This window comes from Salmo trutta, chromosome 28 (genome assembly GCF_901001165.1).
Source record: "Salmo trutta chromosome 28, fSalTru1.1, whole genome shotgun sequence".
In the NCBI taxonomy this organism is placed as follows: domain Eukaryota; kingdom Metazoa; phylum Chordata; class Actinopteri; order Salmoniformes; family Salmonidae; genus Salmo; species Salmo trutta.
In genome coordinates this window covers 14,852,334-14,921,293 of record NC_042984.1, presented here as the reverse complement: position 1 = coordinate 14,921,293, position 68,960 = coordinate 14,852,334, and the positions used below count along the sequence as shown (strand labels likewise).

General features: G+C 43.8%; 1 protein-coding gene across 1 annotated transcript; it reads left to right on the top strand.

Annotated features, from left to right (window-relative positions):
• The first annotated feature begins 35,041 nt into the window (after positions 1 to 35,041).
• Positions 35,042 to 68,602, top strand: LOC115165590 (potassium voltage-gated channel subfamily G member 1-like). The gene is made up of 3 exons (XM_029718796.1): positions 35,042 to 35,253; positions 65,398 to 66,297; positions 67,786 to 68,602. The coding sequence occupies exons 2-3, from the start codon at positions 65,488 to 65,490 to the stop codon at positions 68,551 to 68,553; spliced, it is 1,578 nt and encodes a 525-aa protein (XP_029574656.1). The 5' UTR covers positions 35,042 to 35,253; positions 65,398 to 65,487; the 3' UTR covers positions 68,554 to 68,602.
• The last annotated feature ends 358 nt before the right edge of the window (positions 68,603 to 68,960 follow it).

Genomic DNA, 68,960 nt, shown 5'->3' with positions numbered 1-68,960 from the left:
CCGAGTAGGCTCCGATATGTGTCGATCACCTGGCCCCATGTCCAGTCTCTCCTCCCAATCCACTCCTGATGTGACCAGGTGTCCATCTCCTGAGCACGCTGCTTGATCCAGTTGTGGTGGGTAGTTCTGTAATGATCGTCTGAAAGAGGGGACCGAGATGCAGCGTGGTAAGTGGTCATAATTTATTATAAATGACGAAACACTTAAACAACGAAACAAAAACGAAAGTCAACAGTTCTGTCAGGTGAAAAACACAAGACAGAAAACAACTACCCACAAAACCCCAAAGGAAAACAGGCTGCCTAAGTATCGCTCCCAATCAGCGACAACGATGTACAGCTGTCCCTGATTGAGAGCCATACCAGGCCAAAACAAAGAAATACAAAAACATAGAAAAAAGGACATAGAATGCCCACCCTAATCACACCCTGGCCTAACCAAAATAGAGAATAAAACCCTCTCTATGGCCAGGGCGTGACACCTGATCCCCCTTTGTACACTGACCTGATTCCCCTCTGTGTACTGACCTGATCCCCCTTTGGACACTGGCCTGATCCCACTCTGTATACTGACTCGATCCCACTCTGTACACTGACCTGATCCCACTCTGTACACTGGCCTGATCCCACTCTGTATACTGACCTGATCCCACTCTGTACACTGACCTGATCCCACTCTGTACACTGACCTGATCCCACTCTGTACACTGACCTGATCCCACTCTGTACACTGACCTGTAATGGGAAAACATTATTAGGGTGAGGCACATGGGCTACTAACAGCTTACTAAACAACATACAATTAGTATTACTTTCTTAGTTACAGTATACATATCTCCCTGGCATGTTCCATAATGTATGCAGCAGGTCACAATACATTTTCTGGACTCACCAAAAAATGTCAGACCTTGTTATCAAAGTCTGGAATTCTCTGTAGTTATGCTGCTTTCAAGACAACTGAGAAATCTGAAAATAACAAGGTTGAATCATAATGTCAGTGATCTTCAATATACTGAGCCAATCACGGTGCAACTACAGAACATTACCAACCCCTACGCACAGTATTTTCCATTCGCTTCGAGGCAAGCAACACTGAGGCATGCATGACAGCATCAGCTGTTCCGGACGGCAGTGTGATCACGCTCTCCGTAGCCGATGTGAGTAAGACCTTTAAACAGGTCAACATACACACGGCTGAGGGGCCAGACAGATTACCAGGACGTGTGCTCCGGGCATGTGCTGACCAACTGGCAGGTGTCTTCACTGACATTTTCAACATGTACCTGATTGAGTCTGTAATACCAACATGTTTCAAGCAGACCACCATAGTCCCTGTGCCCAAGAACACAAAGGCAACCTGCCTAAATGACTACAGACCCGTAGCACTCACGTCCGTAGCCATGAAGTGCTTTGAAAGGCTGGTAATGGCTCACATCAACAACATTATCCCAGAAACCCTAGACCCACCCTAATTTGCATACCGCCCAAACAGATCCACAGATGATGCAATCTCTATTGCACTCCACACTGCCCTTTCCCACCTGGACAAAAGGAACACTTATGTGAGAATCCCAGGCGATCCCAGGTGAACCCTGCTACCCCTGACTCAATGGCTCCCTGACTGACTGATGAGGTTTCCTCACTGGCTCCCTGAATCCCTGACTCCCTTGCTCCCTCACTGGTTGGCTCCCGCAGTGATCCTGACTCTCAAATAAAAATTAAATACAACAATATAAGGCTGCTGTCATAGTAAAGTGCTGGGTGACTTTAACCTCCCCACGTCTACCTTTGACTCATTCCTCTCTGCCTCCTTCTTTCCACTCCTCTCCTCTTTTGACCTCACCCTCTCACCTTCCCCCCTACTCACAAGGCAGGCAATACGCTTGACCTCATCTTTACTAGATGCTGTTCTTCCACTAATCTCATTGCAACTCCCCTCCAAGTCTCCGACCACTACCTTGTATCCTTTTCCCTCTCGCTCTCATCCAACACTTCTCACTCTGCCCCTACTCGGATGGTATTGCGCCGTCCCAACCTTCGCTCTCTCTCTCCCGCTACTCTCTCCTCTTCCATCCTATCATCTCTTCCCTCTGCTCAAACCTTCTCCAACCTATCTCCTGATTCTGCCTCCTCAACCCTCCTCTCCTCCCTTTCTGCATCCTTTGATTTTCTCTGTCCCCTATCCTCCAGGCCGGCTCGGTCCTCCCCTCCTGCTCCGTGGCTCGACGACTCACTGCGAGCTCACAGAACAGGGCTCCGGGCAGCCGAGCGGAAATGGAGGAAAACTCGCCTCCCTGCGGACCTGGCATCCTTTCACTCCCTCCTCTCTACATTCTCCTCTTCTGTCTCTGCTGCTAAAGCCACTTTCTACCACTCTAAATTCCAAGCATCTGTCTCTAACCCTAGGAAGCTCTTTGCTACCTTCTCCTCCCTCCTGAATCCTCCTCCCCCCCCCTCCTCCCTCTCTGCGGATGACTTCGTCAACCATTTTGAAAAGAAGGTTGACGATATCCGATCCTCGTTTGCTAAGTCAAACGACACCGTTGGTCCTGCTCACACTGCCCTACCCTGTGCTTTGACCTCTTTCTCCCCTCTCTCTCCAGATGAAATCTCGCGTCTTGTGACGGCCGGCCGCCCAACAACCTGCCCACTTGACCCTATCCCCTCCTCTCTTCTCCAGACCATTTCCGGAGACCTTCTCCCCTACCTCACCTCGCTCATCAACTCATCCTTGACCGCTGGCTACGTCCCTTCCGTCTTCAAGAGAGCGAGAGTTGCACCCCTTCTGAAAAAACCTACACTAGATCCCTCCGATGTCAACAACTACAGACCAGTATCCCTTCTTTCTTTTCTCTCCAAAACTCTTGAAAGTGCCGTCCTTGGCCAGCTCTCCTGCTATCTCTCTCAGAATGACCTTCTTGATCCTAATCAGTCAGGTTTCAAGACTGGGCATTCAACTGAGACTGCTCTTCTCTGTGTCACGGAGGCTCTCCGCACTGCTAAAGCTAACTCTCTCTCCTCTGCTCTCATCCTTCTAGACCTATCTGCTGCCTTTGATACTGTGAACCATCAGATCCTCCTCTCCACCCTCTCCGAGTTGGGCATCTCCGGCGCGGCCCACGCTTGGATTGCGTCCTACCTGACAGGTCGCTCCTACCAGGTGGCGTGACGAAAATCTGTCTCCGCACCACGCGCTCTCACCACTGGTGTCCCCCAGGGCTCTGTTCTAGGCCCTCTCCTATTCTCGCTATACACCAAGTCACTTGGCTCTGTCATATCCTCACATGGTCTCTCCTATCATTGCTATGCAGACGACACACAATTAATCTTCTCCTTTCCCCCTTCTGATAACCAGGCGGAGAATCGCATCTCTGCATGTCTGGCAGACATATCAGTGTGGATGACGGATCACCACCTCAAGCTGAACCTCGGCAAGATGGAGCTGCTCTTCCTCCCGGGGAAGGACTGCCCGTTCCATGATCTCGCCATCACGGTTGACAACTCCCTTGTGTCCTCCTCCCAGAGTGCTAAGAACCTTGGCGTGATCCTGGACAACACCCTGTCGTTCTCCACTAACATCAAGGCGGTGACCCAATCCTGTAGGTTCATGCTCTACAACATTCGCAGAGTACGACCCTGCCTCACACAGGAAGCGGCGCAGGTCCTAATCCAGGCACTTGTCATCTCCCGTCTGGATTACTGCAACTCGCTGTTGGCTGGGCTCCCTGCCTGTGCCATTAAACCCCTACAACTCATCCAGAACGCCGCAGCCCGTCTGGTGTTCAACCTTCCCAAGTTCTCTCACGTCACCCCGCTCCTCCGCTCTCTCCACTGGCTTCCAGTTGAAGCTCGCATCCGCTACAAGACCATGGTGCTTGCCTACGGAGCTGTGAGGGGAACGGCACCTCCGTACCTTCAGGCTCTGATCAGGCCCTACACCCAAACAAGGGCACTGCGTTCATCCACCTCTGGCCTGCTCGCCTCCCTACCTCTGAGGAAGCACAGTTCCCGCTCAGCCCAGTCAAAACTGTTCGCTGCTCTGGCACCCCAATGGTGGAACAAGCTCCCTCACGACGCCAGGACAGCGGAGTCAATCACCACCTTCTGGAGACACCTGAAACCCCACCTCTTTAAGGAATACCTGGGATAGTATAAAGTAATCCTTCTAACCCCCCCCCCCCTTAAAAGATTTAGATGCACTATTGTAAAGTGGTTGTTCCACTGGATATCATAAGGTGAATGCACCAATTTGTAAGTCGCTCTGGATAAGAGCGTCTGCTAAATTACTTAAATGTAAATGTTAAATGTCTATTATATGGTGCAATTCTCTATTGACCCGGCTGATGTATTACTAGTTTGAAGATAACAACCCCTAGATCAATTAGAGGATGGAGAAACTGGGCTAGCTAACGTTTGCTAATGTTAGCTAGCTAGCTAATGTTATATAAGTTAGCTAGCTAGCTAACATTAGCTTACCTAGTAAGTGAACGTAATAAATGATGTACTCTTTCAATCTTCATGAACACATACATACTATAAGTTAGCTAGCTAGCTAACATAACTAAATTACCTCCTTGGTTTGTTTTACCATTATATTTGGCAATATGTTGAATTATAACTTATAACAAGTGTATCAATATAGCCACATCCATCACATCTTGCCGTTACAAACACTGCCATTTTGAAATTGGATAGAAATCTTGCAGATACTCGGATCATCCCTACTCCTTGTCCAGAGCTTCTAGTGTGCGCTCTGAATGCTCCGAGAGTGAAACACTCTGAATATACGAAAGGACAATCTGACAACGCTATGAATTTACTCTAAGCACACTCTGAGCGCTCTCTGGCACTCCAGAGTGAATTTACGAACATTCCCATGATCATATCCAGACTAAATGGGTTCCATACATCTTTACATGTGACATTTGCTCTCAGGTACAGATAAAAACCTTTCAGTGTGTTGCAGTATTGGCCACCAGTCATATCTAGACATCTTTATACAGTACACTGAGTGGACAAAACATTAGGAACACCTTCCTAATATTGACTTGCACCCCCCTTTTGCCCTAATAACAGCCTCAATTCATCGGGACATGGACTCTACAAGGTGTCAAAAGAGTTCCACTGGGATGCTGGCCCGTGTTGACGCCAGTGCTTCCCACAGTTGTGTCAAGTTTGCTGGATGTCCTTTGGGTGGTGGACCATTCTTGATACACACAGGAAACTGTTGAACGTGAAAAACCCAGCAGCATTACAGTTCCTGTACGCCTGACACCTACTAACATACCCCGTTCAAATGCACTTAAATCTTTTGTCTTGCCCATTCACCCTCTGAATGGCACACATAAACAATCCATGTCAATTGTCTCAAGGCTTAAAAATACTTATTTAACCTCTCTCCTCCCCTTCGTCTACACTGATTGAAGTGGATTTAACAAGTGCCATCAATAAGGGATCATAGCTTTCACCTAGACACTCTATGTCATGGAAAGAGCAGGTGTTCTTAATGTTTTGAACACTCAGTGTATATGGCTCTTTTACCCTCAGCATAGTCTAAAATAGATTCATACATATTGATTGATTCATTCATTCAATCAATCTCATCATTGCACATTGCTTTTCCAATCAGCAATATGATCATGGTAAGAAGCAGTAGCACTGAACATGGTTGTGGTTAGACCACTTGTTTCAATTATTCTGAAAGCTGGATGCCCAATTAAAAAACACACTCCAACTGAAATACTATGCCGTCCATTATTAACATTGGCGCTGGCACCGGCAGTTGAAATGACATTTGAATGGCAAATCTGTCTGCCTTTTGTCTGCTGTGAATAAGATTTGGATTTGTCTTTTGTTTGTTTTGGGCATGCATGGGAATTGAAATGGAGAGCTAGAAGTGACTCCACTGCTGTTGTAATAGATCTGTCTTTCTCGTTAGTATAACAGGTTGTGTATTAGGCTGATTGAGTTGCTGCAAAGGTCACATCACTTCATTGCTCTGAGCTGTTATACATATATTATTACAACATTACCATGAATAAATTGCTACATGCTTTCTGCCAGTCAAAAATATTAGATTGAAAAAAACGAAAATATGAATTATTCACACGTTGATCATTAACTGATCATGTAGTCTATGTGGACATCTGCTACTTTTAATTGCATTTTGATTGTAAACATTGACAATGGATATATAGAAATTCAATGATCAAACAGACCGAATCCAACATACACATGCTGCTCTCACCAATCGAACCCTGAGACATCAGAGCATGTCAAGTGCGTTCACTTTAGCCATGAACCTGGGTCTACGCCTTTGAACGGTAATAATTGGTTCATAAAAAGGAGCCTGGAGTTTGTTTTCTCCTTTCCCCCAGTCACTAACTTTCCCTCCAGGACAATATATCACCATCATTCTGCTTTGTTGGAGAGAGACATATTCAATTCCCCCCGAGATGGAGAAAAAAATGACTGGGATAAGGCGATGAGGCTTGGAACTGTCTGAAAAGGCCAATGGTCATGAACAGCACAAAACAAATCACCAGGTTAAAAGGATCTTGAAAGCTTCTCAATGCTGGCCGGCTAGTCACAGACGTTGGGTTTTGAGCATCAGTGTTCTCCTTTTGTTGTTGTGGGGAAGGACAGGTGTATAGACCTGGTGTGAGATCCATTAAATTGTTTGTGGAGCAAAGATCACCAGTGTGCTGTGGTTTTCATTGACTGGCCTGACATTTTATTAGAAGTCTATTGAAAACTACTAAAGTAGATCACTACATAGGGAATAGGGTGCTAATTTGGGAAGCAGCCATATTGTACAGTGAGCTAATATTATATGCTAAATGAAACAGTCTAACAGGGTCACACTATAATATGGTCTCCGGAAAGAGGAAGTGAGGGGGAGACGAGCCACTTGTCCATAGCAACAACACAATTAAGAACACAGTGCTGAACCTTAAAAGCACCCCTGCTTAGGATCTGTTTCCTCATGTCGTAACCCCATCATTATATTCATTTTGGTAGGGATGTGAAAATTAAGCACTCATTTTTCAGACACAAGCCATGCCAAATGTGTCACAGTCACACAGTGAAATGTCATCCTACCACTAGTTTATAGATTATTATGAAAACTGTACATTATAATTCACATAGATTATACATTTAGATTATACATTTTCAACTATAGATATTTGCATACATTGTATATAGATATTCAACTATAGATATTTACATTGTATATAGATATTCAAATATAGATATTTAAATTGTATATAGATATTTAATATACATTATACATTTTCAACTATAGATATCGTAATTACATTGTACAGAAATTATATTTAACATATTTTCAACTTTGCAATAGAACATGTCTGTATCAACAACAAAAAAATGAATTGGTGAAAAGATGGATAGCCTGCACTCAGCTCAGTAAAATACTGACACTTCAATGACTGTATTACCATAACAATTTACATTTAAGGTACATATACTGTAGATGGTGGATAAAATCTGGTCTGATCCTTGCAGTGTCTTCCACATGATTAATGAGGAATGCATTTCAATTGTTAGTTACTGGTTGACAGAGAGCAGCACTGATCAAGGAAGCTTAGCTAGGTCTCTTCAAATCAAATCCAATTTTATTGGTCACAAACACATATTTAGCAGATGTTATTGTGGGTGTAGCGAAATGCTACCTTTGCGAATAATGGGAATCTGCTGGGCACAGGGAAACGCTGGCATTTTATAGGGAAAAGCCGTATCACACGATAACAAGACGCACCTGGGCACAATCATAGTCAGGTGACGCATGTCACACTAGGTTATAATTATGCTCCCTCAGTCTGTGATCTATTCAACTCTGCGGCGCTGATTCTTTTTAACACATCATATTTCTCTCTGAATATAAATTAGTGCCCTCACAGTCACAGCATTGCAGGATATGTGCTGAAGAAGTTGCACTCAAGCAGATCATTAAAGTGAACTCTTTTAGGTTTCATTTATTACATTCTGGGAATGTGTTTGTTTTGCTTTTAAAAACAAGCCAAAGCAATAAAACGTGACAACAATTTCTGATCGAATTCCTGACTTGTTTTCTAGATAAACATGTCTGCAATGATAAAAGGATGATGATTCATATAGAAAATATATCAATTAAATTCCGAGTATTAATGCTCCCTAACAGTGAAAATCATGTTTTTCTATGAAACAAGTTCAAAGTAGGGTGACCCAAGAATGAAAAATGACTGTAGCTAGTACATTGATAAAGTTTTATCATAAAGTTCCAGGTCCCCTTCCCCTGTGTCCAACACTTGGATTTACCAAAGATTTACTTCCCGGGCTTTATGCAATGTTACATAAAGACGAAAATGTAATACACCAATGGTAGCGTCTTGTCATCTTAACTAATTTAAATATGTACCGCCTTTAAACCATCTTCACATGTGTACCTATGCCTTCTTTGACTTTGAATACAAACTGTAAGTTAGCTAACTCAAGCAGAATATACAGCCAAAGTCACTAGTCACCTTTCACCTTTCATCTGTGGTGTGTTAGCTAGTAAGCTACTTACCAGCACGTCAGCAAAATCACACTGTGTTGTGACTCGATGCCATAGTGTAAATTTAACTTTAAACTATTTTCCGAAGAATGAAGACATCAGACAGCAGGTGCTGCTTTTCATTTCAGGTGAAAAATCTTCACTGAAAATTACAATCATGTAATGTGCAGTGCACATTTAGAGCGAAGTTGCTTTATCAATTGGGGAGAACATTCGATGGGTCTTGCCAGGAAGCCAATCCTGAAGACGGATGCTGTACCTTCGTTGACAGTGGATCTTGCAAGCGTTGACCACAATGTAAGTATCAGAGTTTGATGAGTTTAACACGGTAGCCAACATTTTGCGGAGATCGGGGGGTAAAGTTAGATAATGCAACTGTGTCTGGCTTCTTTGACAGTTGCTTGGATGAATCTCCAATTAAACAGTAAGCTACTGTACATCTTGATGGATCTGGAGATATTCTCTATTATCCTCTACCATGGCCTTGGTATTGGAAGAGGAACTACCAGTCCCAAATCCCCCCGCTTCCCCTTGTCCCGAACACTTTAATGTTTCCAGATCTGAATAGTGTGCATAGGTATAAGTACTAGTGGAGCTTCCATAAAATTGTTTACACCTTACATATCAGCAAACAGTAAAGGGTTAGGGCAAAAGGGGAGGGCTGGGGAGTGAATTGGGACTGGTTGTGACACTGCTCTCAGTGTCTCTACACTGACATCAAATACTTATTTACTCCTATCCACGTGTCCTCAATTCCTCGTCTCAATGTCATTGCTCATTGGAGGAGGGGATCTAAATGGATAGACATTTGATCCTCTCATCCATCGTGCTTAGAGAGGTTATGAATAATAGAGACAACAGTGATGGGAGGAAGCAAAGATTTGACAGTTACTCTAATAAATTCTGATACGGGCCGGTCACCCGTGATACAAGTCAATATTTAACGTCCATTCATATCTGAGGACATCAGGAGATAATGTGGAAACGGGCCACTAGGGGCAACAGTGAATGCTGTTACCTTCAAGTAGGTTTTTGTGGGTGTTGTGGCCAGGGATGGTGGCCTATCCCAAACCTTAACCCTTACCTTAACCATTCAGAGTTAATGCCTAACCTTAACAATTCATACCTAATGCCTAAACTTAACCTTAAGCCCTTTGAAATTTAGAATAACTTAGAAATTTGATGTCTGAGAAACATGGATGAACATCTAATTCTGACATGAGACAGAGCTTGTAGTTCTGATATGACATTTACTATGGGCATGTTTTCTACACTCATACTGTAATAATGTAGATTCATCCGCAAAACCTTATTTCCATGATTGACCATTTTTGGCGAGTTGTGAGATTTATTGAGTCCTTTGTGTGTGTGTGTGTGTGTGTGTGTGTGTGTGTGTGTGTGTGTGTGTGTGTGTGTGTGTGTGTGTGTGTGTGTGTGTGTGTGTGTGTGTGTGTGTGTGTGTGTGTGTGTGTGTGTGTTAGTGTGTGTGATCTTTCCCCACACATGACCCCTGAAATCCATGCAGGACATTCCAAAATACATTGTGTATGAGGATTGCCTGTTGGAACTTTTCAAGACTGCCCCATCTGCACAAGGGTGTGCAATGTCACAAGATTCGTGAGGGGAATATTCTTGTCTGTAAAGCAGAAATGTTCCTACAGTAAAGGCTCATTTTTCAGACAGTGGAAGAGCCAGCCCCTCATTGGTAACATCCCAGCTGCAACCTCCACCTCTCTGCTGCCATATACAGTACCTCACTTGGTCATCTTTAATCCAGACAAACAAGGCAAGTTAAAGGCACATATTAGGATATATTCTGCTGTTCAATTTCCATTCCAGTTCAAAACCATGTTCTCAACCATGATGGCTTTACAGATGCTGACATACACTACATGGTCGAAAGTATGTGGACATCCCTTCAAATGAGTTGATTCGGCTATTTCAGCAACACCCGTTGCTGACAGGTGTATAAAATCGAGCACACAATCTCCATAGACAAACATTGGCAGTGAAATGGCCCGTACTGAAGAGCTAAGTGACTTTCAACGGGGCACCGTCACGAGCAAAGCATTGGCTGGAGTGGTGTAAAGCTCTCTGCCATTGGATTCTGGAGCAGTGGAAATGCGTTCTCTGGAGTGATGAATCACGGTTCACCATCTGTCAGTCCGGCGGACAGATCTGGGTTTGGCGGTTGCCAGGAGAACGCTACCTGCCCGAATGCGTACTGCCAACTAGTTTGGTGGAGGAGAAATAATGGCCTGGGGGTGTTTTGATATGGTTCGGGCTAGGCCGCTTATTTGCAGTGAAGGGAAATCTTAATGCTACAGGATACAATAACATTCTAAACGATTCTGTGCTTCCAACTTTGTGGCAACAATTTCGGGAAGGCCTTTTACTGTTTCAGCATGACAATGCCCCCGGGCACAAAGAGAGAGATCGATGTGGAATAACATGACAGAGCCCTGTCCTCAACCCCATCGGACACCTTTGGGATGAATTGGAATGCTGTCTGCAATCCAGGATTAATAGCCCGACATCAGTGCCCGACCTCACTAATGCTCGTGTTCTGAATGGAAGCAAGTCCACGCAGCAATTTTCCAACATCTAGTGGATAGCCTTCCTAGAAGAGTGGAGGCTGTTATAGCAGCAAAGGGGACCAACTCCATATTAATGACCATGATTTTGGAATGAGACTTTCAACTAGCAGCTGTCCACATACTTTTGGCCATGTAGTGTCGTTATTCATTTCAAATCTGCATCCATTGAGCATTTCAGGCACACAAAAATTCCAAATACAAACATTGAAAAGTTTCACCAAAAGTGCTGGACCAAATATTGCATATTTCAAATTGAGTATTTCAAAAACACCAGAAAACACATTTTAGAATGAATAGATCACTACATGAACAAATATATAGCATCATAACTCAGACCAGTAAATAAAAGGAAATTCAGTTCACTACCCATTTAATAAATGTTTCCTTTTCAAAAATATTATAGTTAAAAAAAGATTAAATATAGGCTACGTAGACAGGCTCCTGGATCTCCTCTTTAATGAGGTTACCCTTGATCCAGCATTGTATGTGGGGAAGCTGTGCTAGCTGTCCATCCCAGGACCCTTGTCTGCTCAGTGTGAGGCCTGACAAGGAGGAGGATATAGCTGGATTTGTCTCCCGCTTCAATCTGGGGGGTGACTGAAGCCGGGTGCATGGGTCCCCTACGCCGCTCCCCTCCCCATCAATCTCTGTAGTTAGTTGCAATTCCTAAAGCCATTTCCTAAAAGTAATTCACTTTTACGTTATATGATATCACATTTCGTTATTTTTTTTTTCAAGCATGCAGATGGGAGATTAGTGTTATAAATTGTACAGATCAATGGGTCCTGCACACTCTAAGGTGATCAATATTTTGGCTGGCCTATTTTAAATGGTCCAATAAATGTCTGATCAATACATACAATTTTAAACATAGTCATTTATAATGCTATTGCAGAGGCACGAATAAATTGTCCAGTACACTTATTGTATGCTGTTTTCATGTACATTCCCTTATATCTAAGCTTCTAAGGTGACTCCGGCTTGACAAATTTTTGTGAAGAAGTGTATCAGTCAACTGTATTCTGTAATGAGTTACAAAACAATAGAAATGCAATTGTGTATTGCTGCTGTTTGTCTGATATCCAACAGTGCATGATCAGCTCTGTTGAGCACGAGAGTATTTTGCTGAGAAAATGGGGAGGCATACTAGTTATGCTCGTAATGACATGTGGCCCATTGTTTACCTTGTCAGCAATAACATGTTGCCTTTGTTTACCTTGTTACCTGGCAACCACCACAAGGGCGTTTCAAAGAGCTGTCAGTCAAGGCGAGCTCATGAATATAAGTTCTCCGCCCACTCAGTCTGTTCTTTCGGATATTTGGAGATGAGAGAAAAACAATTCAAGTCAGGGTTCAGACATCCACGAGGCAAGAAATATAGTATGTTGAGAATGAACTTAGATTGAGATTTAACCTCTTCATGAGTTTCTTATCCAAATAATGATGGAATTACACTTGGACAGGATTTTCATATCATACAGTATGTGTTAATGTTTAGTATTTTATTAGGGTCGCCATTAGCTGTTGCTGAAGCAGCAGCTACTCTTCCTGGGATCCACTGACTGACATGATCATAAAGACGGGAAGGACAGTAAAGGAAGGGATGACCCTTTTAAATGATGGAAATTGGAGGACCATTTTTCGATTACTGTCACTGAACCTTTTTCCACGAACATCTTTTTGACCACCTGTGTGCAGAAATGAATTCCAACGCAGTTCTCTCCCATCAGGATACTGTATGGATTTTCATCAAAAAGATTCAACCTATACTGTAGGTGCTGTTGCATGACAATATTTTATCAGGGAAAAACATTGAACATCGCATTACTAGCTAAGGGAATATATCTAGCTCCTGTCCCAGCCACTCTTACAGAATACTGCAACAGAATATATGGTGAAAAATTTACTATTAGTAATTCATTTATCAATTAAAGGCCATTCGATCCACTTGGGAAGAAGGGAATCTGTTATAATCACTTTATTATACAGTAGGGCTAATAGGGATGATTGGCCCAGTTCTGCAGCCTCTTACTGATACACTGCAATTAATATGTCGGGAAAAAAAGGGATGACCATATTGTACATAAAAAGCACTTTGAGTGAGTGCCACAGTTTTCAATTGTACTGTAGGTCTGTGAGACCATTCTCTGATTGTGTTCTGTTCATAAAAGGGTGACACTGGTCCATAGCAAGGTTCGGTCTCACCTTTTTCATTTTTTAAATTCTCCCCTCAGGGTAAAAAGGCCCGTGTGAAAACACTACAGACTTACAAACGACCTTAGGTGACAGGTATGCCCATTGTTTCTGTGATCGACAAATGTTTACTATCCCCTAAATCTTAGCCATCCCACCCACTTTGTAATTACATTTACATTTAAGTCATTTAGCAGACGCTCTTATCCAGAGCGACTTACAAATTGGTGCATTCACCTTATGATATCCAGTGGAACAACCACTTTACAATAGTGCATCTAAATCGTTTAAGGGGGGGGGTTAGAAGGATTACTTTATCCTATCCCAGGTATTCCTTAAAGAGGTGGGGTTTCGGGTGTCTCCGGAAGGTGGTGATTGACTCCGCTGTCCTGGCGTCGTGAGGGAGCTTGTTCCACCATTGGGGTGCCAGAGCAGCGAACAGTTTTGACTGGGCTGAGCGGGAACTGTGCTTCCTCAGAGGTAGGGAGGCGAGCAGGCCATAGGTGGATGAACGCAGTGCCCTTGTTTGGGTGTAGGGCCTGATCAGAGCCTGAAGGTACGGAGGTGCCGTTCCCCTCACAGCTCCGTAGGCAAGCACCATGGTCTTGTAGCGGATGCGAGCTTCAACTGGAAGCCAGTGGAGAGAGCGGAGGAGCGGGGTGACGTGAGAGAACTTGGGAAGGTTGAACACCAGACGGGCTGCGGCGTTCTGGATGAGTTGTAGGGGTTTAATGGCACAGGCAGGGAGCCCAGCCAACAGCGAGTTGCAGTAATCCAGACGGGAGATGACAAGTGCCTGGATTAGGACCTGCGCCGCTTCCTGTGTGAGGCAGGGTCGTACTCTGCGAATGTTGTAGAGCATGAACCTACAGGATCGGGTCACCGCCTTGATGTTAGTGGAGAACGACAGGGTGTTGTCCAGGATCACGCCAAGGTTCTTAGCACTCTGGGAGGAGGACACAAGGGAGTTGTCAACCGTGATGGCGAGATCATGGAACGGGCAGTCCTTCCCCGGAAGGAAGAGCAGCTCCGTCTTGTCGAGGTTCAGCTTGAGGTGGTGATCCGTCATCCACACTGATATGTCTGCCAGACATGCAGAGATGCGATTCGCCGCCTGGTTATCAGAAGGGGGAAAGGAGAAGATTAATTGTGTGTCGTCTGCATAGCAATGATAGGAGAGACCATGTGAGGATATGACAGAGCCAAGTGACTTGGTGTATAGCGAGAATAGGAGAGGGCCTAGAACAGAGCCCTGGGGGACACCAGTGGTGAGAGCGCGTGGTGCGGAGACAGATTCTTGCCACGCCACCTGGTAGGAGCGACCTGTCAGGTAGGACGCGATCCAAGCGTGGGCCGCGCCGGAGATGCCCAACTCGGAGAGGGTGGAGAGGAGGATCTGATGGTTCACAGTATCAAAGGCAGCAGATAGGTCTAGAAGGATGAGAGCAGAGGAGAGAGAGTTAGCTTTAGCAGTGCGGAGAGCCTCCGTGACACAGAGAAGAGCAGTCTCAGTTGAATGCCCAGTCTTGAAACCTGACTGATTAGGATCAAGAAGGTCATTCTGAGAGAGATAGCAGGAGAGCTGGCCAAGGACGGCACGTTCAAGAGTTGGAGAGAAAAGAAAGAAGGGATACTGGTCTGTAGTTGTTGACATCGGAGGGATCGAGTGTAGGTTTTTTCAGAAGGGGTGCAACTCTCGCTCTCTTGAAGACGGAAGGGACGTAGCCAGCGGTCAAGGATGAGTTGATGAGCGAGGTGAGGTAGGGGAGAAGGTCTCCGGAAATGGTCTGGAGAAGAGAGGAGGGGATAGGGTCAAGTGGGCAGGTTGTTGGGCGGCCGGCCGTCACAAGACGCGAGATTTCATCTGGAGAGAGAGGGGAGAAAGAGGTCAAAGCACAGGGTAGGGCAGTGTGAGCAGGACCAGCGGTGTCGTTTGACTTAGCAAACGAGGATCGGATATCGTCAACCTTCTTTTCAAAATGGTTGACGAAGTCATCCGCAGAGAGGGAGGAGGGGGGGGAGGGGGAGGAGGATTCAGGAGGGAGGAGAAGGTAGCAAAGAGCTTCCTAGGGTCAGAGGCAGATGCTTGGAATTTAGAGTGGTAGAAAGTGGCTTTAGCAGCAGAGACAGAAGAGGAGAATGTAGAGAGGAGGGAGTGAAAGGATGCCAGGTCCGCAGGGAGGCGAGTTTTCCTCCATTTCCGCTCGGCTGCCCGGAGCCCTGTTCTGTGAGCTCGCAGTGAGTCGTTGAGCCACGGAGCAGGAGGGGAGGACCGAGCCGGCCTGGAGGATAGGGGACAGAGAAAATCAAAGGATGCAGAAAGGGAGGAGAGGAGGGTTGAGGAGGCAGAATCAGGAGATAGGTTGGAGAAGGTTTGAGCAGAGGGAAGAGATGATAGGATGGAAGAGGAGAGAGTAGCGGGAAAGAGAGAGCGAAGGTTGGGACGGCGCAATACCATCCGAGTAGGGGCAGAGTGAGAAGTGTTGGATGAGAGCGAGAGGGAAAAGGATACAAGGTAGTGGTCGGAGACTTGGAGGGGAGTTGCAATGAGATTAGTGGAAGAACAGCATCTAGTAAAGATGAGGTCAAGCGTATTGCCTGCCTTGTGAGTAGGGGGGGAGGTGAGAGGGTGAGGTCAAAAGAGGAGAGGAGTGGAAAGAAGGAGGCAGAGAGGAATGAGTCAAAGGTAGACGTGGGGAGGTTAAAGTCACCCAGAACTGTGAGAAGTGAGCCACCCTCAGGAAAGGAACTTATCAAGGCGTCAAGCTCATTGATGAACTCTCCAAGGGAACCTGGAGGGCGATAAATGATAAGGATGTTAAGCTTGAAAGGGCTGGTAACTGTGACAGCATGGAATTCAAATGAGGAGATAGACAGATGGGTCAGGGGAGAAAGAGAGAATGTCCACTTGGGAGAGATGAGGATTCCAGTGCCACCACCCCGCTGGCTCGATGCTCTAGGGGTATGCAAGAACACGTGTGCAGACAAGGAGAGAGCAGTAGGAGTAGCAGTGTTATCTGTGGTAATCCATGTTTCCGTCAGCGCCAGGAAGTCTAGGGACTGGAGGGTAGCATAGGCTGAGATGAACTCAGCCTTGTTGGCCGCAGACCGGCAGTTCCAGAGGCTGCCGTAGACCTGGAACTCCACGTGGGTCGTGCGAGCTGGGACCACCAGGTGTGAAGCGTTTGTATGGCCTGTGCAGAGGGGAGAGAACAGGGATAGACAGACACATAGTTGACAAGCTACAGAAGAGGCTACGCTAATGCAAAGGAGATTGGAATGACAAGTGGACTACACGTCTCGAATGTTCAGAAAGTTAAGCTTACGTTGCGAAAATCTTATTGACTAAAATTACGAAAATGATACAGTACTGCTGGCTGGTGGAGTAGGCTAGCTAGCAGTGGCTGCGTTGTTGACTTTGTTAGAACGTGTAGCTGGCTAGGTAACCTCGATAGTTTCAGTACTACACCTTGTCATGATACAAAAGCAACTTTGTAGCTAGCTAACATAACACTAATCAAGACGTTCCTTTGTAATGTATTTAGTTTCTACAGTGCTGCTCGTCGGTAATAGTTGGCTACTTTTGGAAAAATGGCGTCACGGGGGACGGAAATAGCTGGCTAGCTAACCTCGATAATTACTAAACTACACAATTATCAAGCTATGACAAAGACAACTATGTAGCTAGCTAGCTGACACTGCACTAGTCAAATCGTTCCGTTGTAATGTATTAGTATCTACAGCGCTGCTAGTCGGTAACGGTTGGCTAGCTAGCAGTGGGTTTGATGATGACTAAGTCTGGAGTCTGGATGTTATGTATTGAAAATAGATAAACAAATCCACTTTGACATGTAGTCAATAATAATTATACTTTTCCAAAGTTGTCTTTGGGCCAGGTGTCAACTGGAAACAGAACACAGACACAGAATCCCTCAATACAAGATAAGGGCTAATCCATTGACCGACAAGACAGCTCAACCATGGACAGTTAACTTCAATTTGGCCCTGTGATAAGTACCATAGCAAAGCAGTGCGGGCGCAGAAAAATTCACCCTTCTAGATTTCATCACTTTCTTCTGTGGTTAAAGGCATGTGGCTCAGCCACCTTGTGAAAACAACTGTCTTCACATGCTAGGTAAACTCAGAACATTTCCCAAAACCATTTTTTTCCCATCACCACACAGACAGTACACTAATGATATGAGGGTACTGTAGGAGTTCTTGCCCAACGGCAACTTCAGTCAGTGTCTATCTGGTTATGACCAGTTAACATGTTGTTTCTTTTAGATCCCACCCTCAAATGGCAGTCAATGGGATAGAAGCACAATCAACCTGTCATCTGACTGCAGCGTGAAGAGATTGTCCTGCTGCCTCCATTTTCCTCTGAGGCTGACAGCAGCAAGCCAATCAAAAAGGGAACCATCACCCTCTCAGGCTGACAGCAGCAAGTCAACAATATTTCTTCCCACGGAAATATAAACAGCTAGCAGCGGTATTGAGCAGCGGTGTTGTGCACCTCTTGTTTGTTGTCTTTAGGAAAGGAGCACCGATGGGCAAATTCCATCTCTTAGGACTAATTATGCTTAAAAGGAAACAATATCTGCTGTATTTTAATTAAACAAATAAGGGCCTAAGCCATCCTCAGTTTTTTTTAATTTTTTTTTATTTAACCAGAAAAATACATTGAGACCTAGGTCTCATTTGCAAATGTGCCCTGGAAACAAAACAGAAAATACAATTATACACAATTTAAAACACAAAATTAAATAAATAGCTAATATTATATACACAATAAACAATCAAACAAAACAAACACATTTATCTATATAAAAATCCCTTTCTCCTAAACTGACCCAGAGACAACAACACATCCAAATGAAACGTTACCTGGAGATTATTCCACCTGACAGGGGCCTGGTAGGAAAAGGCAGATTTACCCAACTCTGTGGATACACGTGGAGTCTCCAGCATTAACCAACCCTGTGATCTAGTGTTGTAATCCGAGTTTCTACAGTACGTTTCAACAATGATGTCAAGTAAATTGGTAGTTTATTGAGTAAGGCTTTATAAACAAAAACAGAATAATGAAGTGACCTATGAGTTTTTAGCAAGGTCCAACTAACTTTATGATAAAGGATGCAGTGGTGAGTGTCAAAACTTTCAGATGTTATAAAACGTTATAAAAGTGCGCTGTCATAAATTGTGTCCAAGGGCTTCAAAACACTGGTAGCTGCAGTTATTTATATAATACAGTGGGGGAAAAAAGTATTTGATCCCCTGCTGATTTTGTATGTTTGCCCACTGATAAAGAAAGGATCAGTCTATAATTTTAATGGTAGGTTTATTTGAACAGTGAGAGACAGAATAACAACAAAAATATCCAGAAAAACGCATGTCAAAAATGTTATAAATTCATTTGCATTTTAATGAGGGAAATAAGTATTTGACCCCCTCTCAATCAGAAAGATTTCTGGCTCCCAGGTGTCTTTTATACAGGTAACGAGCTGAGATTAGGAGCACACTCTTAAAGGGAGTGCTCCTAATCTCAGCTTGTTACCTGTATAAAAGACACCTGTCCACAGAAGCAATCAGATTCCAAACTCTCCACCATGGCCAAGACCAAAGAGCTCTCCAAGGATGTCAGGGACAAGATTGTAGACCTACACAAGGCTGGAATGGGCTACAAGACCATCGCCAAGCAGCTTGGTGAGAAGGTGACAACATTTAGTGTGATTATGCGCAAATGGAAGAAACACAAAAAAACGGTCAATATCCCTCGGCCTGGGGCTCCATGCAAGATCTCACCTCGTGGGGTTGCAATGATCATGAGAACGGTGAGGAATCAGCCCAGAACTACACGGGAGGATCTTGTCAATGATCTCAAGGCAGCTGGGACCATTGTCACCAAGAAAACAATTGGTAACACACTACGCCGTGAAGGACTGAAATCCTGCAGCGCCCGCAAGGTCCCCCTGCTCAAGAATACATATACATGCCCGTCTGAAGTTTGCCAATGAACATCTGAATGATTCAGAGGACAACTGGTGAAAGTGTTGTGGTCAGATGAGACCAAAATGGAGCTCTTTGGCATCAACTCAACTCGCCGTGTTTGGAGGAGGAGGAATGCTGCCCCAAGAACACCATCTCCATCGTCAAACATGAAGGTGGAAACATTATGCTTTGGGGGTGTTTTTCTGCTAAGGGGGCAGGACAACTTCACCGCATCATTTGACAGGGCCATGTACTGTCAAATCTTGGGTGAGAACCTCCTTCCCTCAGCCAGGGCATTGAAAATGGGTCGTGGATGGGTATTCCAGCATGACAATGACCCAAAACACACGGTCAAGGCAACAAAGGAGTGGCTCAAGAAGAAGCACATTAAGGTCCTGGAGTGGCCTAGCCAGTCTCCAGACCTTAATCCCATTGACAATCTGTGGAGGGAGCTGAAGGTTCGAGTTGCCAAACGTCAACCTCAAAACCTTAATGACTTGGAGAAGATCTGCAAAGAGGAGTGGGACAAAATCCCTCCTGAGATGTGTGCAAACCTGGTGGCCAACTACAAGAAACGTCTGACCAACAAGGGTTTTGCCACCAAGTACTAAGTCATGTTTTGCAGAGGGGGTCAAAAACGTATTTCCCTCATTAAAATGCAAATCATTTTATAACATTTTTAACATGCATTTTTCTGGATTTTTTTAATTGTTATTCTGTCTCTCACTGTTCATATAAACCTACCATTAAAATTATAGACTGATCATTTCTTTGTAAGTGGGCAAAGGTACAAAATCAGCAGGGGATCAAATACTTTTTCCCCCCACTGTACCATCATAATCTATAACAGGAATTAATGTAGACTGAATTATCAGTTTTTTACTATTTAACGAAAGGCAAGCCCTATTCCTATAGAAGAAGCCAAACTTAATTTTTAAAAGAAAGCTTTTCGTCAAACCAGATGCCCTGATATTTATAGGCGGAGACACGATCAATGGTGGCACCATCTAACGTACTTATCCACAAATCATCAGTTACATTATTACATGATTTGGAAAATAACATGCACTTGGTTTTACCAGCATTTAGTACCAACTTCAAATCCAACAAGGCTTTCTGCAAGGTAGTAAAAGCAGATTGAAGAATCAACAGAGGCTGAGGTGCCGTAGGGGCAGTAGCGTATACAACAGTGTCATCTGCGTACAGATGGAACAATGCTGTTAATATAAATAGTAAAAAGAACTGGACCAAGAATCGAACCCTGTGGGACACCTTTTGTTATGTCTAGAAATCCTGATTTTACCATCAGTAAGTACACACTGTGTTCTGTCTTTTAAATAATTTTCAAACCAGCTACAAGCAGCCCGATCTAAGCCAATTGTAGAATGTTTCTGATTATGTAAGGTGTGATCCAGTGTCGAAAGCCTAGATTGAGTGAGTGGAAAGACAGGTCAATGAAGAGGGCAACACAGTGTTACTTCGTATCTAAACAATTTATGACATCATTTAAAACCATAGAAGTAGAGAGACGGTACTATGATCTGGTCTAAACCCTGACTGCTTTACATTCAGAAAATATGTGTCACGTCCTGACCAGCAGAGGGCGGAATGGTGTTAGTTTTGGTCAGGATGTGGCAGGGGTTTTGTGTGTGTGAATGGTTGTGTTGGTGATTGGGACTCCCAATTGAAGGCAGGTGTGTTGAGTTGCCTTTGATTGGGAGTCCTATACAGGAGTGTGTGTTTTTCTTTGGGGTTGTGGATAGTTGGTTGTGAGCACTGCGTTTGTGAGCCTGCTACACTGTTGCCGTCGTGAGTATTGTTTATTGTTTTGCCTGTGGATGCTTTACTTAAGTTTATTAAAAGAAACTATGAGTATCCACATTCCCGCTGCGCCTTGGTCCATTCTTGACGACGGTTGTTACAGAACTACCCACCACAAAAGGACCAAGCAGCGGAAGAGGAGGGAGCCACAGGAGAACAGCGTGGATGGATGGACTTGGCAGGATGAGCGAAGATTCTGGGAGGACAAGTTAAGGGAGCTAAGGGAACCCGAGAGGCAGCCCCAATAATTTTTTGGGGGGGGCACAAGGGCTGTTTGGCGGGGCGAGATGGGAGCCCCAGGCCAGCTCCCCGTACCCTTGTAGGGCAGAGACAGACTGGACAGGTCCCGTGCTTTGGGGTTGGGGCTGTGGTGAGGCCTGGGATTTTCAGGCCGGTAGGCACAGTACCAGCGCCCCGCATGTGCCAGGGCGAGGTGAGCATCGAGCCGGAAGGGGTGATGCCAACCCTGCGCTCAAGACCGCCAGTGCGCCTCTACGGTCCGGTGTTTCCCGCTATACGCACTAGCATGGAGGTGCGTGTCTCCAGGCTGGCACGTCCGGTACCAGCCCCACGCATCAGGCGTCTAGTGCGTCAGCCCAGCCTCGCCAGTCAAGAGTCGCCAGAGCTGCCCGCCAGTCAAGAGTCGCCAGAGCTGCCCGCCAGTCAGGAGTCGCCAGAGCTGCCCGCCAGTCAGGAGTCGCCAGAGCGGCACGACTGCCCTCCGGGCCAGCCCGAACGGCCCGCCTGTCCTCCGGTCCAGCCAGAGCGGTCCGTCTGCCAGGGTCAGCCCGAGTGGCCCGTCTACCCGGCACAGCTATCGGTGCCACCGAAGTGGGCGACGCCAAAGGTGGAGCGAGGTCCACGTCCTGCACCTGAGCCACCTCCAGGAGAGGTGGGTTGGGGAGGGAGGGTGTAGCACAGTGCCGTCGTTGACGGCAGCCACCCTCCCTTCCCTCCCTTATTGTTTAGGGGGATATTTTTTGTTGTTTGGGGGTTTGTTTTTTCTTTTAGGTGCATTCCGGGGTCTGCACCTTGAGGGGGGGGGGTACTGTCACGTCCTGACCAGCAGAGGGCGTAATGGTGTTAGTTTTGGTCAGGATTTGGCAGGGGTTTTGTGTGTGTGAATGGTTGTGTTGGTGATTGGGACTCCCAATTGAAGGCAGGTGTGTTGAGTTGCCTTTGATTGGGAGTCCTATATAGGAGTGTGTGTTTTTCTTTGGGGTTGTGGATAGTTGTTTGTGAGCACTGCGTTTGTGAGCCTGCTACACTGTTGCCGTCGTGAGTATTGTTTATTGTTTTGCCTGTGGATGCTTTACTTAAGTTTATTAAAATAAACTATGAGTATCCACATTCCCGCTGCGCCTTGGTCCATTCTTGACGACGGTTGTTACAATATGTAGTAGTTAAAAGGGATCTAAGCTAAGTATTAATCAATGATTCCAGGATTTTTGCTAGGCAAGAGTTTAGAATTGGGATGATAATTATTTAGATCACTCGGGTTGCCACCTTTATGTAAAGGAAGCACATGGGCTGCCTTCCAAACTCTAGGGATAGTACTCAATATAATTGTCAACTTAAAATATCAAATCAAAGTTTATTTGTCACATGCGCTGAATACACATTTCACCTTACAGTGAAATGCTTACTTACAGGCTCTAACCAATAGTGCAAAAAAGGTATTAGGTGAACAATAGGTAGGTAAAGAAATAAAACAACAGTAAAAAGACAGGCTATATACAGTAGCGAGGCTATAGAAGTAGCGAGGCTACATACAGACACCGGTTAGTCAGGCTAATTGAGGTAGTATGTACATGTAGATATGGTTGTGAGTGACTATGCATATATGATGAACAGAGGGTAGCAGTAGTGTAAAAGAGTGGTTGGCGGGTGGTGGGTGGCGGGACACAATGCAGATAGCCCGGTTAGCCAATGTGCGGGAGCACTGCTTGGTCGGCCCAGTTGAGGTAGTATGTACATGAATGTATAGTTAAAGTGACTATGCATATATGATAAACAGAGAGTAGCAGCAGCGTAAAAAGAGGGGTTGGGTGGGGTTGGGGGGGATTGGGTACACAATGCAAATAGTCCGGGTAGCCATTTGATTACCTGTTCAGGAGTCTTAAGGCTTGGGGGTAAAAACTGTTGAAGCCTTTTTGTCCTAAACTTGGCACTCCGGTATCGCTTGCCATGCGGTAGTAGAGAGAACTGTCTATGACTGGGGTGGCTGGGGTCTTTGACAATGTTTAGGGCCTTCCTCTGACACCGCCTGGTGTAGAGGTCCTGGATGGCAGGCAGCTTAGCCCCAGTGATGTACTGGGCCGTACGCACTACCCTCTTTAGTGCCTTGCGGTCAGAGGCCGAGCAATTGCCGTACCAGGCAGTGATGCAACCAGTCAGGATGCTCAGCTGTAGAACCTTTAGAGGATCTCAGGACCCATGCCAAATCTTTTTAGTTTCCCGAGGGGGAATAGGCTTTGTCGTGCCCTCTTCACAACTGTCTTGGTGTGTTTGGAGCATTCTAGTTTGCTGGTGATGTGGACACCAAGGAACTTGAAGCTCTCAACCTGCTCCACTACAGCCCTGTCGATGAGAATGGGGGCGTACTCGAACCTCCTTTTCCTGTAGTCCACAATAATCTCCTTAGTCTTGGTTACGTTGAGGGATAGGTTGTTATTCTGGCACCACCCGGGCCAGGTCTCTGACTTCCTTCCTATAGGCTGTCTCGTTGTTGTCGGTGATCAGGCCTACCACCGTTGTGTCGTCTGCAAACTTAATGATGGTGTTGGAGTATGTGTGTTAAATATGTGTTAATGTTTCCGCAATCAATGGAGCAGAAAGCTGGGCATGACGTCCCTTAAGGCTAGGACCTGTAATACAGACATCCCTGTCAGACACCAACATCTGGCACCAGACAGACGACACAACTAATCTGCAATCTACAGCAGAGCAAAGAGTATAATAGTGAGATATGCCTTGGTAATTATCAGAAGGTACCAGTTGATATTGACTAGGCAGATAGCAAGCTATGCAAACAAATGGTTTACAAGGACTAGTGCAAGTGTTAAAAGGACATAAATTATCCGGAATTACGTTTCGTCACTGGGAAAAGATCAAGCATGGCGCTGACAGAGACGGTCGCCTTGCTTTGTGTTCTTAGGAAACTATGCAGTATTTTGTTTTTATGTATTATTTCTTACATTGTTACCCCAGGAAATCTTAAGTCTTATTACATACAGCCAGGAAGAACTTTTGGATATAAGAGCAATGTCAACATACCAACATTACGACCAGGAATACGACTTTCCCGAAGCGGATCCTCTGTTCGGACCACCACCCAGGACTATGGAGCAAATTCCAGTAGTCGATCCAAAACAACGACGCCGCAGAAGGGGCAGACGAAGTGGCCACCTGGCCAGGCTCCGTAGACATGCATATCGCACACCGCTCCCGAGTATACTACTAGCCAATGTCCAGTCTCTTGACAACAAGGTAGACAAAATTCGAGCAAGGGTTGCCTTCCAGAGTGACGTCAGAGATTGTAACATTCTTTGTAACATGGATTGTAACATGGCTCTCTTGAGATATGTTGTCGGAATCGGTTCAGCCACCGGGCTTCTCCATGCATCGCACCGACAGAGATAATCACCTCTCTGGGAAAAGGAAGGGCGGAGGTGTATGCTTTATGATTAACGACTCATGGTGTAATAACAACATACAGGAACTCAAGTCCTTCCACTCACTCAATCTAGAATTCCTTACAATCATGTGCCGGCCATTTACCTATCAAGAGAATTCTCAGCAGTTATAGTCACAGCTGTACATTCCCCCTCAAGCAGACACCAAAACGGCCATCAAGGAATATATGCAAACTGGAAATCATACATCCTGAGGTTCCATTTATTGTAGCTGGGGGATTTTAACAAGGAAAATTTGAGAACAAGTCTACCTAAATTCTTCTAGCATATTGTTTGCGCTACGCGCATGCGCAATACCCTCGTCCACTGCTATAATAACTTCTGCGATGCATACAAAGCCCTCCCCCATCCCCCCTTCGGCAAATCCGACCACGACGCCGTCTTGCTCCTTCCGTCTTATTGGCTGAAACTCAAACAGGATCTAACAGTGACGAGAACCATTCAACGCTGGTCCAACCAATCGGAAGCCACGATTCAAGATTGTCTTGATCAAGCAGACTGGAATATGTTCCGGTCAGCCTCAGAGAACAACATCGACCTATACGCTGACTCGGTGAGTGCATTGGAGACGTTGTACCCACTGTGACTATTAAAACCTACCCTAACCAGAAACCGTGGATACATGTTGGCATTCACGCAAAACTGAAAGCGCGATCCACTGCATTTAACCATGGAAAGAGGTCTGGGTGTCACATCTGCTCCTGCCACGCCCTCATCCGGTGTCTCCTTGACCTGCTGCCACTCCCCCAGTGCTCTCTCCCTCTCCCTCTCTCTATGTGTGTGTGAGTGATTGTTTGGGCGGAGACAGGTGTGCTGGAGTCAGCAGATCCCCACCAGCTGCAACCTGTTCCATAATCAAGACCTCTACAAATACTCAGTCCTGCCACTTCAACACTGACAGATCGTAATCTCTGCCCAGTCAGTCCATGTTTCTAGCCATTAGTTCCTGTTGTGCCTGTTTTCCCTTGGCTGATGCTGTTTTCCTCTCCGCTACAGTTCTGCCCGCTCTGACTTTGGTCCCTGTCTCCAGTCCGACTTCTCGTCAGTCCTGCTACTCTGTCCTGGATTCCCCACTCTACGCTCCCTTGGATTCCCCTCCGGACCCGCTTACCCTGTCCCACACCTCTCGCTCCAGCCTCAGCCTCCGCACCTGTTTTCCAGCAACCCGCCCGAGCTTCCCCTGGCCTGCACTCAATCTTCCCCCCGTGTTTCAATAAATATCTTGGTTACCTCCTCCCAGTTTCTTCGTCTGAGTCTGCTTTTGGGTTCAGCTGTTCCACTCCATGTGACACTGGGAATATGTCTGAATATAAACAGTGTAGCTATTCCCTCCGCAAGGAAATCAAACAAGCGAATTGCCAGTATAGGGACACGGTGGAGGTGCAATTCAACGGCTCAGAAACGAGACGTATGTGGCAGGGTCTACAGGAAATCACGGACTACAGAAAGAAATCCAGCCACGTCACGGACACCGACGTCAGGCTACCAGACAAACTAAACACCTTCTTTGTCCAATTTGAGGATAATACAGTGCCACCATCACAGCCCGCTAACAAGGACTGAGCCCCCCCCCCCCTTCTCAGTGGTTGACGTAAGTAAAACATTTAAATGTGTTAACCCTCACAAGGCTGCTGGCTCAGACGGCATCCCTAGCCACATCCTCAAAGCATGCGCAGACCATCTGGCTGGTGTGTTCATGGACATATATTTAATCGCTCCCTATCCCAGTCTGTTGTCCCCATATGCTTCAAGATGGCTACCATTGTTCCTGTACCCAAGAAGGCAAAGATAACTGAACTAACTGACTACCACCCCGTTCTGTCATCATGAAGTGCTTTGAGAGACAAGTCAAGAACCATATCACCTCCACCTTACCGGCCACCCTAGACCCACTTCAGTTTGCATACCGCAGCAACAGCCATCACATTGCACACTGCCCTATTCCATCTGGACAAAAGGAATACCTATGTAAGAATGCTGTTCATTGACTACAGCTCAGCATTCAACACCACAGTACCCTCCAAGCTCATCATCAAGCTGGAGGCCCTGGGTCTCAACCCCACCCTGTGCAATTGAATCCTGGACTTTCTGACAGACCACCCCCAGGTGGTGAAGGTAGGAAACAACATCTCCACTTCACTGACCCTCAACACTGGGGCCCCACAAGGGTGCGTGCTCAGCCCCCTCCTGTACTCTCTGTTCACCCACAACTATGTGGCCATGCACGCCTTTAACTCAATCATCAAGTTTGCAGACGACACAACAGTAGTGGGCTTGATCACCAACAACGACGAGACAGCCTACAGGGAGGAGGTGAGGGCAGTCAGAGCGTGGTGTCAGGAAAACAACCTCTCACTCAACGTCAACAAATCAAAGGAGATGATCGTGGACTTCAGGAAACAACAGAGGGAGCACCCCCTATCCACATCGAAGGGACAGCAGTGGAGAAGGTGTAAAGTTTTAAGTTCCTGGGCGTATACCTGACAGACAAACTGAAATGGTCCACTCACACAAACAGTGTGGTGAAGAAGGCGCAGCAGCGTCTCTTCAACCTCAGGAGGCATAAGAAATTTGGTTTGTCACCCAAAACCCTGACAAACCTTTACAGATGCACAATCGAGAGCATCCTGTCAGGCTGTATCGCAAACTACATGCCCTCCATGACACCTACAGCACCCAATGTCACAGGAAGGCCAAAAAGATCATCAAGGACATCAACCACCCGAGCCGCTGCCTGTTCACACCCCTACCATCCAGAAGGCGAGGTCAGTACAGGTGCATCAAAGATGGGACCCAGAGACTTCTATCTCAAGGCCATCAGACTGCTAAACAGCAATCACTAACTCAGAGAGGCTGTTGACTACAATGAGACCCAATCTCTGGCCACTTTAATAAATGGATCACTACTTTATATGATGCACTCTAAATAATGCCACTTTAATAATGTTTACATATCTGTATATACTGTATTTTATACCATCTATTGCACCTTGCCTATGCCGCTCGGCCATCGCTCATCCATATACTTACATGTACATATTCTCATTCACCCCTTTAGATTTGTGTGTATTAGGTAGTTGTTGGGGAATTGTTAGATTACTTGTTAGATATTACTTCACTGTCGGAACTAGAAGCACAACCATTTCGCTACACTCACATTAACATCTGCCAACCATGTGTATGTGACAAATAAAATCCTTTGCTTTCTTGTCTGAAGTTGCAGCTAGACCACATAGAAAAACTATTGATGAAGCAATTTAATTTTGTTCTCCCTTCCAATGACAAGATAATTATTGATTCAAACTTAGCTGCTTTGCAGATTTTTGCAGAATGGAAGGCTTTCATGTCTCTGGCCCTTGATATCTGTTATCAGGTCTGCTCAGTTTGCTTGTAACAAGCAAAGCCGTGCTGCAAATCATACTAGGAAAGATTCATTTGTCTATTGGACATTCTTTCTACAAAAACATCCCAGAACAAAAAAGCATCTATCAATGAAGACAAGTAAGAGATGAATGGCCTACATTTCCCATCCTGCAAATGTGCTCTTACTGCCTTGTCTTGGAGCACCTATAGTATTGCTGTGTGTTATTGTCTTGACTCTCAGTTGTGACTGAACTTGCGGTAACACTTCATTGATTTTCCCCTGAAGAGCCCATCAAAGGCTCTTCAGCAGACTGGAGCGGTCAAATTCATCCTCTCCTTTTTCTTCACAGATCTTTGAGCGCCCGGCCAGAATAACTAAAGAACCTCAGCTACTGTAGTAGACAGATAGGGACGAGTGTTTTATTGAGGTTTATTTTAGCGTTGGTATTATTTTAGTGTTAGTATTGTTTTAGCATTATAATTATTTTGCAGTTAGTATTGCTCCTGACTGCATTACTGAATTACTGACTGCTGTTGGATATATAAAAAGGAAGGCTAATGCACCCAGATGTCCCTTCCAAGTTCAGCCACAATAAAACTTAGTGATGGATAGAGAGGTCTAGGTATTTTCTGCACATATTTCAACAGTACCATGATTGATGTGCTGCGTCTCAAAATTACAGCAACAGAATTTGAGAGTGTGCCCAGGCAGAGGCAGGATGGGTTTTCCGTCATGAATAATGCATATTCACAATGGGTAGATAACTCAAACTGGAGAGAAAGATTCTTCTTCCACATTACAGGAGTTGAGGTATCATTTAAGATGTATTGATCCATTACTGATATATTGATTTATACAGTACCATTCATCATTCATCTTGGTTGATTGCTCAAACCTCCATCCTGATCATTACAGTAGAATTCTGAACCATTATATATGGACCTGCTCAATGAGATGTATACAGTACTGCATACAGTAGCCCTGCTCCGCCCCTGGATTATGTTCAAACTTCAGACCATTACTTAGGGTGGTATTTGGGAGAGTGGAGAGGACACATTTTCAAATCTTAATACATTTGGTTAAAAAGCCATGAAGTGAAATTTAGTTGCTTTGGGACATTTTGTATGCTATTGTTTATGTGCGAAGAGCAGGTTATATAGTCGGAAGTCGGAAGTTTACATATACCTTAGCCAAAAACATTTCAACTCAGTTTTTCACAATTCCTGACATTTAATCCTAGTAAAAATTCCCTGTCTTAGGTCAGTTAGGATCACCACTTCATTTTAAGAATATGAAATGTCAGAATAATAGTAGAGAGAATGATTTATTTCAGCTTTTATTTCTTTCATCGCATTCCCAGTGGGTCAGAAGTTTACATACACTCAATTAGTATTTGGTAGAATTGCCTTTCAATTGTTTAACTTGGGTCAAACGTGTTGGGTAGCCTTCCACAAGCTTCCCACAATAAGTTGGGTGAATTTTGGCCCATTCCTCCTGACAGAGCTGGTGTAACTGAGTCAGGTTTGTAGGCCTCCTTGCTCACACATGCTTTTTCAGTTCTGCCCACACATTTTCTATAGGATTAAGGCCAGGGCTTTGTGATGGCCACTCCAATACCTTGACTTTGTTGTCCTTAATCCATTTTGCCACAACTTTGGAAGTATGCTTGGGGTCATTGTTCATTTGGAAGACCAATTTGCGACCAAGCTTTAACTTCCTGACTGATGTCTTGAGATGTTGCATCAATACAGCCACACAATTTTGCTTCTCATGATGCCATCTATTTTGTGAAGCGCATCAGTTCCTCCTGCAGCAAAGCACCCCCACAACATGTTGCTACCACATGTTGCTTCACGGTAGAGATGGTGTTCTTCGGCTTGCAAGCCTCCCCTTTTTCCTCCAAACATAACGATGATCATTATGGCCAAACAATTCTATTTCTGTTTCATCAGACCAGAGGACATTTCTCCAAAAAGTAAGATCTTTGTCCCCATGTGCAGTTGCAAACCATAGTCTGGCTATTTTATGGCGGTTTTGGAGCAGTGGCTTCTTCCTTGCTGAGTGGCCTTTCAGGTTATGTTGATATAGGACTCGTTTTACTGTGGATATAGATATTTTTATACCTTTTTCCTCCAGCATCTTCACATGGTCCTTTGCTTTTGTTCTGGGATTGATTTGCACTTTTCGCACCAAAGTACGTTCATCTCTAGGAGACAGAACACGTCTCCTTCCTGAGCAGTATGTCAGCTGCGTGGTCCCATGGTGTTTATACTTGCGTACTATTGTTTGTACAGATGAACGTGGTACCTTCAGGCGTTTGGAAATTGCTCCCAAGGATGAATCAGACTTGTGGAGGTCTACAATTTGTTTTCTGACATCTTGGCTGATTTATTTTGATTTTCCCATGATGTCAAGCAAAGAGGCACTGAGTTTGAAGGTAGGCCATGAAATACATCCACAGGTACACCTCCAATTGACTCAAATGATGTCAATTAGCCAAACAGAAGCTTCTAAAGCCATGAGATCATTTCTGGAATTTTCCAAGCTGTTTAAAGGAACAGTTAACTTAGTGTATGTACATTTCTGACCCACTGGAATTGTGTTACAGTGAATTACAAATGAAATAATCTGTCTGTAAACAATTGTTGGAAAAATTACTTGTGTCATGCACAAAGTATATGTCCTAGCCAACTTGCCAAAACTATAGTTTGTTAACAAGAAATTTGTGGAGGGGTTGAAAAATGAGTTTTAATGACTCCAACCTAAGTGTATGTAAACTTCCGACTTCAACTGTATGACTCCAGCATGGTCAGTCATACTGCTCTCTGCATGTAACGTATACACAGGTAGTCAGGAAGCAGGTGCAGAAGGTGAGTTTAATAATAAGAAACATGAAGAATATCAAAACAGGAGTAGCGTACTGAACGTAAACAAAACCAATACTGCCTGAAGACAGGCTGCTGAGAGCTAAATAAAGGGGAAGTAATCAAGGTAATTTTGAAGTCCAGGTGTGCTTAACGAAGAGGAGCAGGTGTGCTTAATGATGGTTGCCAGGTGTGCGTAATGTGGGTTGCCAGGACTGGTGGTTAGTAGACTGGCGACGTCGAGCACCGAAGAAAGGGAAGGAGAGTAGGGATGACTGACACTGTACGCTCCTCAAATGACATTCTGCTCCAGCCCTGCTGGTGAGGAAGGGAATTAAGTTGCCCACTGGTTCCTAATTGTGCCATTAAAATTTCAATAAAAAGGAGAACAAAAAGCAGTCAGTTAATTAAGTGCCAATGTGTCTGAAATAAAGGCTGCAGAACAACCTACTTTAATGAATGGATTGTTTTGTATTTCAGTCTAGAGAAAGCTTAATAAACAGACTTTTATGGTAGTTTTGTTCTGCATGGTAGAAAGAAAATCACAGTTTATTGCATTGCCAAATGAATTGCATTGATAAAGCGTTCTTGCTCTTTAAGATTAATCTGTATGTATTATAATGATGTAATTAATGTGGCAATATACATTTAATGTACTGAATAGTTTATGGTTCATTAAATTAATTGTCAACATGCATAAACATTTTCACGAGGAACAAATAGATGCCTAATTTTATTATATTATTATATTATATTTATTATTATTATCTTGTCATTGTAAAAAGAAAAATTAACAGTGCATGCACACATCTAATATACAACTGCCAAAATAATGGAAACCCATGAGTAAATGAGGGTTCTGGTAGCTCTGTTATGCTGTGGAGTGTATTTTCGTGCCATGGTTTAGGTCCACTCAACCCCTAAGAGGGCAAGGTAAATGTTCAACCTACGTTGAATCCTTTCTATCCTGATGGGAGTGGATGACAATCCCCCATCCACAGGGCATGAGTGGTCACTGAATGGTTTGATGAGAATGAAAACGAAGTAAACCGTATGCCATGGCCGTCTCAATCACCAGATCTCAACCTAATTGAACACTTATGTGAGAGTCTGGAGCAGCGCATGAGATGGCGTTTTCCACCACCATCAGCAAATGATGGAATTTTTCTTGGAAGAATGGTGTCACATCCCTCCAACAGAGGTCCATACACTTGTAGAATCTATGCCAAGGCGTATTGAAGCTGTTCTGGTGGCTCGGGGTGGCCCAATGCCCTATTAAGACACTTTATGTTGGCGATTCCATTATTTTGGCAGTTACCTGTACATAAACCACTTACAGAATTTGAATAATTGTTATGTTCATGATACGTAATATGAACGAATATGAATATATGTTATTCCCATGCCATGGTCAAATACACTTAATAGCGCAATTAGATTCCACCTAATTTGTATTCAGATTTTTTTTAAACATTTTGTTATTTTTTACAATGATCCAAACTGCTTGGATACTTAGAGTATATTTTTAATTCATAGTGGCCATTACCCCAAGATGATAACTAATCTGAATCAACTGTTTATTAATACTTTGGAAGACCTACCCTTTGGCAAGATGGTTCACACAACAGATGCGTTAGCTTGTACAACTGAATGGATGAGGCTGTTTTCAGAGCTACTAGGTGGCCGGCTTAACATTTCATGAGGTGGAAGGGGAAGTGTGTGGAATACCAAACACAGTGGAGAGGATAGTTCTTTGAGTTCATACTCTTAGAATTGTGTTCTGTGATGAATGATAATGCAGAGATACTGAAGTACTTGTCCAGAAGTAGTGTCTGTGAGCAGATATTATCCACATGCTGGCCCTAGAGAGGAGGATATTATGAGAAGTGAGTTGAATACCTAACATGGCAGAGAGGAGAGTTACTTGAATTCAAGAATTACTCTTAACCAATTGTATTTTTTGCAATATTGCTGTGCCTATACTGTAAAGGTGTCTGTTATCCACCGGTAAACAAAGTGAATGTACAGTACAATCAAGCTGTTTTTCACACCTGAATTACACAGGGATTTGAGAGCTGAAATCTGTCAGAAATAGCCAGGGGTCATAGCTGCCTCCCACATACTTCCCCACTGTGTGATGCTGCTGCATTGTAGCTTTACATACATCCTAATAATAACAGTACAGTATAGCAAGCCAATCCTACTGTAGGAAGCTGACATGCAGTTATCAATGCTCTATTGACAATCTCTTCTTTGAGTGACAACAATGATGGAATGAAACCTGCTACAATAAAACGTCAATAGGCAATTTGATTATTATCCTTTCACAAAAGACAAATCAGGTGAACTACGAACAATTTAATGAAGCAAACTATAATAATCTCAAGGAGATCTTCAATTCCCCTCCAGTGTATTGCATAAAAATGAGATTCTGTGTGTAGCGTTATATCAGGGGGAGATCTGGGGTGATTAGTGTGGGTCAGTCAGGCTTTAGGAAGCCCAAGCGCATGTAGTTAAGTGAGTGTTTCAAACGTTTCCTTCTGTCAGATCAATGCAACATCCCATCACCCAGAGATGAGACGGTGAATGCTCTGATCGTGTGTGCCTGCTCATGTGCAGTCCGTTCATCTGAGCCAGGCCACAGCTGAATGCTGGACCAGGGATGAAACCAGTCAGTTCAACCACCAAAGACAGACCGATTCGATCTCATCATACAGCTAAAGACCTTGATTTTCCATCAAGAAATTCCTTGAGGTTCCTTGGATTATAGTCCTGAAACCTTTAGGGATTCTCCCTTCACACATCACTGAGTATAAAGTAAGGACCAAATCAACTCTGCATGTTAACTATAATGTGGATTAACTTCAGAAGTGATGAACTCAGAGTTGCTTTTGTCATGGACCCTTGGCCACATTAACTGTGAAATGACAATTAGCTGTCTGTGGAAAACACATTTAAAGAGCTAATGATGGTTCCTGTTCATAACTACCACATTATTCCATACCTTAAAACATTCTGTAATGCCCGATACGTGAGATACATCTATAGCTACTTCTTCTATGTGTGCAGTATTCAGCTATGATATATAAAGCCATATAAACAAGAAGATAAACACATATTCTTAAGTAGGCATTACATGTATTGACTGGGTAATCAACCCAAAGAGAGCCTACTGTGAGTTGATCAGAATTACAAGACATAGACCCTTTGGATCTCCAAGCTACAGTAAGTATAGGCATTAACACTATCAACATCTGTCGAATGCCTGAGGGATTGTTAAGAGTGTAATTACAAAGGTACTACACAGGTATAAAATCTACTTTCTGTAAAGTGTTACCAGAAATGGACATAGAGAATGGGATGGAGGAAGAGGATATCTGATAGCCTACTGTTGATAATGGTAGACTGTACCTCCAACAACTCATTCTAACAGTGAGTTCACACCTGTCTAATTTTGGACACAGTGACGGCTATCTGTTTACATAGAGTGAGGTGCGCAGCAGTCTAAGGCACTGCATCTCAGTGCAAGAAGCCTCACTACAGTCCCTGGTTCAAATCCAGGCTGTATCACATCCGACCGTGATTGGGAGTCCCATAGGGCGGTGCACAATTGGCCCAGCGTCATCAGCGTCGTTTGGCCGGGGTAGACCGTCATTGTCAATAAGAATTTGTTCTTAACTGACTTGCCTAGTTAAATAAAGGTTAAATAAAAATATATAAAAAAACAAGGAACCACAGTGAGTGAACCTTCTCAGGCGCTAACTTCAGGGGAAAAATATAAACCATCCACATGAGTCTACAGCCAAAAGAGAGTGATTATTCCAGCTCCGCTCGCTAGCTAGATGCTGGTTGCTATGGATTTCTGTGAAAAGCTCTCAGAATAATGTTGGAATGGCACATCCCACCTGTGATGTCAGAGCTGCGAGGCTAGCTGTTGATGTAGTGGGGAGGGGCAAGGCTGGAGCCTGTTGCTCATGATCATCAAATAACCTGGTAATACTCTACAAGCCTTGTGCCTGTGTGCAGAGAGAGCAGAGTTGTCGTGCGATGCAGAAGCAACAGCAACAGTTAGGACTTCATGTTTTCTTCTCTTTTTGATCACTTTGAGAGCCGCTGGCTTTTTTGTATCAACTAAAACTCACAGCTGTTAGAAGAACTGATGCACAACCACAGTGAGTATTTCATTATATTTGTTCTTATTTACCTCATCTCAGAGGATATTGATACAATACAGTTTTCACAGCTCATGTAATAGTAAATGCATAGTGGTATCACGTGCTATCAGTATTTACCAAGACTTCAACAAGTGTGCATCTGTTGACACTTACCAGCCTTTCAACATTTAATGTATTGTATTCTTTTTTCATTTTCAGTGGAACACATAACACATTGGGTGGTGTAACAGCAGTATTGCTACTGTACTAATCACCCTCACAGTTTACATGGTTATGATTAAACAGTTCAAAATGTAAACAAATGATGATCAACATGTTAATCTGGTGAGCATGTTTTCAGTTAGTTGGAAAAAAATCAGTCAACCAGACATCATAGTTTTCAGCATTAACAAGTTTTGATACTGTTACTCTTGCACGCAGCACCCATTTGAGTATCTATGTGCATATTGCAAGTTCATATTTTTTCCCAGGTTCTGAATTAAATCATAGTAATATAATGTCCTTTCATATGAAACCTTTTAGCTACTGTCCACTCTGATTTTATCCAATGATTCCATCTGTTCATTTCTTCTTGTTGTATCACTCCATCTCCATGTCTCTGACAGATGACTATGATTAGCATACTGTTGATCAGCCCATGGTAAAAGAGTGGCAGATACAGCAGATACACTACATAGTGAGTCACATGTATTTCTTCTTAGAGGCCAGATTTTGTTGAAATTCCGTAGCTGCAGCATCTGAGCAACATACAGTATTTGTTGTTGGCAAGGAGTATATATAAAAAGACAGAATTGAAAAAGATTCACACGACAAAATGGTTCCAGTATTATTGGTATTTAGTCATTTTGCTGTCAGACAGACATTTTAAGCAGAGTGGATAATAATGACTGCAGATCATTCTCAACATAATATAAACATTTCTAAAGTAAAGATCTGCATAACAATGTTTTATTATACTCCTTGCCAACAGTTACTCATATTTGGTTGTAAGTGGTGTGCCCCCCCCCCCCCCCCAACCATTTTATTGGGCCACCTAAGACCAAAAAGTAAACACAAATACATACAGTACATACATACACTTTATATACAAAAATATGTGGACACCCGTTCAAATGAGTGGATTCAGCTATTTCAGTGTATAAAACCTAGCACATAGCCATGCAATCTCCATAGACAAACAGTGTCAGTAAAATGGCTGTACTGAAGCTTTCAGTGACTTTTAACGTGGAACTGTCATAGGATGCCACCTTTCCAAAAAGTAATTTAGTCAAATTTCTTCCCTGTTAAAGATGCCACGGTCAACTGTAAGTGCTGTTATTGTGAAGTGGAAATGTCTAGGAGCAACAACGGCTCAGCAGCCAAGTGGTAGACCACACAAGCTCACAGAACAGGACCACCGAGTGCTGAAGTGTGTAGCACACTACCGAGTTCCAAACAGCCTCTGGAAACAATGTCAGCACAATAACTGTTCTTCGGGAGCTTCATGAAATGGGGTTTTCTATGGCCGAGCAGCCGCACACCAGCCTAAGATCACCATGCGCAATGCCAAGTGTCGGCTGGAGTGGTGTAAAGCTCTCTGGAGCAGTGGAATCCCGTTCTCTGGAGTGATGAATCATGCTTCACCAACTGGCAGTCCGACGGAAGAATCTGGGTTTGGAGGATGCCAGAGAATGCTACCTGCCCCAATGTATAGTGCCAACTGTAAAGTTTGATGGAGGAGGAACAATGGTCTGGGGCTGTTTTTCTAGTTCGGTGTAGGCCCCTTAGTTCCAGTGAAGGGAAATCTGAACGCTACAGCATACAATGACAATCTAGACGATTCTGTGCTTTCGACTTTATGGCAACAGTTTGGGGAAGGCCCTTTCCTGTCTCAGCATGACAATTCCCCTGTGCACAAAGCGAGGTCCATACAGAAACGGTTTGTCACGATCAGCGTAGAAGACCGTGACTGGCCTGCACAGAACCCTGACTTCAACCCCATCAAACACCTTTGGGATGATTTGTTTAATCGTCCAACATCAGTGCCCAAAATCAGTAACCGACCTCACTAATGCTCGTGGCTGAATGGAAGCAAGACCCCGCAGCAACGTTCCAACATCTAGTGGATAGCCTTCCCAGATGAGTTCAAGCTGTTATAGCAGCAAAGGGGGACTAACTCCATATTAATGCCCATGATTTTGGAATGAGATGTTCGACGAGCAGGTGTCCACATACTTTTGGTCATGTATTTTACGTATGTACGTACAGTGCATTCGGAAACTATTCAGACCCCTTCCCTTTTTCAACATTTTGTTACGTTACAGCGTTATTTTAAATGGATTCTATCTACACACAATACCCCATAATGACAAAGCGAAAACAGGTTTTTAGACATTTTTGCACACATATAAAAAAAGGAAATACCGTATTGACAGTATTCAGACCATTTGCTATGAGACTCAAAATTGGGCTCAGGTGCATCCTGTGCACTTCGAGGCAAGCAACACTGCAGCATGCATGAGAGCACCAGCTGTTCTGGACGACTGTGTGATCAAGCTTGCCGTAGCCGATGTGAGTAAGACCTTTCAACAGGTCAAAATTCACAAGGCCGCTAGGCCAGACGGATTACCAGGACGTGTACTCAGAGCATGCACTGACCAACTGGCAAGTGTCTTCACTGACAACTTCAACCTGTCCATGGCCGAATCTGTAATACCTACATGTTTCAAGCAGACCAACATAGTCCCTGTGCCCAAGAACACCAAGGTAACCCGCCTAAATTACTACTGACCCGTAGCACTCACATCTGTAGCCATGAAGTGCTTTGAAAGGCTGGTAATGTCTCACATCAACACCAGCATCCTCCCAGAAACCCTAGACCCACTCCAATTTGCACACCACCCCAACAGATGCACAGGTGACGCAATCTCTATTACACTCAACACTGTCCTTTCCCACCTGGACAAAAGGGACACCTACATGAGAATGCTGTTCATTGACAACAGCTCAGTGTTCAACACCATAGTGCCCTCAAAGCTCTTCACAAAGCTAAGGACCCTTGGACTAAACACCTCCCTCTGAAACTGGATTCTGGACTTCCTGACGGAACGCCACCAGGTGGTAAGGGTAGGCAACAACACATCTGCCACACTGATCCTCAACACAGGGGCCCCTCAAGGGTGCGTGCTAAGTCCCCTCCTGTACTCCTTGTTCACCCATGACTGCGTGGCCAAGCACGAATCCAACACCATCATTAAGTCTGCAGACAACACAACGGTGGTAGGCCTGATTACCGACAACAATGAGACAGCCTATAGGAAGGAGGTCAGAGATCTGGAATTGTGGTGCCAGGACAACAACCTCTCCCTCAACATGGTCAACACAAAGGAGATGGTTGTGGACTACAGGAAAAAGAGGGCCGAGCACGCCACCATTCTCATCGATGGGGCTGTAGTGGAGCAGATTGAGAGCTTCAAGTCCCTTGGTGTCCACATCACCACATCACCAACAAACTATCATGGTCCAAACACACCAATACAGTCATGAAGAGGGCACGACAATGCCTATTCCCCCTCAGGAGAATGAAAAGATTTGGCATGGGTCTCCAGATCGTCAAAAAGTTATACAGCTGCACCATCGAGAGCAAGGCGCTACAGAGGGTAGTGCATATGGCCCAGTACATCACTGGGGCCAAACCTTCTGCCATCCAGGACCTATATACCATGCAGTGTCAGAGGAAGGCCCTAAAAAATGTCATAGACTCCAGCCACCCTAGTCATTGACTGTTCTCTTTGCTACCGCACGGCAAGCGGTACCGGAGCTCCAAGTCTAGGTCCAAAAGGCTTCTTAACAGCCAAGCCATGCAACTTCTGAACATCTAATCAAAAGGCTACCCTGACTATTTGTATTGACCCCCCCCCTTTTTATGCTGCTGCTACTCGCTGCTTATTATCTATGCATAGTCACTTTACCCCTACCTACATGTACATATTACTTCAACTACCTCGACTAACCTGTACCCCCGCACATTGACTCTGAATGGGTACCCACTGTATATAGCCTCGTTATTGTAATTTTATTGTAGCTTTTTTATTTTTTACTTTAGTTTATTTAGTTAATATTTTTCTAAACTATTATTTTTCTTAAAACTGCATTGTTGGCTGAGGGCTTATAAGTAAGCATTTCACGGTAAGGTCTACACCTGTTGTATTCGGCGCGTGTGACAAATAAAATAAAATTTGGACAAAAGAGCAAGATTTTTTTACTTGTCAAATGACAGCCAAGCATCGATCATCATGGCACCAGAATAAGACCCTTGAAATTTATTGGAAAAGAGCATCAAGCATCAACCTTACACTTTCACCATCCTGTGAAGTTCATCATAACTTATTTAATCTGTAGCCTAATTAACAGCATGCTTTCCTGAGGATTATTATATCAATATCTGTGCATAAAAGCATTTCCACTGATTTCTCGCATAATTAATTTTACAGAAACAAAAAGATCCCACATTTTCTAGCGTATTTTGTTTTGTCACATTCGGAAAGTTGACTGAAAATGTTTGTTTCCATCAGGCCTGTCAAGACATGTTTCATCTGACAAAAGGTTGGGTGGAAACTTGGTTACAGACAAAACTTCAGCCATGCCGACAGCACCCATTGACGTGCCCCCTGACACGCCCCCTGCCACACCCACCACCTAAGCTCCTTTTGTTCCAGAAAACCCTGAATGTATCTGCTGTACACTGTAAACCCCACACTGACTTTCTATATTTATTTGCAACAGGCAACATGAAGGTGGCAATGCTCAAAACGTTGATTACATCTCTTAAATCCACTACTGGAAATAGCCTATTGGGAAATGATGAGCGATAAGAGAGCTAAGAACTGAAGGAAAATGAGCAGAGTTGATTTACTTGCACTCCTGTGTTACGGTTGTCGTAGGAATGAGCGGACGAAAGTGATTCTCGTTCGACATTAATCTTTAGTAAACTGTGAAACTCTGCAATACATACAAAATAAACCTGAATAAACAAAACGTGACGCAGAGGTGAAACATACACTACTCAAAAGTAATCTCCCACAAACCCAGGTGGGCCAAACACCAACTTAAATATGACCTTCAATTAGAGACAACGATGACCAGCTGCCTCTAATTGGAGATCATCTCAAACAAAGCCCAACATAGAAATACAAAAACGAGAACAACCCTACATAGAAATACAAAACTAGAACATAACAGAAAAACTAAATTAGAAAACCCCCCTGTCACGCCCTGACCTACACTACCATAGAAACTAACAACTTACTATGGTCAGGATGTGACAGTTACACCCCCCCCCCCCCCCCAAAGATGCAGACTCCGAATGTAACTAAACAACAAAAGAAAACAAAAAAAAGGGAAGGAGGGTGACAAGTGTCTATGGCGGCTCTGGTGCAGTACACAGAACCTTATTATCCAGCGGCTCCGGTTCGGGGCGTAACCCCCGCTTCGCCCGCTGATCACTCTGCTTCTGTACCACTGGACCGTGAATTGTCGTCGGAGGAACCAGACTGTAGATCATCGCCGGAGGCTCTGTACTGCAGAGCAGACCGCCGCTGGAGGTTCCGGGCTGCAGACCGCCGCTGGAGGCTCCGGGCTGCAGGCCGTCTCAGGAGGCTCCGGACTGGGAACTGTCACCGGAAGCTCCGGACTGGGAACTGTCGCCGGAAGCTCTGGACTGGGAACTGTCGCCGGAAGCTCTGGACTGGGAACTGTCGCCGGAAGCTCCGGACTGGGAATGCGCACTGGAGGCTTGATGCGTGGGGCTGGCACAGGTGGCGCCAGACTGGTAACACGCACCTCAGGGCGAGTGCGAGGAGCAGGCACACCAGGCTGGATAGTCTCACTGGAGGCCGGGTACGTGGGGCAGGCACAGGATATACTGGGTCGCGGAGGCGCACTGGAGGTCTCGAGCATATAGCTGGCACAACCCGTCCTGGCTGGATGCTTACTTTCGCGCGGGGAGCTGGCACAGGACGAACTGGGCTGTGAACACGCACTGGCGACACAGTGCGCAGCGCCGGCGCAGGATATCCTGGACCGAGAAGGCGAACTGGAGACCAGGAGCGCTGAGCTGGCACCACCCTTCCTGGCTGAATGCTCAACCTAGCTCGGCAAATGCGGGGCGCGGGCACAGATCGCACTGGACTGTGAATGCGCACTGGCGACACAGTGCGCATCACCGCATAACACGGTGCTTGCTTCTTCACTCGCTCCCCACGGTAAGCACGGGGAGTTGGCTCAGGTTTCCAACCTGACACTGCCAATCTCCCCGTGTGCCCCCCCAAAAAACATTTTTGGGGGCTGCCTCTCGCACTTGCCTCATGGTTGGTATAGTGCCTCGTAGTATCGCCGCTCTGCTCTTGCTGCCTCGATTTCCTCTTTAGGACGGCGCTACTCCCCAGCCTGCCTCCAGGTGAAACATGCACTACTCAAAATTAATCTCCCACAAACCCAGGTGGGACAAACACCAACTTAAATATGACCTCCAATTAGAGACAACGACGACCAGCTGCCTCTAATTGGAGATCATCTCAAACAAAGCCCAACATAGAAATACAAAAACTAGAACAACCCAACATAGATAATACAAAACTAGAACATAACAACATAGAAAAACTAAACTAGAAAACCCCCCTGTCGCGCCCTGACCTACTCTACCATAGAAACTAACAACTTACTATGGTCAGGACGTGACATCCTGTTGATCACAGGATTTGTTAGTAGGGTCATTCATCAATTGTGATACTATCAATAACCTGATCATGATTTTCCGCAAATGTATTAGTGTGCAAAATGCTAATTTCTTCTTTAGACCTATTTATGATGTATGGTGTGTAACCCATGGATCAATTTCTCCCACTCTACAAGGTCATTCAGATTTGAATGAGATGAACTAATGACTTTCTTGTACCTACATCTTTAGCAGTCATGCTTCCCCACACTCAGACAGGGCCAGGGCCAGAGTAATTATAAACTGCTATTCCTAGATGTATTCAATAGCAATTGATGTACAGTACAAATCTCCCAGTTTAGAATGATTTTAGATTTTTGGGGTCTAGGTACTTTGGGTAAACCAACGCTGGCTGAACAGTAAGCAAACAGAGGCTTACATCTAATTATGTGCATTTAAACTGCATTACATTTTACCAACAGGGCAGATTGTCATTTTATATCTCCTTTTGTACAATTACATGTTACAGTATAAATCCCTGCTGGCAGGAGATTATAAATGACAGATCAACCTACTGTCCATCTTTTTGAGCCACTACACATTCTATCAAATCTATCCGATTTGCTACCAGAACCACTGCTGAATATATCAGTCTTAAATCCGCTCCAAATAAAATAGCTTTTCCTTTTGAGGCCCTACCATTCTATACAATCCTATTTGCTACCACTGCACTCAACTCTTCACTCAACTCCACACAAAACAAGTTTCCCCCTGTTGGTATTACCTAGGGCCCAGCTCTGTTAATCAATCCCATCAACTAAAGTAGTTTCCCCTCTCTGTTCAGGCTGACAATCTAATAATGGTGTCCAGAAAGACTGGATGTTGATTTTTCAAATTTTCAGTCCAACACCATCCATCCCTCATCCCTCCATCTCTCTTTGATCTGTCATTCCCTGTCCTCCCTGCAAAACCATCCCGCTGAGGCTTGTAGTGGGGTCTGGTTTAGTCTGGTAGCCACACTGAGCAATCCCTTCTAAGGAAGCAGAGAAATCCCACAGAGCAATCCCTTCAAAACACTCTGTCCATGCAGTGTCAAGCTGTCTGCCTTCAGCTACACATCCCTACTGGGATGCTTTTACCAATGGCTGAAGAGCAGAGTTGGGGCTCAAATAAACCTGAATTTAACCTGCTTCCCCTGCGCCGACCGAGACATGAATGGACAATACTGTAACTGGATACTAATGAGTGGTCATGTGGGGCCTAATACACACAGTCTCACAGCTGAGATCTTATAATCATTATGCAATATTAAGTTGTGTTCTATCTAGTGTACTTTCTAACTCAGAAAGTGATATCAAACAAAAACCCTGAAAATGTGGAAGGACAAGAGAAACACATATACATGAGAACAAGATAAAAATACTCAAATATAGATATAAACTACTTCTTGTATGACAAATGATCTTTTACAAGCATAACATTAATCTAAATTATGATGATTGACAGCTACAGCGCATTCGGAAAGTTTTCAGACCACATTGTTATGTTACAGCCTTATTTTAACATGGATGGAAGAAAAAAAATCCTCATCAATCTACACACAATATCCCATAATAACAAAGCGAAACTGATTTTTATATATTCTTTTGCAAATTTATTACAAATAAAAAATGTATATTTTATTTACATAAGTATTCAGACCCTTTGCTATGAGACTCTAAATTGAGCTCAGGTGCATCCTGTTTCCATTGATCATCCTTGAGATGTTTCTACAACTTGATTGGAGTCCATTTGTGGTAAATTCAATTGATTGGGCATGAATTGGAAAGGCACACACATGTCTATATAAGGTTCCACAGTTGACAGTGCATGTCAGAGTAAAAACCAAGCCATGAGGTCGAAGGAATTGTCCGTTGAGCTCCGAGACAGGATTGTGTTGAGGCACAGATCTGGGGAAGGGTACCAAAAAATGTCTGCAGCATTGAAGGTCCCCAAGAACACAGTGGCCTCCATCATTCTGAAATGGAAGAAGTTTAGAACCACCAAGACTCTTCCTAGAGCTGGCCGCCTGGTCAGACTCAGCAATCGGGGGAGAAGGGCCTTTGTTAGGGAGATGACCAAGAACCACATGGTAACTCTGACAAAGTTCCAGAGTTCCTTTGTGGAGATGGGAGAACCTTCCAGAAGGACAACTATCTCTGCAGCACTCCACCAATCAGGCCAGACGGAAGCCACATGACAGCCTGCTTGGAGTTTGCCAAAAGGCACCTAAATGACTCTCAGACCATGAGAAACAAGATTCTCTGGTCTGATGAAACCAAGATTGAACTCTTTGGCCTGAATGCCAAGCAACATGTCTGGAGGAAACCTGGCACCATCCGTACAGTGAAGCACGGTGGTGGCAGCATCATGCTGTGGGGATGTTTTCAGCGTCAGGGACTGGGAGACTAGTCAGGATCGAGGGAAAGATGAACGGAGCAAGGTACAAATAGATCCTTGATGAAAACCTGCTCCAGAGAGCTCAAGACATCAGACTGGGGTGAAGGTTCACCTTCCAACAGGACAGCGACCCTAAGCACACAGCCAAGACAACGCAGTAGTGGCTTCAGAACAAGTCTCTGAATGTCCTTGAGTGGCCCAGCCAGAGCCTGGACTTGAACTGGATCAAACATCTTTGGAGAGACCTGGAAAAAGCTGGGCAGCGGCGCTCCCCATCCAACCTGACAGAACTTGAGAGGATCTGCAGAGAAGAATGGGAGGAACTCCCCAAATACATGTGTGCCAAACTTGTAGCGTCAAACCCAGATGACTCGAGGCTGTAATCGCTGCCAAAGGTGTTTCAACAAAGTACTGAGTAAAGGGTCGGAATAGTTATGTAAATGTAATATTTCAGTTTTATTTTTTTATACATTTGCAAGAATTTCAAAAAACTGTTTTGCTTTGTCATTATAGGGTATTGTGTGCAAAATGTAATCCATTTTAGAATAAGGCTGGAGTGTGCAAAAAGTAAACGGGTCTGATACTTTCCGAATGCACTGTACTACACTATATATACACAAAAATATGGACACACCTTCAAATTAGTGGATTTGGCTATTTCAGCCACAGGTGTATAAAATCGAGCACACAGCCTTGCAATCTCCATAGACAAACATTGGCAGTAGAATGGCCTTACTGAAGAGCTCAGGGTGCCAACTTTCCAAAAAGTCTGTTCATCAAAATTCTGTAACTGTATGTGCTGTTACTGTGAAGTGGAAACATCTAGGAGCAGCAACGGCTCAGTGGTGACGTGGTAGCCCACACAAGCTCACAGAATGGGGCTGTGCTGAAGCATGTAGCACGTAAAAATTGTCTGTCCTCAGTTGCAACACTCACTACCAAGTTCCAAACTGCCTCTGGACGCAACATCAGCACAATAACTATTCGTTGGGAGATTCATGAAATGGGTTTCCATGGCCGAGCAGCCAGGCACAAGCCTAAGATCACTGTGCGCAATGGCAAGCATTGGCAGGAGTGGTGTAAAGCTCGCCGCTATTGGATCTTGAAGCAGTGGAAACTCGTTCTCTGGAGTGATGAATCATGCTTCACCATCTGGCAGTCTGACGTACAAATGTAGGTTCTGCGAATACCAGGAGAACTCTACCTACCCCAATGCATAGTGCCAACTGTAAAGTTTGGTGGAGGAAGAATAATCAGCTAGAGATGTTTTTCATGATTCAGGCTAGGCCTCTTTGTTCCAGTGAAGGGAAATCTTAACGCTACAGCATACAATGACAATCTAGATGATTCTGTGCTTTCACAGTTTTGGGAAGGCCCTTTCCTGTTTCAGCAGTTTGGGGGAGGCCCTTTCCTGTTTCAGCATGACAATGCCGCCCTGCACAATGCGAGGTCTATACAGAAATGGTTTGTTGGGATTGGTGTGGAAGAACTTGATGACCTGCTCAGAGCCCTGACCTCAACCCCATTGAAAAACACTGGGATGAATTATTATTGGTCACGCTGTGGTGGTGTTGAAAGTCCTGTGTGGGTCAGTTGGTAGAGAATGTTGCTTGCTACACCAGGGTTGTGGGTTTGATTCCCATGGGGGACCAGTATGAAAATGTATGCAGTTGCTCTGGTTAAGAGCATCTACTTTAAAGTAAAATGAAGGGATGAGGAGTGGTGAGGCATACTATGGAGCAGTCAGGCAGAAAATAAGGGATTGGCAAGGTCTTCTAAGCTTCTATCTGGGGAGTTCTGAAGGCTTGTCCAGAAAGAGGACAAGGAGGGTACACAAAGATAAATGGAGAAATTTGTTGAAGTATGATCATTCCCATTGGTGGCCTAACATTTTCTTAGAGTGGGAACTGTCTACTGAAAGAAAGACAGAGCCACTGCAAGAAAGGACATTTCCTTAGATTAACGTCAAAAGGTTCCCCAGTGCACACAACTGAAAACTCATTTCAAGACATTATTATTATTTTTTATTTATTTCACCTTTATTTAACCAGGTAGGCTAGTTGAGAACAAGTTCTCATTTGCAACTGCGACCTGGCCAAGATAAAGCAACACAGTTCGACACATACAACAACACAGAATTACACATGGAATAAACAAGCATACAATCAATAATACAGTAGAAAAATCTATACACAGCATGTGCAAATGAGGTAGGATAAGAGAGGTAAGGCAATAAATAGGCCATGGTGGCAAAGTAATTACAATAAAGCAATTAAACACTGGAATGGTAGGATGTGCAGAAGATGAATGTGCAAGTAGAGATACTGGGGTGCAAAGGAGCAAGATAAATAACGAGTATGAAGCGAGGGCCAGCCAACGAGAGCATACAGGACGCAGTGGTGGGTAGTATATGTGGCTTTGGTGACAAAACGGATGGCACTGTGATAGACTGCATCCAATTTGTTGAGTAGAGTGTTGGAGGCTAATTTGCAAATGACATCGCCGAAGTCGAGGATCGTTAGGATGGTCAGTTTTACGAGGGTATGTTTGGCAGCATGAGTGAAGGATTAAAAATATTGCATGAAGGGTTTTCATCAAAGTAAGAGTGACAGGAGAGATACAAATGGTTTTCATAAACATTTCATAATCATAAAATAAAATAAAATATTTGGTCAAATTATACATTTTGTGTATGGTTCCTAGAAAAACGGGTGGCTCATCTTACCCCTTTGGCTCAACTTACCCCACTCTCTCCTTATACATTATACTGTATGAAACCAACTGTTGGTTATATGAAAAATGTAAAGTAGTAGTATTGTGTGGATTAAAGTAAATGACGTTTGGATATGGTGGACAATGTTGAAGGCTAGCAAAGCAATTATAGCCCTGGAGATATTTCTTGTTCCAATGTATTCAGTATTTATTAAATCCACCCACTTGCATCAGAAAAGGGCCTTTTTTCGATTCCGCAATTCATAAGCATAAGGTTTGCTCCAGGCGTTGATTCTTGCCTGCATAAAAAACTGATTTGAAAAGAGAGGAGAGATAGAGAGACATAGAGAAAAGAGAAAGAGAGAGCAAGTGAGCCAGAGAGGGGAAGAGAGAGTGAGTGACAGACAGAGCTCAGTATCTCTGTGGTCAAAAATCCATTTCACGTAACGCGTGGAGAAACAGAGAAAATGGTCTATAGAGAAACCAGTCTATAGTAGAGGGTGAAAAAAAAATCACCCTCTACGCATACCAAGTAGACAGGATTATTAAATAATGACAGAGAATACAAAAGGAATCAAAGTAACCAACAGTATGACTAATAAGGTATATGATTTGCTTAATTCAACCTTGGTGTGAGTTTTACATTTAACAGAACGAGATTCTGTTTTAAATTCCAAATATTTCATTAATAAGAGATTGGAAAAATTTTGACTGTTTCGGTCATTTGATCTAAACTGAACATGAATGTGTCTAGCTTAAAAATAACTTAAAAAGATGTATTTAGGGGCCTCCTGAATGGCGCAGCGGTCTAAGGCTGTCAGACGGTGGGTAACTGGTGCAGTGAATCAGGCGCAGGAGAGCAGAAATGAGTGTACAAGGTATTTAATTCCACGACAGCACCAGTATACAGACAATACTCAAGGTGAAATACCGGTCACTCGAAAATAACGGTGTAAATACATAACCCAGCAAACATAACCAGCCGACAAGAACAATCAATAAATATGCACACTAACATGTGGGAAACAGAGGGTTAAATAATGAACATGTAATTGGGGAATAGAAACCAGGTGTGTAGAAAACAAAGACAAAACAAATGGAAAATGAAAAGTGGATCGGCGAAGGCTAGAAGACCGGTGACGTCGACCGCCGAATGCCGCCCGAACAAGGAGAGGGACCGTCTTTGGCGGAAGTCGGGACAAAGGCACTGCATTACAGTGCTATAGGTGTTAATACAGACCCGGGTCCATTCGCGGGTCCGTAGTACAATTGGCCCTGCGTCGCCTGAGTTAGGGGAGGGTTTGGCCGGAGGGGCTTTATTTGGCTCATCGTGCACTAGTGACTCCTTGTGGCGGGCCGGGTGCCTGCGGGCTGACCCCGGTTGCCAGTTGAACAGACCCCGGTTGCCAGTTGAATAGCTGCACCAACACATTGGTGCAGCTGGCTTCCGGGTTAAACTGCCAGGTGTTAAGGCGGGTCATGTTTCGGAGGACGCATGACTCCACCTTTGCCTCTGCCAAGATTGAAATTGGGGAGAAAAAGGGGGTAAAATATTCTATAAAAAAATGTATGATACATTTAAGCTTCGTATAGTTAATAAACTATAATATACTTGTGTTTACACAGACTTCTCTGAAACCTTTTAATCATTACCAAATCAATGACCTCTGAAAGCTAACAGAAACGTCAATGTTGATTCAAAGTGTGACCAGAAAATGTCACCAAATAAGGATCACTTATGATCAACTTCATATTTGTTACATTACGATGCATTATGTTACATTGAATGGCACAATTCCAGGATCTCAGTCATAGCGCTTATCAGACACTTGAAATATGTTGCTCACTATATTTCCCAAGCAATTTGAGTCAAATTCTCAAGGTACTGTTGGAAATCTGCTTCATTTGTGTTGCATTTCGAAGCCACAGTCAATGCTATATTTCTCAGACCCTTGAAATGTTCTGTATAATCTGGTAGTGCTTTCCAAAGACAGTTTGAGTCAGTTTCTCGAGGCACAGTTGGAAATGCATGAGCACTGCAGACAGAGGGAATCACAGCCCAGGCCAGTGACTCACAAGCAATCTGGAGAGAACATGCCCTGTGGCAAAGCTGCGATAGATAGCATGGCATAGCGCCTGCACAGAGAGGCACATCGAGAGAGGGCCAGACCTCACCCGATCTGGTGGAGAGAGAAAAATGTATCTGGCTCTGTGTTGTTTCATCTCTTTCTCCGAGATCCCTGGGAAATACACATCTCCCTTAAGGAGGTGTTTAAAGGCACAGCAGAGTTCTAAAACACAACAACTACAAGGGTTCTCCTGTGACTGGAGACACCTGTTACTACTGGCCCTAGAGAGTAAACAAAACTGGAGAATATAAGGGTTTTATCTATCGTATCTTTGCCATCCATGTCTTTGGGCTAAGAAGAGGAGAGGAATTTAAGATAATTTATTTGAGAATTTTGACCATTGGAGCATGAAGAATAAATAACTAATTGTTCTGCAATTTAGAGTGGAACACGTTTTTTACTGTCTTTGGGCAAAGAAGAGGAGAGGATTTGAAGAATGTCTGAATAACTTTTATTCTTGATTTTTATCAGTATAATATCCTTGGAGCATCAATAAATTAGTAATTTTCATGAAAGATTTACTGGATATGTAGGATTTTAGAAGCAGATGGGATATGGTTTGTTGAAAATAAAATTCTCTATTTACTATACTTTTGTGGTATTCCATAAAGATATAGAATGCTGTTGGGAGTCACTGCATTGTCATAGAGCTCACCAACTTGTAGTCCTAAAAACCGGGAATGAGTTACCTCTTGTTCGTTCAGCCATTCCTATGGGGAAATTAATGGGGTTTTGGGATAAGCGCAGAAAATAAGGTCTGTTAACACAGGCTAAGGAGATCTTATACGTTTTGTTCTATGAGATATCAGTCAGTTAACAGGGCCTTTATGAATTATGAGGCCTTTATGTTCTTTATGTGCTCATTGTGATTACATAAATGCTTCAAATTTCACAAAAAGGGATGTTAGCTGATTAAGATTATCTCACAGAACAAAACCTATAAGATCTCCTAAGCATGTGTTTATCCCAGGACATATTTTCAGCGTTTATTATAAAATATAAAAATAAAAACATTAACATTAATAAGCTTTGTCCAAAAAAAGACGCTATTACTATTGCTCTCTATTGACCATCACAACAGTGGCCTGTAGGTTTTGTTCAAGCTGTTGAGTCGATTCAAGATGCTGATCATTGTGACCTAAGTGTCTCTCCTCATCTTACACATATCCTTCTAAGAGTAATGCTGGTTCGCTCTGTTCTTTAGAAACAACCAGTGGCAAACCAAACACAGATTGCTCCCATTGGATACCAAGCAGGCTAAATGTTACAGTGATGCTTTGCCAGAGAGGAATAGGCGAATGTCAATGTACTCCATAATCTTTGGCTTCGCTTGGGGTGGTTCACTCTAATGTGACAGGCGGGAAACAGAGAGAAGGCCAACTGTAATCATTGGCTCAGAGGGACTGACAGTGCAGGTGCCTAATAACCATCCACTGACCGTGACGCACTCCGATCCATCCATTTTTAGAACCCCTAGGATCCTTCCTCACCCAGTGATTGGTGGCTGAAGACGCCTGCGCTCTGACATTAATTTGTCACAATTTGCGACTTGCTAACCTGCCTCTCCTTAATCACAATAATTTATTTAATTAGTTTGGACATAAGCCACAAGGTCCTCAGAGCCACTGATGAAGTAAATCGTTTGTGGTTGGTCTTGTGGCTGCACACTGAAACTTCTGAAAATTGTTCTTGAATTGAAATCCAATTTTTTTTTCTTAGTGGTATTTTTGGTTGCTATGGCGTTGCCAAGGAAAGTCTGTCAGGAATCAAATAAATACTATTGGAATATTTATTGTAATCATTATAAGCAGGGCACCGATGGGATCATAGGCATAACAAAACATTCAAACATTCAAACTTTTTTGTCATGTGTTTTTTTTACAGCCACAAAATATATTGTGTTGTGGGATTGGTAGATACGGTATTTCACACAAGACGGAAGTTGGAGTGTTACAAAAGGCAATTTTATATAAAAAAGAAATGTCCCTTTTTCAGGACCCTGTCTTTCAAAGATAATTCGTAAAATCCAAATAACTTCACAGATCTTCATTGTAAAGGGTTTAAACACTGTTTTCCATGCTTGTTCAATGAACCATAAAAAATTATGAACATGCACCTGTGGAACGGTTGATAAGACACTAACAGCTTACAGATGGTAGGCAATTAAGGTCACAGTTATGAAAACTTAGGACACTAAAGAGGCCTTTCTACTGACTCTGAAAGACACAAAAAGTAAGATGCCCAGGGTACCTGCTCATCTGCGTGAACGTGCCTTAGGCATGCTGCAAGGAGGCATGAGGACTGCAGATGTGGCCATGGCAATAAATTGCAATGTCCGTAAATTGCAATGTCCGAACTGTGAGACGCCTAAGACAGCACTATAGGGAGACAGGACAGACAGCTGATTGTCCTCGCAATGGCAGACCACGTGTAACAACACCTGCACAGGATCGGTACATCCGAACATCACACCTGTGGGACAGGTACAGGATGGAAACAACAACTGCCCGAGTTACACCAGGAACGCACAATCCCTCCATTAGTGCTCAGACTATCCGCAACAGGCTGAGAGAGGCTGGACTGAGGGCTTGTAGGCCTGTTGTAAGGCAGGTCCTTACCAGACATCACCGGCAACAACGTCGCCTATGGGCACAAAGCCACCGTCGCTGGACCAGACAGGACTGGCAAAAAGTGCTCTTCACTGACGAGTCGCGGTTTTGTCTCACCAGGGGTGATGGTCGGATTCACGTTTATCGTCGAAGTAATGAGCGTTACACTGAGGCCTGTACTCTGGAGTGGGATCGAACTGGAGGGGGAGGGTCCGTCATGGTCTGGGGCGGTGTGTCACAGCATCATCGGACTGAACTTGTTGTCATTGCAGGCAATCGCATTACAGGGAAGACATGTGGTACCCTTCCGGCAGGCTCATCCTGACATGACCCTCCAGTATGACAATGCCACCAGCCATACTGCTCGTTCTGTGCATGATTTCCTGCAAGACAGGAATGCCAGTGTTCTGCCATGGCCAGCGAAGAGCCTGGATCTCAATCCCATTGAGCACATCTTGGACCTGTTGGTTCGGAGGGTGAGGGCTAGGGCCATTCCCCCCAGAAATGTCCGGGAACTTGCAGGAAGAGTGGGTTAACATCTCACATTTGATTTTGACCCCCCCTTTGTTCAGGGACACATTATTCAATTTCTGTTCATTTTTAATTTCACCTTTATTTAACCAGGTAAGCTAGTTGAGAACAAGTTCTCATTTGCAACTGCGACCTGGCCAAGATAAAGCAAAGCAGTTCGACACACACAACAACACAAAGTTACACATGGAATAAACAAACATACAATCAATAATACAGTAGAAAAATCTATATACAGCATGTGCAAATGAGGTAGGATAAGAGAGGTAAGGCAATAAATAGGCCATGGTGGCGAAGTAATTACAATATAGCAATTAAACACTGGAATGGTAGGATGTGCAGAAGATGAATGTGCAAGTAGAGATACTGGGGTGCAAAGGAGCAAGATAAATAAATAACTACAGTATGGGGATGAGGTAGATTGGATGGGCTGTTTACAGATGAGCTATGTACAGGTGCAGTGATCTGTGAGCTGCTCTGACAGCTGGTGCTTAAATGTCTGTGGAACTTGTTCAGTTTATGTCTCAGTTGTTGAATCTTCTGTTCATACAAATATTCACACATGTTAAGTTTGCTGAAAATAAACGCAGTTGACAGTGAGAGGACGTTTCTTTTTTTGCTGAGTTTAGTTGTAGAGAGTGTAGCTGTATAAAGCAGAGGTGATTGTACTGTTAAAAAGTGTTCAGTACATACATCGTTTTCGCCTTAGATACCACATGCAATCAATCCAGCCCTAAATGCTCTCTAACATATAGTCTGGAAAAATAAAAACAACTTCAGAAAAACTAAAAGCAACATATTGTTCTCAGTTTGAGCAACTGTTACACAATGGATAGCATATATTTGCTGTCAGAACATGGCTAGGTTATTATCAATTCATCTAGACAAGTAATCTTGTTTAAAGATGTGTAAACTTCATCTTCATGTAAAAGGGGTCAACTGTGTGGGTGTAGTGCTGCACCATTCTATTGTAATGATCTGTTTGCTGTGACCAACCTGGGGGGAGGGGGTAATGGGGTTGGGGTTACCTCTGTTCTGCTGCCTCGACAGCTTATTAAAGGCCAGCCATCAAGAACAACAATGCGGTCAGAACCAACGTGGCAGGAATGTCCATATTAGGAAGAGCCAATAGTAACAGTCTTGGCAGATTGGAAATCCATTTTATAAGCAGGAAGTCACCCCGCTGTGTATGATGATGTCATATTGCTATCTGTGTTTGTGTATCTGTGTGTGTGAGTGTGTCTATTGTCTATAAGTGTTGTTATGCAAAGCTCCTGAAATAGAAGCAGTTTTCTAGAAGATCTTGATTCCCATCACAACAGAACCACCTCACCTTTGGCTCTGAATGAGTTTTCACTTGTGTTTTGGTTACAAGTAAATGTTTCATTTCAACCCAGTGTTTATCATGGCTACATGACTCCACTACATGATACATGGTTCCCCTCTGGCTGAATTGAACAAAGTGTGTGTGTGGTGACACGTAACAACAATTATTCACATTGACATATTTCACAATGACACCCCCTACATAATCAGAAGCCAGGATCATTTCAGCTTTCATCAATCAAGCATCAACATCACAGTGAAATCATGTTGTTACCTAAAATCCTGAGTCAGAATTATTGATGCGCAAAACCGAAGGCATTTTATATGTTGATTAGACAAAGCTTGGATGTGCATTAAGGGGAAATCAGCCACAATCAGTAACTGTTTCAAACATCCAAAATCAACCACTAAATGCAATGGTTTGTTTTGTTGTTGAGGCTTTTGCTCTGCTGTGACAATAATCTCTCCATTAGGGGCATAATGAGAAAAGACAGTAGGCTAAATCATTGATTTATTCATGTTTGTGGTGTTTGATGTTTCCCATAATTGTCACAACGCCCTGTACATTTGGTGCCATGTCGGTTGTGGTATAGTGATGTACATTATGGCCACTTATACCGTGGGATTGTTGAAATCTTTTTTCTGATTGGCTTGAAGGGCATTCTAGAGCATGCATGATTTCCCTATAATGCCCAGCAATATTCAAAGGCCATGAAGTTCATTTTTACATGTTCTATGTTTACGCTGCTTTTGAAAGTAGAATTGAAAACATTATTGGCATTGTTGAATTTAATTTTCATAATAGCAAGCTACTGAGGACTGATGGTTTGGTTCGCTAAGCTAGCAAGTCTGTTTGATTACCAAGGCTGTAGCTATCTGATACATTTTCTAGCTACTGCAGTGGATGGTGAACTCATTTTTACCGGGAAATTAACACATTTCTAGTGGCAAATGTGTTAAATTATAGCTGTGGTATAAGCAGGATAATCAACTCAGGGTTCTATGTGTTCTCTGGAAAATAATGCAACTCCGTGGAAGGTTGGTGCCACTCCGCTTAGGCTATGCATTGTGACAAACAACTTACACGTCATACTTTATTTTCCTTAGAACGCATAGCTCCTCATTGATTATCCCTTACATGATTGTAACATAATCCTTTTAAAAGTAACAAAAATATATTACAGCTATGAAATTAACTCATCACTTCTTTGAATTAACTTATAAGTTATATTGCAGGATACATATAGAAAGTCAATTAGAAATCCTAACTAGCAAGTACAATTTTCCCCCAATAAATAGCCCCATATGTCTAGTCTATTTAACTTCAGTTAGTTAGCAATCACTAACCAAGCTATTGTGAATGACTGGGTAACCATTAAACAATGGTAGCCAGCTATATAAAAGCACTGGCTGTCACGTCCTGACCGTAGAGAGCCTTTTTATTTCTCTATTTGGTTAGGTCAGGTCGTGATTTGGGTGGGCATTCTAGATATATCTATGTTTGTATTTCTATGTTGGCCTTCATATGGTTCCCAATCAAAGGCAGCTGTATTTCGTTGTCTCTGATTGGGGATCATATTTAGGCAGCCTTTTCCCACTGGGTTTTTGTGGGATCTTGTTTTGGTACTGAGCTTATGCCCCACTGAATGTTACGCGTTCGTTTTGTATTTATTTTGTTTTTTTGTTTCGGTGTTAATCTAATATATATGATGTACGCTTACCACGCTGCACCTTGGTCTCCTTCTTACGACGGACGTTACACTGGCGAAGAGTAGGGACGTAAAACGTTCAGCCTGCTACACAGACCCTATGGACACTCCATTCCAGAGCGGCTGGTTAAATTGTGCTTAAATTGTGCTTAGGAGCATTGTGTGTGTTTTTTCGCTTATTTGTAACTTATTTTGTACCTAATGTTTCTGCCACCGTCTCTCATGACCGAAAGGAGCTTCTGGATATCAGAACAGCGATTACTCACCTTGTATTGGACGAAGATTTTTCTTTTAATGTGTCTGAAGCGAAGGATTTACTTCAGACACTGGACACGGCCCCCAAAAAAATACAGACTTCATCTATATTGTTCGTAGCTGTCTATTTGAACCCAAAAACCGATGATGGCACTAAGATGGCACTCAAGGAGCTGTATAAGGCCATAAACAAACAAGATAATGCTCATCCAGAGGCAGCGCCCCTTGTGGCCGGGGACTTTAATTCAGGGAAACAAATCTGCTTGACCTCATTTCTACCAGCATGTTACATGTGCAACCAGTGGGAAAAAAAACTCTAGACCGCCTTTACTCCAGACACATTGACGCATACAAAGCTCCCCCTTGCCCTCCATTTGGCAAATCTGAACATAACTCTATCCTCCTGATTCCTGCTTATAAGCAAAAACTAAAGCAGGAAATACCAGTGACTCGCTCAAGATGGAAGTGGTCAGATGATGCAATGCTAAGCTACAGGACTGTTTTGCTAGCACAGACTGGAATATGTTCTGGGATTCTTCCGAAGGCATTGAGGAGTATACCACATCAGTCACTGACTTCAAAAATTAGTGCATCGATGACGTCGTCCACATAGTGAACGTACGTACATACCCCAACCAGAAGCCATGGATTACAGGCAACATCCGCACTGAGCTAAAGGGTAGAGCTGCCGCTTTTGAAGGAGCTTATAAGAAATCCTGCTATGCCCTCCGATGAACCATCAAACAGGAAAAGCGTGAATACAGGACTAAGATTGAATCCTACTACACCGGCTCTGACACTCGTTGGATATGTCAGGGCTTGAAAACTATTACGACTACAAAGGGAAGCACAGCCGCGAGCTGCCCAGTGACACGACCCTACCAAATGAGCTAAATTACTTCTATGCAGACTTCCAGTCAAGCAACACTGAAGCACGCATGAGAGCATCAGCTGTTCTGGACAACTGTGTGATCACGCTCTCCATAGACAATGTGAGTAAGACCTTTAAACAGGGCAACATTCACAAGGTCGCAGGGCCAGACGGATTACCAGGACATGTACTCCGAGCATGCACTAACCAACTGGCAAGTGTCTTCACTGACATTTTCAACCTGTTTCTGACCGAGTCTGTAATACCAACATGTTTAAAGCAGACCACCACAGTCCCTGTGCCCAAGAACACCAAAGTAACTGGCCTAAATTACTTCTGACCTGTAGCACTCACATCTGTAGTCATGAAGTGCTTTGAAATGCTGGTCGTGGTTCACATCAACACCATTATCCGAGAAACACTAGACCCACTCCAATTTGCATACCGCCCCAACAGATCCACGAATGACGCAATCTCTATTGCACTCCACACTGCCCTTTCCCTCCTGGACAAAAAGGAACACCTACGTGAGAATGCTATTCATTGACTACAGCTCAGCGTTCATCACCATAGTGCCCTCAAAGCTCATCACTAAGCGAAGGACCCTGGGACTAAACACCTCCTTCTGCAACTGGATCCTGGACTTCCTGAAGGGCGACTCCTAGGTGGTAAGGGTAGGTAAAAACGAAATCCGCTACGCTGATCCTCAACACGGGGCCCCTCAGGGGTGCATGCTCAGTCCCCTCCTGTACTCTCTGTTCACCCACGACTGCATGGTCAAGAACAACTCCAACACCATCAGTAAGTTTGCCAATGACACAACAGTGGTAGGTCTGATCACCGACAACGATGAGAGCTTATAGGGAGGAGGTCAGAGACCTGGCAGTATGATGCCAGGATAACAGCCTCTCCCTCAAAATGATCAAGACAAAGGAGATTATCGTGAACTACAAGAAAAGGAGGGCCGAGCACGCCCCCAATCTCATCAACGTGGCTGTAGTGGAGCAGGTTGAGAGCGTCAAGTTGCTCAGCCATCACCAACGAACTGTTATGGTCCAAACACACCAAAACAGTCAGGATGCGGGCACGACAACACCTATTCCCCCTATGGAGACTGAAAAGATTTGGCAGTGTTCCTCAGATCCTCAAAAAGTTCTACAGTTGCACCATCGAGAGCATCCTGACTAGTTGTATCACCGCCGGGTATGGAAACTGCTCGGCCTCCGACCACAAGGCACTACAGAGGGTAGTGCGTACTGCCCAGTACATCACTGGGGCCAAGCATCCAGGACCTCTATAACTGGCGGTGTCAGAGGAAAGCCCTAGAAATTGCCAAAGATTCCAGCCACCCTAGTCATAGACTGTTCTCTCTGCTACCACACGGCAAGCGGTACAAAGCACAAAGTCCAGGTCCAAAAGGCTTATAAACAGCTTCTACCCCCAAACAATAAGATTCCTGAACAGCGAACCAAATGACTAACCCCCGCTTTTTACACTGCTGCTACTCTCTGTTTATTATCTATGCATAGTCACTTTACCTCTACCTACATGTACATATTACTTCAAATACCTCGACTAACCTGTACCCCGCACATTGACTCTGTACCGGTAGCCCCTGTATATAGCCTCGCTACTTTTATTTTATTGTTGTTCTTTAATTATTTGTTATTTTTCCATTTTCCTCTTTTTTTTTCCATTTTTATTTATTTATTGTTTACTTCAGTTTATTTCGTAAATACTTTCTTAACATTTGTTTTTCTTAAATCTGCGTTGTTGGTTAAGGGCTTGTAAGTAAACGTTTCACTGTAAGGTCTACACCTGTTGTATTCGGCGCATGTGACAAATAACATTTGATTTGATTACATTTTTTAAACTAGTGAAAAATACATTTCACTACTGAAAAAAATCTACGAGTTTGCTTCATTCACTACCATGCTAAACTATAAAATTAAATAATTTTTCCATATCTAATTAATGTATATTACCCAACTTTTTACCTCAGATTGGTGCAATGGCGACCCGTCATTCAGGGCAGACCCACCTGTTTAAAGCACTACCTATTTAGCTAAAAAAAAAAAATTCTAAAAAATATATACAGTACCAGTCAAATGTTTGGACACAGCTACTCATTCCAGGGTTTTTCTATATTTTTACTATTTTCTACATTGTAAAATAACAGTGAAGACATCAAAACTTTGAAATAACACATACGGAACCAAAAAAAAGTGTTAAACAAATCTAAATATATTTTATATTTGAGATTCTTCAAAGTAGCCACCCTTTGCCTTGATGACAGCTTTGCACACTCTTGGCATTCTCTCAAACAGCTTCATGAGATAGTCACCTGGAATGCATTTCAATTAACAGGTGTGCCTTGTTAAAGGTTAATTTGTCGAATTTCTTTCCTTCTTAATGTATTTCAGCCAATCAGTTGTGTAGTGACATGGTAGGGGTAGTATACAGAAGATAGCCCTATTTGGTAAAAGACCAAGTCCATATTATAGCAAGAACAGCTCAAATAAGCAAAGAGAAACAAGTCCCTCATTACTTTAAGACATGAAGGTCAGTCAATCAAGAATTTTGAAAGTTGCAAAAACCGTCGCAAAAACCATCAAGCGCTATGATGAAACTGGCTCTCATGAGGACCAGCACAGGAAAGGAAGACCCAGAGTTACCTCTGCTGCAGAGGACAAGTTCATTAGAATTACCAGTCTGTAAGGGCTGTCGTCGCAAGAAAACCAAGATGCAGCGGAGGTTGTGGATTCATTATGAATATTTAATCAAATGAACCACTATAAACAAAACAGCAACGATAGCAAACAGTCCTGTCTGGTCAAAAACGAACGAGACAGAAAACAATCACCCACAAAACCCAAAGGCAAAATAGGCTACTTATGTGTGACTCCCAATCAGCAACAACGAACTTCAGCTGTGCCTGATTGGGAGCCACACACACGGCCCAAAACAAAGAAATACAAAAACATAGAAAAATAAACATAGAACGCCCACCCAATGTAACACCCTGGCCTAACCAAAAATAAAGAACAAAAACCCCTCTCTATGGCCAGGGCGTTACACAGTCTCAGAATGAGTGTGTGTGTCCAAACTGTATATATATTTTTGCATGTTATTTTGGCATTAATACAAGTCACATATCAGTTTGCAAACAATGTATAAAAATGAATAATTGAGTTAATAAAGCTGCAAACAAACATGGTCTCTTTTTTGCTTTCTTGAGTAAGGCAGCTCCAAAATGCAGGTGTTTCAGCCAAGCTCAGTGCTTTCTGTGGTGGTGGGGCAGCCAGCGGAAAGTACAGAGTATAGGGGTTGGTAATGTTCGCCGAGATTGTCTCAGTATTCTGTCACTCATTGGGACACTACGTCACCGCAATATCTGCAGGTAGAGCTCGAAAATTCCAGACCCTTGGGTGCTGCCATAGATGTACATTAGATGTGCCCATCCAAGAAGGCTCAAGGTCATTGGCCAGAGATAAAATTACATCAAACCACGTTATATCTACCGTAGCTTTGATTGGATTGATCATGTCAACATCATCAAATCTTCTTACATCAGCTGATATCTCAAAGTACTGTACAGAAACCCAGCCTAAAACCCCAAACAGCAAGCAATGCAGGTGTAGAAGCACGGTGGCTAGGAAAAACTCTCTAGAAAGGCCAAAACCTAGGAAGAAACCTAGAGAGGAACCAGGCTATGAGGGGTGACCAGTCCTCTTCTGGCTGTGCCGGGTGGAGATTATAACAGCACATGGCCAAGATGTTCAAATGTTCATAAATGACCAGCATGGTCAAATAATTATAATCATAGTAGTTGTCGAGGGTGCAACAAGTCAGTAACACAAGAGTAAGTGTCAGTTGGCTTTTTCATAGCCGATCTTTGAGAGTATCTCTACCGCTCCTGCTGTCTCTAGAGAGTTCAAAACAGCAGGTCTGGGACAGGTAGCACGTCCGGTGAACAGGTCAGGGTTCCAGCAGGTCTGGGACAGCAGGTCTGGGACAGGTAGCACGTCCGGTGAACAGGTCAGGGTTCCATAGCCGCAGGCAGAACAGTTGAAACTGGAGCAGCAGCACGGCCAGGTGGACTGGGGACAGCAAGGAGTCATCAAGCCAGGTAGTCCTGAGGCATGGTCCTAGGGCTCAGGTCCTCCGAGAGAGAGAAAGAAAGAAAGAAAGAAAGAAAGAAAGAAAGAAAGAAAGAAAGAAAGAAAGAGAGAAAGAGAGAATTAGAGAGAGCATATTTAAATTCACACAGGACACCGGAAAAGACAAGAGAAATACTCCAAATGTGACAGACTGACACTAGCCCCCCGACACATAAACTACTGCAGCATAAATACTGGAGGCTGAGACAGGAGGTGTCAGGAGAAACTGTGGCCCCATCCGATGAAACACCCGGACAGGGCCAAACAGGTAGGATATAACCCCACCCACTTTGCCAAAGCACAGCCCCCACACCACTGGAGGGATATCTCCAACCACCAACTTACCATCCCGAGACAAGGCCGAGTATAGCCCACAAAGATCTCATGCTTTCAAAATCTTAGTTAGCAAGCTAGACAAGCAGTTACCATCCTGAATCAAGTCTGCAATCTACTGGCAAATACTTTTCAATCCCTGTCATATGAGGAGAAATTATAGATAAAATGTATCAGTACTCATCGGCCATAAACATTACATAACAAGTTGGAAATCGCAAATTCAACAATGAGTGCTAAGGCGCCACTGCAGCCCTGGGTTCGATCCCAGGCTGTGTCACAGCCGGCTGTGACCGGGAGACCAATGAGGCGGTGCACAATAGGCGTCGTCCGGGATAGGGGAGGGTTGCACTGGCCAGGATGTTCTTGTCTCATCATGCTCTAGCGACTCCTTGTGGCGGGCCAGGCGCCTGCAAGCGGACTTCGGTCATCAGCTCGACAGTGTTTCCTCCGACACATTGGTGCGGCTGGCTTCCAGGTTAAGTGAGCAGTGTGTCAAGAAGCAGTGCTGCTTGCCTCTTGACCTTTGCTGAGTCCGTAAGTCTGGGAAATCTCAGACTTCAGTGAATTCAAGACAACTGGGAGCTCGGATCAAACTAGCTCCGATTGGAAAAATAATTTTGAATGGTCATCCAACTCTGAATTCGAAGTTGGGATTTCAGGCCTCTTTCTAGAGCCCACAAGAAGGACCACTGTGCCACTTCCTGTTCAAGTGAGCAGAGCACAACAACGTGAATCAGAAAATTGATTGTATGCTACTGCATAAATTATGTAATATGCCAGGGAGATATGTATACTGTAGCCAAGAAAGTAATACTAAGGGTATGTTGTGTAGTAAGCTGTTAGTAACCCATGTGCTTCACCCTAAACATTTGGTCCCTTTCCTCCCTCATAACTTAGCCTACTGTTCTGACTTGATGGTGCGCATGTACTGTAGCCTATAGCCTGTTATAGAGAAATATAATCATTGTAAGAGCTTTCATTGTCTGCTTATATGCCCCCTTATTTATCCTAGAGTTCTGACTTGGTGTTCAGGGAGAATACTGTAAGAACAGCCCATTTTCTTAATTCAGTTGCTGTACATTTCAAAGGGCTGAACAAATAGTTATATTGACTATGTCCGTCCTAGCTCGCTCATTAATGTCTTAATCAAAATTACGGATTGCCTCTTATCTGCTCGTCGTCCCATTATGCCATAGTTTGTACATCTCAACTGTCAGTAGAAACCACATTTTGTTTAAGCAAGTCAGCCTTATCAGCAATGCTTGCAGTTAGCCACTGATTCCTTCCAAACCACTCATTGTTGATTCATGATTATGACTGCTAGCTTGCCAGCTAATATTTTGAAAGTATGATGTTGACATGATTAGTCCAATCAAAGCTATGGTGGATATAATGTGATTTGACGTAATTCTATCTGTGGCCAATGACTTTGAGCCTTCTTGGATGGGCACTTCTAATGTAACTCTATGGCAGCACCTAAGGCGCTTGCATTTTCGAGCTCTACACCTAGATTTTGTGGCGACGTAGTGTCCTTATGAGTGACAAAACACTGAACAACTAGAGAACATTACCAACCCCTACGCTCCGTATTTTCCACTGGCTGCGATACCACCACAGAAAGCACTGAGCTAGGCTGAAACTCCTGCATTTTGGAGCTGCCTTACTCAATAAAGCAAAAAAGAGACCATATTTGTATGTGGATTTATTAATTAAAATATATATAGTTTTTGCATTGTTTTCAAACTGATATGTGGCACGTATTAATGCCAAAATAACATGCAATATAGGCAACAACAATAAACAACAGGTGTGGCACTGGTTCTGCCTACATAGAGAAATGTTCACCGAGTTAAATAGACAGTAATGAGCAGTTAGCTTCCCAGCCAGCTACAATTTGATATGCTACCAGCCAACTCAAAGAAGAAACAATATAAATGTAGCTAACTAGCAAGATACATTACCAAATATAATGTAGGTCTTATTCAGTTAAATGCAAAGAAGTAATGTTAGGAAAAAGTAACTCACCTAAAGTTTCAATTCCGGCCTCCCAGGCACATGTTCTTAAGACAGAGGTTGAGGTTCAACTTCAGGTTATATTATCTCAGAAAAAGTGGCACGATAACTTGTGGGGGGAGGGGTGGAGGAGGAAGTGGAGAAAATGTCCTTAGGTTTGATGTACTGTATGACATTAAGCTTCAAGCAAATACAAAAGACAGGGCCGGACTACTGCAGTTGGGGCCCCGGGCCACTGACGAAAGAGGCTAACTATGCCTAAAGTATGTTGGTGGCTTATACTCTTAAAACCTGTTGAGGATCTTATCCCGGTATTGGGATTCATTGTCATGTGACCATGGCGGGGAATTCAAAACGGCAAGAGTCTAATCATTTCAAATACTCAAATAATCAACTATTTTCCTCCATTTGAAAGATACACATCTCCTAAATCTAACCACGTTGTCCGATTTTCAAAGAGGCTTTACGGAGAATGCATAAAGTTAGGTTATGTTAGGAGAGTACATTGACAATAGCTGTGTGTAATGTTTAGACAATATAAAGAAGGGCATCAACTGAGACAGAAAACCAGCTAGAATTATGCACTTACCTTTGACAATCTGCATCAGATGACACTCATAGGACATTATGTTATACAATACATGCATTTTTAGTTCCATCAAGTTCATATTTATATCCAAAAACAGCATTTACAGTCGCGGTGAAATTCAGAATTTTTTTCGGCTCGAATGCTCCCAGTGAATCCAGCGTTACAAATCACGGAATTACTATTCGAAAACATTGGTAAATTATAATATTGTCATTCAAAGAATAATATATTATCACCTCGTAATTGCTACCGAATGGCCAGATCTCAAAATAACTTTACTGGGAAATCACATTTTGCAATAAACGGGGTACTATGCTAACAACAAAATGCTATGCTATACAGGTTAGCAGCATCTAATATCATAATAACATTGTAAATATCCCCTTACCTTTGATTATCTCCATCAGAAGGCACTGCCAGGTATCCCAGGTCCAGAACAAATGTGGTTTCTTTTGACAAAGTTCATAATTTATGTCCAAATAACACCTAGTAGTTTGCGTTCAGTAGGCTCCCACAACACGTGTGGGGGAGGGTGTAAAATCACGCCGAAAAGCTAAAAAAACCTAGTAAATAATCTATTTACGTTTGTTCAAACATGTCAAACGTTGTTTAGCATCAATCTTTTGGTCCATTTTTAACGTGAAACATCAGTAAACATCAGTAATATTTTCACACAACCTATCCTGTGTCTAGAAAAACGATTATGACAAATGCACTCTTCTCAGATTTATGCGCAGGCGTGAAAAAATGAAGTGACGACATGTCAACTTCCTTGCATTCTAATTTGCTCCCTGTTCATCACAGACGCTTCAAACAACTTTATAAAGATCGTTGACATCTAGTGGAAGCCGTAGGAGTTGCGAAATGAATCCTTTCTAACTGTGGTATCTATAACACAATGACACTAAATAGTACAGTCACAAAATTCACATTTTTTTAATCTATTTTTCACAGGTTTTTGCCTGCAATATGAGTTTTGTTATACTTACAGACACCATTCAAACTGTTTTAGAAAATTCAGAGTGTTTTCTATCCGAATGTGTTAATAATATGCATATCCTAGCTTCTGAGTTGGTGTAGGAGGCAGTTAAAAATGGGCACATATTTTTTTCAAAATTTCTCAATACTGCCCCCTAGCCCGTAGAGGTTAAAGGGATAGTTCACCCAAATTACAAAATGACATATTTGTTTCCTTACCATGTAAGCAGTCTCTTGACAATGCATGACAGCAATCCATGCTTTGGTTTAGTTTACCTGGCAGTGGCTGGCAAGGTTTCCAATCGATCAAATCCAATTGAAGTCATAGGACCGATGTTATCATTTTTCGTGCATCATATTCAAATGATCTATAAGTGACTTTGTTGAGCTTTACAATCCATTTTAGATTCTTTAGAATAATTTGGACATGATGCTCGAAAAATGCTAATGTCAGTTCCATGACTTGAATGGGATTTGTGCAACAAACGCTAAAACTTTATCATTTGGAAACAGTGCCAGGTAAACTAAACCAAAGCATGGATTATTGTCATACCTTGTCCATAAACTGGTTACATGGTAAGGAAACTAATGTAATTGTGTAATTTGGGTGAACTATCCCTTTAATGCAAGGGTCAAGAAATGTTTACATTCTAAAAGGCCATATTTCCCTCAAGAACCATAGGTTCTAACAAGGTTCTACCAATCCTTTAAGAGTATTTTTAAGAGTATATATATATAGTACATGTACACTTTTCATATGAGATTTTTTGTGTTTGTCCTTTCCCTCCAGAAGGTAAAGGTGTGTCCGTGAGAGGTTGACCACAGGAACGTGAGCTGCGGTGGGAGTGCACATGGAGGTTCTGTGCCTGTATAGGTAAAGATGACTCTGCTGGCAGGCGACGGCTCAGACTATGACTACAGCGCTCTGAGCTGTGCCTCCGATGCCTCCCTCCTCCTCCCTCAACCCCCGCCCCTGTCAGAGCAAGAGGCCCTCAAGGGGGCCTACTACAAACGGGCCAAACTCCTACCTGAGGACCCAGACCACCTCCTCACCAACTCCACCTCGCTCTCCGCTGCCCGTAAACTCCATGCCATTATCAATGTTGGCGGGCTGCGTTATCAATTACCCTGGACCACCTTGGAGGACTTCCCCCTGTCCCGACTTGGCCAGCTGCGCCTCTGCAGCAGCTTTGACGAGATCATGTGCGTCTGCGACGATTACGACATTGCCAGCAACGAGTACTTCTTCGATCGTTCGCCCTGCGCCTTTCGCACCATCCTGACCTTCCTGCGGGCTGGGAAGCTGCGATCCCTCAGGGAGATGTGTGCCCTCTCCTTCAGGGAGGAGCTGCTCTACTGGGGGGTCCCTGAGGAGAACCTAGAGTGGTGCTGCCGTCGCCGCCTCATCCAGCGGGTGGAGGAGTGTGACGAGCTGGAGCGGGCAGCCCAGGAGGACGAGGAGGAGGAGATGATGATGGACACCGAAAGCGGGCACCGCAGGGGCAGCGCCGCCCGGGCTACGGAGACCCGGATGGGACAATATATGAACAAGCTGAGAGACATGGTGGAGAGGCCTCACTCAGGCCTGCCAGGGAAGATCTTTGCCTGTTTGTCGGTGCTGTTTGTCACCATCACGGCTGTCAACCTGTCCATCAGCACCATGCCGGCCATGAGAGAGGAGGAGGAGCAGGTAGGTGGACATCATGAGGACTAGGAGGCGTCAGCAAAGGGCAACAGGACATACACTCTCACCATGGTTATTACATAGTTATTACATATGGACATAATAATTACACCATACGTATTACATAATTACTAACATAGCCATTACATCGACACATAATTCTATTCCCCGACCCTTGATAACAAAGCCTGCACTTTGAAATTGTAAATAACTTTTTTCATATCAAAGCTCAAAGAGCATTTGTCAAGTAAAATGAATAAATGATTATGTGTGTGGGCATCAGAACACTCTTCTAATTTGCAAAGAAAACATTTGGAAAAGTCTCATTCTAATCTAATTTAGGTGCTCATTATCATGGCTGACTTCAATCACTGCGGTAATTAACTTTTTCTGGCCTCGGTAGCCAGATAAAAATAAAATAAATAGAAAATTGGAGTCACGCACACATACACACACACACACTGCACTTCTCTGGTTTCATTGTGAGTTCTAGGAGAGTACTTTCAGGTGGAGCAAAAGCAATTAATTTGTCTTTAGCCTAGTCTTTACCTGTATGTAACCATTATGGAACATATGTTTGTACCCAGAAGGTAATTCATTACCCCCAGAGGGGAATTACTTTATATGGGGCTCCAAAGGCTGGTACCTGAGCAGTTCATTCCAAAATTGTATCCCTGATATATTCTATTGTTACACAGTTAGAATTAATTGAAGAGGAGTATGTTGCTTTCTAAAAGCTGTTCTGTCTGAAAAAAAGCTTATTGTACATTCTGTGTAGACATGATACACTGGTATAAGTCATTTCCGACTGTGTGGGAGTGTTTCATAATAATACTGCGTGCTTTCTTCTGAAATAGAATCAACTCAAAGGCCATTTTATATTATATTGTATGTGCTTTCAATTGGTTAACAATTGAATATCAATTGAAACATCTTCACGAAAACAATTTATTAGAAACAACCTCCCAAATAATACATAACCATCGGGCTTGGAGAGCATGTTCTGGTGCTAACTACATTCAGGAGTTTTGTCAGGTTTTTGTTTCAGTACATTGCATTCTCATCTTTTATGTAGCTTAATAAAGCAACACCTACTCTCACAACACCTCACTCTGAACAGAACCATCTGAGCAGAGAACAGAGAAGGTGCAATCTTGGAGTTTAACATGAAAAGATTGGCAACAAGCTGTGACTAGAAAATAAATGGGTTGTTATAAATAGTCTGTTTTTGATGCCCTGCAGTCTACAATTTGACATTTGAGGAATACAAGTTGGGATACCACAATAATGTCCCTTAGATTTTAGGCAGCATAATAGCTCCCTCTAGTGTCTAACTACATCCTTGTAACAACAAAAGGTCCAAAATTACACACCCTGTGGCCTACACACCCGGTGGCCTTATAGGACAAATGGTGAAGAACACTGTTGTATATGCTAGATGAATAATGTTAGATGTATGTACAGGTGCTAACCAGTGTCTCCTGTGCCTCTTAGGGCAAGTGCTCCCAGATGTGCTACAACATCTTCATAGTGGAGACGGTGTGTGTGGGCTGGTTCTCCCTTGAGTTCACCCTGCGCTTCATCCAGGACCGGGACAAACTTGCCTTCCTGAGACGCCCTCTGAACCTCATAGACGTGGTGGCAATCCTGCCCTACTACATCACCCTGGTAGTGGACAGCTACCAGGGGGAGAAGAAGCTGGGCTCGGGCAGCAGTTACCTGGACAAGGTGGGTCTGGTGCTCAGGATCCTCCGTGCCCTGAGGATCCTGTACGTGATGCGGCTGGCCCGCCACTCATTGGGCCTGCAGACTCTGGGGCTTACTGCACGGCGCTGCACGCGGGAGTTCGGATTACTCCTCCTCTTCCTCTGCGTGGCCATTGCCCTCTTCTCCCCACTGCTCTACCTCATTGAGAACGAGATGGCTACGACCCACGAGTTCAGCAGTATCCCCGCCACCTACTGGTGGGCCGTCATTACCATGACGACAGTGGGCTACGGGGACATGGTTCCGAGGAGCATCCCGGGTCAGGTGGTGGCTCTGAGCAGTATCCTGAGCGGGATTCTTCTCATGGCGTTCCCAGTCACCTCCATCTTCCATACATTCTCCCGGTCCTATGTGGAGCTGAAGCAGGAACAGCAGAGGCTACTGCAAAGACGGACACACTTCCTGTTACGCAGGAGGATAGGCGGGCTGGGGAGTAACATGTCGCTGGAGAGTGACTACCCCAGCTGTGGTTCCTCTGGGGCCAGGGACAACTGAGGAGGAGGAGGAGGAGGAGGAGGAGGAGGGATGATTAAAGGGCACAACACACAAAGAAAATGAGAGAAAAGAGGGGTTAGAACTTGGCAACTTCATCTGTGAACAGGGACCCAAATGACTGAGGAGGATGAGAGAAGAGATCAAGGACGCAAAGCACAGACTATAGACAAAGAGACTATAGACAAAGAGACTATAGACAGAGAGACAAACTGAGAGTGATAAAATAGGGGTTAAGTAAGATTACCTGGCAATGCTCTGCTTCCATTTTTTGAGTTTATTGTTCTTCAATGGATGACGTCATCTCTGTCTACAGCATTATGATTTAACAGATGCCAGAAATGTTCCCAGAAACCAGAAGATCTGCACAATAGCAGAAAGAAGATTATAATAAACCATATTAGATGATT

Bases quoted from the DNA above. Each gene is read 5' to 3' on its own strand.
- LOC115165590 (XM_029718796.1), top strand. From the start codon at position 65,488: ATGACTCTGCTGGCAGGCGACGGCTCAGACTATGACTACAGCGCTCTG. The intron at 66,298-67,785 runs GTAGGTGGACAT...TGTGCCTCTTAG, and splicing joins TGAGAGAGGAGGAGGAGCAG to GGCAAGTGCTCCCAGATGTG.